Source organism: Etheostoma cragini, chromosome 1, assembly GCF_013103735.1.
Source record: "Etheostoma cragini isolate CJK2018 chromosome 1, CSU_Ecrag_1.0, whole genome shotgun sequence".
In the NCBI taxonomy this organism is placed as follows: Eukaryota; Metazoa; Chordata; class Actinopteri; order Perciformes; family Percidae; genus Etheostoma; species Etheostoma cragini.
The window spans coordinates 12,833,581-12,904,567 of record NC_048407.1 but is presented as its reverse complement, the minus strand read 5'-3'; the positions used below and the strand labels follow the sequence as shown (position 1 = coordinate 12,904,567).

Genomic DNA, 70,987 nt, shown 5'->3' with positions numbered 1-70,987 from the left:
CTATTGTGGCTGCCCCTGCCTCTGAAGCGCCCTCTGTGTCTGCAGTGAATCCCATTGAGACTGAAGAAGCCATAAAGATTCCAAGCTGCCATAAAAAGCCATTAAGACGTGTGCATGCGGGACGTCTGCTGGGTGACATCAAAAGAATTGGAGCTCTGCTCCTGCTCAGCCGCAGACTGGTTCAGTGTTTGCACTGGTCTGCCTGTCTATAGCACAAGAGAGTCAGACAAAAAACTCCTGGCAGACCAGGAAGCACTTAACTTTTACAACCTCCATTTCAACTAAGGCACCCACTTATCTGGGATTAGGGTAATGTTTGCAGTGAAGATCTGAAAAATGACCCGAGACCTGGTTTCAGGAGAGGTTATAACTTTGTCTTGACAGGAGGAGCTGTCAAAGTGTTACGGATAGTTTCTCTAGTGAGAAAAATATTTGGGTAAAACATTATGCTTTACTCAGATGTTTTTTTTAATTATGATGCCGAATATGAAAAGAATAATGTAATGCAAAGACTGAATTATTAAGCATTTGACTTTGATAATTGATGCTTACATACATAAATGTCACGTGTTCCTTTACAAGTGTGATATGACGTTCAGCCGAAGTTACATGAAAGACAATGTCACAGATCATTTCTGAGAATAATACTACATTCCAAATCAATAATCAGTTGATTACTTTTGCATTTTCTTTTACTTTTGTTTCATTTTTTTTATCTTCTAAGTCTATAAAAATGTCAGAAATGTGTGTAAAATGCTGGGTTGATTAAGAGCAGGGTGACAGCTATAATAAAATAATAACTGTAACAATTTACAGTGAAATAAAAACTTTTAAAATAAAAGCCGTTTTTAGATTTTTAAAAGTTGTAATAAAATTAAGATGACAATTTTCATTATGGAGAATTAACCCCCACAATTTAATTTGAAAGGGAAGTTTTTGTACACCGAAAGCAAAGTTTACAAAAAGCAATTACTGACCTACATTTATGACAAGGAGTCAAAATACCAGAAACAAGTTTAGTTTGTGTAGATGTCTCCAAAATGCAACAAGTTCAAAACCCAGAGATAGTCAGAGTTAATCACATAAGACAAAGGAAAGCAGTGAACAGGGCTGAAACAATCAGTTGATTAACTGATAGTTGATCTGGTTCTAGCCTCTTCAGCCTTCTTTTTTGCTGTGTTTCTTTGTCTTATGTGACCCGGATACATCCTTGGTTTTTTGCCACTTTGGTATTGGGAAATTGTGAAGACATTTTATAGAAAAAAAATATGAATTGATTAATTTAGAAAATAACTGACCAATCAATCAATAACAACTGAGAACCAGGTAGCATTTTTGACAGTTGACATTCTTGCTTTAAAAATGACGAAAGAGTAATCTATTATCATGTTTACAATCATATAAACAGAGGAAAGCAGCATATTCTCACCTAGAGCAGCATTTTTCCCCAATATATATTTGCCTAACTTAAATGATAATGGATTGTCAAAATAGTTGCTGATTGATAGGCTACATCAACAAATGGCTTCAGCTCTTTGTGATACCGTAGGCTATAGGTCTGGCCTAGTATTAAACATTCATAAATACTTAGTAAAAGGTTAACTAAGTAAGTCAAGGGTTCACCCAGCAGCACATGGTCTATTTCTTTTTGTATTTGAGAAAAATGCAAGCATCAGGATTCCATTAGGCTGAGGGGCGTGAGCCGCTGCAGGGCTTCACCTCCACGGTGGGAACTCAATATGATTTCCAGATCCACACAAAAAAAGTCTTTAAAGAATAATTCTCATCTAAACCGATTTTGATATCGACATGCCAGTTACACGTAGGCCTAATAGGTTGCACGTGTGGTTGATAAATCATTTCTTTGTTAAATCATTTCTTTCATTTGCAGGAGTTAGGTGTGGAAGAGAAACCCTAAAATCAGCAGAAGACGAAATAGAAATTGAAGAAAAGTCTGTGACGCATTTTGATTTGCATTGTAACAGTCCCAGTTTGTGGGCGGGACAGTGGTCATTATACAGGCTATAAACACCGCTAACGTTCCAACAACGGGCGTGATGCCAGCCTACAGGCTGCGGGATCAGGAACGTGTAGTTCCAGTTGCAGTGTGATCCTCTGCAGGGATCCGGTACACAGAAAGCAAAGGCACATCTGCAGAGTTCAATGTAGCTACTGTACGCACCATGGTGCTCTCCGCCTGCACAGGAGACATGCTATCTATCGCTGCAGACACAAACAGAAGAAAGATGGCCGTTTATGATCGCAAACGAGAGAGAAACCCATCACCGGCAGCATATGAGAGTGATAATGAGACATGAGCTGTACCAACCGTTTAAACTGGGTATTTTGATGGGAGATTCCTCACTTTCTATCAGCATGCCGCCATATTCGCTGCAACTCCGCGCATGTCCACCACGCAGTGCTGTAATTCATATTTTTCCACTGGGGGTTAAGAAAAAACAGACAGACAGGAATGGGTCATTAGTATTACGTAGCCTTAATGAGATGGATATTGTTTCTTCTTGGGTTGTGATAATAAACTGCATGTCATGTGGAAACGAAAACAGGAACAGTGAATGTGTTCTCTGTTCTTCATGCAGGAGAAGGTGGTGACACACAGATGAGATGGACACTGGAAGGTCAGGTTAATGTGAGTGGATGCTAATAAAGAAAAGATGGTCACTAAATGAAGAAAATGAAAGACTCGCGGATTCAGTCTGATGAATTAGACGAATTGAAAGGAGAATATTGCTAGATTGTTTATTAATGTTGAAAGAAGTATCCAAATCCATTTGTTATCCCTTTAAAAGCACTAACACCCCTAGTGTAAAATACTCTGTTATATAAGTCCTGCATTCAATAGGCCAATATTACTAATAAGTCACAAGTATTATCTGCAAATTTTACTTAAGTATCAGACTCATTATGCAGAATGATCAAAATATTTATTCACACATAGCCCAAGCAGCTGGTGGAGGTGGAGTAACCTATACTTTAAATTATGTTGCATAGTTTGATCTGTTTCCTCAGTTGATCAGTGAGCACTGTCCCTATCAAATAATTAATGCTAATAAATAAATTAAAGCTTATTTACTTGGGATTAGTAAAGTTGATCTTGTTAAACTGACAATAGTTTGTGTCTATAACATCTTAATCCGCAGTAATCTGTAGTGTTATAGATAACACTACAGTAATAGAGGTGTAAACAATGTTCAAATATTAATTTGAACATTCTTTACAGCTCTGATTTTTAGTTCAAATTTTTGTTAAGTACAGTACATAAGTACATTTACTTAACAATTCGCAAAACCGCATTTCATTGACAAAATGGGAAATGCTTTTTTCCAAATCTTTTTCAAATTTTCTCTCAAATTACAAATGTTGGTAAGAAAGTTTTTCTTTGGCGAGGACTGGCCAAATGTTCCATATTTTATGCATTTTGTACTACAACTGTGGAGGGAAATGTAAAGTGTTAATCTAAAAGGCCAGTAGTAATTAGTCAGGCCACGCTGGCTCTCACATCCTCTCCCACACAGTAAAAATAAAAAAATAAAACATCTGTAAAAAAAATCCTGTAAAAAAAAAACAGTAACATTTCGGCAGCTGGGGCGCCAAAAAATTACTGTAAAATAACAGTAAAATCTTATCTGGTAAAACTACAGTAATTTTCCATAATGAAATAACAGATTATATCTTTAATCTTACATTAAATCGTATGTAATTATTGGGCTTAATGTTTGTTTAAAAATAAATTACCTATAAATACATTTGAATGCTGCTATACAAATAATCTTAAAATCGTGGGAAAGTGCCACTATTAGTTTTATAATATAATTTAGTGTAAAAATCGTGTTTATTTAATACATATTTAATGTAATAAAGCGATACATCACCCAAAAAACATTTGTTACTTTAAAAAAAATGTCAAAATACATTTGTAAATGGATATTTACAAATAAAGCCTGTGTATTTAATTGATTTTTAATTTTGAAAAAGCATAGTCTGCCATAGATACAATTTAGCTATAAAAAAAACATACAAAAACTGTTATTAAACAAATATGTATAGGTGTAATTACAGCAATCTATCATTAATTTTACAATCTATTAGGTATAATATCAGTCTTTATATGTAATTATACATCAAGATCATGTAGATTTGATTAACCTTCAAAGTTTAAATAAGCATACTTTGCCATAAAAAACAATGGATTTACCTTTGTTTTAAATGTACAAATGCTGTTAAAAAAAATATTGATTATAGCACCAACCTGCTGATAACTTTCTCAAATATTACTGCTATAATACTGACAACTAAATGTGTATTTATAAACATTCAACCTTCAAATGTAATGGAGCTATAACAGAGTAGTTAAATAAATTATGAAAAGGAGATTTAGCTTAACGATAACAGCTCTTAGAAACGACCAGGACACACTTCCTACTGGTTTCAACATTTATTTTATTCTGTTGACCAACAGATGAGAATAGAAAACACTTGCTTGCATCCTGCTAGCAGTCCAACAACTGCCTGCTTGTGGGCGAAAGTTCAAGAACAGTTTACAGCAGGTTCAGCTAATGTTCACGGTGAAATAAAAACACAAAGCCAGCAATAACATTTAACAGTCATTCTGCTACTTTAAAAACTGGCTAAAACAAATGCTTGCTTCCACTGTTACTGCAGTAACTTAAGTAAAAGGTACTGAAGAAACCTATAATTTAAAAGTAGTAACTTTGTCAAGTACTGTGAACCAATTCTATAATTCAAAAATGCTTACAATGGGCACCTAGTATTCATCTGGGTCAAAGTGGTGTTACCAGACCATAGGCGTCAGTTTTGGTGGGTACGCGTGCCCATCAGATTTCAGCATGAGTCATTTTGTACCCGCCACTTTGTTTGAAAACCTCGAGCTCATTTCAGTTAAAAAAGTTCATACACATTTTTGAATTCCACCAAAATGTCTATCCCCACAGGGCAGGACAGACACAGCCGCTCTGCTGCTGCGCACTCACGTCCACAACACGGCCTGTCGGGACATTCTACAACGCTCTGAAAACGCTTAATGTGGTTTAATGTACCTAAACAACGACCACTGATCACCAAATTTGTCATGGCCATATCTTGTCATGAACACTTCAGCCCTTCAAAATAAACTAAACCAAAATCCAACCATTATAGAAGATCTCAGATCAACATTTTCTTCTTCATCAGCGCCTAAGGAAAGGAAAACGCTTCATGTCAGATAACGTCCATAATAATTGGACTTTTGGTTTAATTTTTTGACAGTTTTCAGTGGTTATGAAGATTATTATGGGAGAGGCATATGGTAATCATTGATTGTTGTTTAGGTACATTAAACCACGTGTTTATACATTTAGGCTACATTAGCGAGCTACAGGATAGCGACTTTCAACACATGACACACGCGAAAGAGAAAAAAAAAATGAATACGTCATTGTAACCACAACTTCTGAAAATGTACTTGCCTATGCATCTCTGACCCCAGCACATTTCAAACCCAACTGACGCCCATGTACCTGACAACGTTTAAGAACACTCAAGAATACAAGAGGAGTGAGACCAACATGAACTGTGCATGAGAAACCTAGGGACATTGGATTGCAATGGTCTCCCTTCTGAAAGGTTTCTTTTTACTTCCTCCATTCATAGTCCGCACGCTTTTTACAAAGAACCTTTGGACTGACCGCCAGCTGCTTTCTGGTCGCATTCTTCTCCACTTTGGATCCCTTGTCTGGGTTGATCTTGAAAAGGCATCTATCAAGTAAAATACATTAAACAATTTCAGTAAGAAAATGTGGACTCCTGTATGATCTACCTTATATCTTGACATAACGACGAATCAGGAAGAAATTGTAAAACATACCAAAGTGCCAAATTCAACATTGGGATATCTCTTGTAAAAAGGAAAATGGTACAATGTGATAATTCAACTGTCAAATTCATACTTAAAAAAGGAGGCCCCAGGGGTGGGAGATATATATCATCTACGATATTATCTTATTAATTAACAATGAGTAGTCATAATCGAGTATGCTATTTTATTCTTTTTTATTTTATAGATGCCCTTTCCATATATTTCACACAGCACAGCGAGGATGCATATTGGCACAACACTGACCTCTGTAACTTAGGGCTGCACGATTATGGCCAAAATGATAATCACGATTAATTTGATCAATATTGAGATTACAATTACAAATGGACACAATGGACAAACGGGTCCAGCAGGCTCTGTCTCGTGCCATTATTCTTCAAACTGAAGTTAGTTGCATTCAATAAGTTCTTCTGTGATTTTTGCTGTGGCCGTCGCAACAACAGAGTTACCAGCGGAAACACTGGTACAAATACAGGATTGTCTATCATGCTTAACAATATACAGCTGGTTTAATATCAATAAAAACTGTGGACAAATGTCAGAAGTGTGGACCGGCACTGTCGCCGCTGTGTCTCTGTTGCTGGGGGGCCTTGTGTAGGTGAATGGGGGAGGGGCTGCACGGAGAGTACGAGGTGAGAGCCAAACACAGGCACGGCTTTCCTAAGAAATGGGTCATGTAACGAAAAATTTAACTAGCACTGGTCACTGCTGTTGTCTGAAAAACGACACAGACGGTTGCGTTTACTAGTAAAGTGGTAAACCTTGTGACCGACGTATAACCGTCTGCTCACGTTACTCTGTCCTCTGTGACTGTCTACATGTAGAAACTAAGCTACGCGGTGCAGGAAACAACTGGCTGACTCATGATCAGACAGTGGTTTACGAGCGGTAGATTGGCTTTGAAAAAACGTTCTATGAACAGAATGACTCATTAAAAAAAAAACAAAAAAAAAACGCTTGATTACGCAAATTTGATCGTGGGAAGCCAAACTTGTGATTGTGATTAAAATTTGATTAATTGTGTAGCCTTATTGTAACTTAAAGTAATATAGTATAAAGTGGCTTATTGCAGACCTGTGCACTGTGCGGCTAAGGCCCACACACAGATGTTGCATCACACACATCTCAGCTGTAACTAGAGGGGAGGAGGCATTAAGCTCTACTATCGGACTATTGCCTCTTGAGAAAAAAATTAGAATAACCACACAGGATGGGCTGGGGTTAGCTTGTTAGCATGCTAAATTCAGTAAATGGCTCTGCAATAAAATACATAGATGTCTTGGACATGACATCAGAACTCTTAGTCTGTCTTATTCTGTTGATAAGGTTAGTTAATTTTTCCCACTGAAATTTAGACACATAGTCTTTTAGGAAGTAGACTATATTAATACACACTATGGTTGAGAAAATGAAGTGAAAAAGACAAAGGCTGTGACAGCAAGACAACGTTGTGAAATCCTGTTGTGTGCAAGGCTCTTTTATTACACTGCATTAGATTTTAAAGGGGTAACATTCTTTTTTGGTCATCCTAAAATGGACTTCTGCTTTCTTACCTCTGCAAGAACTCCGACGTTGCTCCTTGGGCTGCTGGGTAAGAGATGTTCAGGCAGTAGTACGCGGCAAACGTCAACACAAGAGCATCAGTGAAGGCATTGATGAGGCCATTCACAATGGTCTGGTCCTACATGAAGTACTCTGCTGCCAAGGGAGCACTTCCTGTTGTAAACATACAAAAGACAGGGGATCTGAATTTGTGTGACAACTGTGCTCAAAGACCACAAAGTTCAAATAAATCCACACTCACATCTTCAGATTACTTTGACACCAGCAAATCTGTTGAGACAGAAATAAGCATTTGAGCGCTTAGGCATTTGAATTCAGAAATTTGCCAAAATAAAAAATAAAAATGAACTGGGAACTATTTTGTTTAAGTGACGTTGGCTAATTAGGTGAAACAGTTTACACTATCTCGACCTAACATTACATTATACTAGTGAGCCAACACTCTTAACTTTGGCTACCTAACGTTACTGTAACGTTGCTTAATTTATTTGACACAGTTAACCACGTTAACGTCGAGGTTCTGTCACAGGTTACAGAATTAGCACGTTTGCCAACTGAAGTAAAGTCAAAATTGATAAATGAACAAGCAAACATTTATGCTAACTTTATGCTAACTAAAGTTTCCAAGCATGAGTTGGTAACGTTGACGTTAGTTATAACAGTTTATATTTCCGGTTTACGTAACTGCAGCTCTTGTTTACGTACAGACTGTCAATGTCCTCATGTCCAACCTGACTTTCGCACGGGTTGCACTTAAAAGTCTCAAAACACCCGCGCTCCTCTCTAGCTCCGGTCTCTGTCTCCACCATAGACCGTTAATATAATCTAAGGTCTCCACACTGTACCGCGCTTTCTAACGTAACACCTCCCACTTAACCGTGGTAAAGTTGGTTTTGTATTGGACGTTGGCTATTTGACACATTTGAAAAATCGATTATGCAGCTTGCCCTTTTGACCAATCAATGTCAAATCACTTTTTTTTTATGAATTCAGCTGAATCTTCTACCTACTACACATTGCACAAAGCTTATTTTTTTTCAAAAAAACCTATCCTTTGATTTTTTAAATAATTATTTTATGTAAAGAATTCTATGAATCTATTTTGCGACTTGACCTTTTGACCTCTTCATGTCAAAACACTTTTGCTACACTCAGCTGACTGTCTTGCACATTGCACAAAACTACTTTTTAAAAAAAAAACATCCTTTGATTTTTAATTTTTTTTTTATGTAAACAAATGCTATGAATCTCTTATGCGGCTGGACCTTTTGACCTATTCATGTTAAAACACCGTCGGTGCACTCAGCAAACTCTAAAAAGAAAAAGTCAATGTTAATGTCAAAATTAATATGCGGATGCGAATGTGTGTATGAATGCGCGTGGCGTTTGTAGCTAGTTCACAAGTACGTAGCCGGTTATGTTGTCTTCTTGCGCGTCTTTCTGTGACGTTGACATTACATTTCACCGTTGAATGAACAATGTCATAAATAAAGTGGATTCAGAGCTGCGCAAAAGAGATTTTTTACAGTGGTAAACACAATCCAGTAGGAAACTGCTGGAGGAAGAGTATTTTTCACAACGAGGACATTTTTTGCCTCTTTGATTAGATTTGACTGTGGAGCTCTGCTGCTTTTATGACAGTGGGTGCACTTCAAAAGCATATTTAAGTTAACTTACCGATTCCACAGGCACAAAGTTAAACCAGTGCCACAAACACATGGACAGAAATACTTAAGCATTTTAGCTGTCTCATTTTTGCATAAATATGTTGATTATATCTTAATATCTAATCTAATATGCATTAATATCTGATAACGACACAGCAAAATAATTTCTTGTTGTTGAGGTTTAACCATACTTTTTGTTCTGTGCTTATGCAGACTCAAGAAGACCCAGCCGGCCACCTGTCTTCACCTTGTTGCCACATATGAGTCATCTTGGGTTTATCAGATTAAGTGATTTGAATAAAAGGCTGACTAAAATCCTAAACTTTTACAGCTGATATTTCAGAATTTTATGAGATGTCATGAAGTCACAAATGTAAAACTCTGCAAAGGCTTTTATTTTATGACAGTGATGACTATGGCTGGACCATATGGCCAAAATTGTTGTCACAATATATTCTGTGATTTAGTCAATACGATACAATTCCGATATCAATATGAACAATGTAAAAGCCTCAGAAAACCTGCCAAGAATACCCACAATAGATGTTTGTGGCTAAAACCTTACACAATAACTTGACCTGTCTATAAAACTCCCATAAAACTAGATAATATTTTAGAAACAAAAACAGTAAAGATGAATTAATACATTTCATTTGTATGTAGCCTTTATACAATAAAGAAATGCGAAATCACTATCAAATATAAAACTCTCAATTTGGCAATATTAAAAGCCTTGTCTTTAAACGACAACACAGACTGATTATCTGTGTTCCCCATGAATGACCAAGACTAGTGGCCCGACACAGTCTAATTTATTCCATCACAGTTTCAAAATGAACCGAAAATATTTTTAGGCTTAGCTCTTTTGGTAGTTCTGTTCAACATTCAGTTTTGGGGTCGGTGAGGCAGTGCACAAGACACATGACCTTGGTGTGAGAGACCTGTGTTCTGTTGTCACTGCAACAAATCCATTGTGGTCTTGAGCAAGTTACTTAGTTGTAGGGTTGGGGACCGAAACACGGTGCTAATAGGGAACCGGTTCCAACGTAAACTGTAATGAGACCGAATAAGAACAAAAATGTTAGCGTTTTTCTTTTTTTTACCGCGCACCAATTTGCACTATATAATTTATTTAATATTCTTTTTTTTTACAGTTTAATTATATCCAAGGAATTCCACTGTTAAAAATACAAGTTTTGAAAAAATGGTTAAACTGATGATGTTTCCAAAGTCAATAAGTAATCGTCTTAAACAATCTCAATTTTGACCAAAATAATGAGGATTATGATTTTTACCGGAGTTGAGCAGCCCTAACCTTGGTTGTAACGAGTGGTTATTTGAGTTAATGTTGCCTTTCTACCATCTTGAACCAATCTCCCCACTCTCCTCTAACATCTATGTGATTTTTTGTACAATATATGAACACACACTGAATATGTATTCCCTTTTCAGGATGTTGGAGACACACCAGGAAGGTGCAGTGGCTCTGGTGGCAGTGGTCAATAGCTAAGTTTCCAGACACTTTATAATTATCTGAAGTTTGGTAAAAAATACTCATGCGAATGAAGCTGGTGAAAGTGTGTTTCCAACCAACGGCTTCAAAACAAATAAAAACCTGCGCGTAATGACATCACATGCTGTTTTGTGATCAAATTGCTATATCGAATTGATTTGAGACATTTCAAGGTGTTTCCATTCATTTTTGCAATGAATCATTCCAGCAAACAAAGTTTTTTTAGACAAAATGGATCGCGCCGTCTACCAACAAATGATCAAAATGTGCTTTTGTAAATAGTTGTAGTGCTTATGTGCCAGCTGATAGTGAAATATCATGCTACAATAAGAAAACAACGACGCCATCAACACATTGCCATGATGATGCAGATGCAACTAGCCTTTAATTTACCCTGCGGCACCGCTGCGAGACAAGTCTTTTCCAGACATGTCTTGCTGTTTGAGTGCCTTCCATTTACTCCTTTATGATTTTCTGGATAGGCCGAGCTGACGGGGCAGCGCTGTTCCCGTGTTTTGTGGGTGTAACCTGTGTGCTCAGCCAGGAGCTAATACCAGAAATAGGAAACCGGCTCAGTGTGTGTCACAAGGAGAACAATGAAGAAAACTGTTGAAAACAATTCTGAACAGTGGGTAATCTGAGGTTTTGGCTCACAGGGATTTCTTTTAAATATGTTTACCTCATTATTTGACACTTTAGCCACATTTAACATGAAAATCTGACATTGTAACATCATAGATATGACAGAAAACAGAAAGCCTAATAGGTCTCCTTTAACAAGTACTATGAATCAAAAGGGGTTTCTGGGCTTTATACTGACATAAATTAATATTACATAGTTTCTACATTGACATCAAATGTCAATGTAAAAAATTAAGTACAAGTAAATCCATATAAAATTACTGAAAAAATATCTTTTACTGTCAATTTTCCCTAATAGCGCCGACTTTTAGTAATTTTTTACAGTATAAAACCTTAGTACTTAGATTTAGCTTTTAAATAAATGCAATGCGTGTAATTATATGATGACGTTTTTACAGACTTATGTGAAAACAATACATTTTCTTCTATGTGTGTGTAATTGCAGTGATTGTGGCTGTTTCAAATGATAAAAACTGTATTTTTACAGTTTAATACTGCGTGTAGACAGTTTAACAATGCTTATAGACATTTATACACTGATTAAAAAAGCAACTTTCCAAGGTTTTTGTTTTTAAAATAGTAAATGCTTCCATAATATATTGAGATATTTGTCAATTTACAAGTATTCTATGTATAATGACAGAAAAGACACTTTTTGTTGCTGTTAATCACCAGTAATTGTATCTACTTTTCTACTTTATTGTTATGGTTTGGGTGTTTTGTCTTTTCTTATTGTGGTAGTCTGTTTTCCTGTCTTAGTTTCTTAGCCTAGTTTTCTGTCATGTCTGGTGATTGTGTTATTTTTGGTCTTCTCTTGTATATGTTCTGTTTCCTGTTTTATTGTGATAGTCATGTTTTCTGTGCTGTCTTGTATTGTTTTACTTCCTGCCTTTTCCGGCCCTTGTGATTATCTCATGTTTTCCACCTGTATCCCAGCCATGTGTCCCCTGTCTCTGGTTACCTCGTTAACCTATAGTCGTTGTGTTTCCCTTGACCTGTGTCAGATCATTATTTCTGTTTGGACTGTCCATGTGGTCAGTCTTCATGTTTTGTCCCTATGTTCGAGTTATTCATGTTTTGTCTTTTAAGTATTCCTGGATTTCTTTACCTGTTGTTTTTTGCTGGACACTTTTTGTTGTAAGGGTTTTCTTTATTAAATATTCAAGCTCTATTTTTCCTATGGTTGGGTCCTACATTCTCTAAAACACATGAGTTAAAGTATTTTTTGTTAGTTATTTTACATTAGACAATTAAATTCCCAATTGTTTTTAATTGTTTCCCGTATTTAAAAAAAATACAGAAAAAAACTGTAAAATGAAGTGTGTAAATTAGTTTTTTTTATACAGTGTAGACCTATAGTGAAAAAATAATGATTACTTAGTTACAAACTTATCTTACTTAACTCGAATATTTTACGCTGCTTTACTTTCTCTACCGCATCATGCAGGGACAAAATTACCTCTACATTAGACAGCTACTTTCTTAATATTTTAAAACACAAAATATAACCTTATAAATGATTATGCATTCGTGAAGGTCAATCTATCCAACAGTACAGCTGCTTAATGCATTACAATACAATCATTAAATAACATGAAAATGTTCATTATGCATGATGAGTTTTTTTTTTTTTAAAGAGAATTTCTACTACGTTTATATTGAGCATCTTATGCCTGTACATGTATGTAATGGAGCATATATTGACATGTTAGAAATGGCCCTCCCACATCAGCTGTTGCATGGGAAAATATAAAATGTATCTTCTGAACACATTGAATGTTCTTGTCATGGTGTAAAGCTGCTCTAAATCCCATCATCTTAAAACCATAATCATAACAACTGTACTCTAAAGTTGTTACAGAGGGAACAATGAGCCTAAAGGATGATGTGGAGGTCTTTAGAAAGGTTTGATTTTTTATTTGATTTTTTTTCTTTTGCAGCATTTGATGTAAAACAGAGCTACACCTACTCATTATGAAACCGACCCCAGTGTGTGTGAATCCAGTAAATTCACATTGATTTCACCAATCAGTGCTGTGATGAAGGTATAGGTGGGAGAGAGTGGAGACGAGCTGCAGGAAGATGTTTAAGCAGTCACACTACATGGATTGACCAAAAAGGGGGATACAACAGCAGCATCCGACACTGACACTGTGTTACATATCTGTATATATTATTAGAGGGAGATTCATTTCAGGTATTGTATTTAACAAATTATGAACTGGATTGCATTTCCATCCCAAAGTTTTTTTTATATAAATATATAATCTCTCAATCTCAGATACTGGATGCAAAACCACTGCTGGAACGCGCAGACGTCCGCGTTCCTATTGGCTGTCCGCAGCGTCTCTCAGAGGAATGACGATTTTGCTGCTATAACCAGCTGATGCTGAGGCTATGAACACGGAGCCTCTGAAGAACTGTTGACGGTACATGGATACCCCGTCGTCGGCGTTGAGCCTGCTGATTCGGTCTCGTCTCCATCCAGGGATTGAGTGAGTAGGATATTTGATCGTGTCACGACGCACAGGCCAGGGCTTTTCACCCCCTTGTCGCTCCATATGATGTTTCCTCTTCTTCCCACATCATCATTATCATAGGCATGATCATGTGTGCTTTAGAGATTGAGCTTTCTCATCTCACACAGGCGACACATCTGCAGGTAATAAGGGCTTCATTGGTCTAATGATGCAATGGTTTATTTTTGTGGGGTTTAAAAGGATGTCTTATTATAGGTGAATGGTTAAACGCTATTTGCGGATCTTTTTGTGCAACACTGTCGTGAACATGGTCCGTGAACTATGCGTTTTAGCCTAATGTATGCACTGGTTGCTGTGTAGGCTGAGAAACGCGTGGACAACGACGGAATGGTGGTGCGCTCCGCAACGCAGCGATGAGAGAGACGCAGTTTCAATGCAGAGAGAGCAGCATTAGCCTATTATCCTCTCTCTCTCTCTCTCTCTCTCTCTCTCTCTCTCTCTCTCTCTCTCACCTCATATACACACGCACACAACATATTACCGTGCATGCAGGCGCACGCACGCGCCAGCCTCCCAAACTCACTCCTTTTTGATTTTTGATTTTCTTTGCATTCAGACACCAACAGGCGTTTGTTGCCATATTAATGCTTCAGTCCATTCTATCAATATTTCCTGGACTTTACTGACATTTCCACCTTATTTCCATTTACCAGCTGTCTGCCTGATGGTTGCACAGAGAAGCAGCAGATTATCAGAAGATTATATTAATAAACCGACTGTGCTGAACCCATTTTTTTAAAAACATGTTTCCTCTAGTTCAGGAAAGAATGCATCCTGCTGCTCTAGTTGCAGGCTTTTAGGCTATATTTGTCTGTTCGGACAAGATACAATATGGATCTTATCACTCCCCAGTGGCAGCACCACATCCTTGTTAAGGACCATGGATGACCTCAACGTCCACCTTATCACTTCCCCTGGAAAGACTTTGCTGTGAGGAGTGTGCACTGCATAGGAAAACACCCACACAGGCACATTAGCCAAATCATTATTAAAGTGTTTTTTGCACTGCTGAATAAATCAATTGTTAAACAAATGAAGTTGGACTGATATTGTGGCTTTGATGGTTCCATTCCAACAACAAAAGAGGCATTTTATAAATCTCAATTAGTTTCTGGATGTGTGACAGGAGAAGATCCAAGCCGTTGGATAAAACATCGTTCCATGCATTTTGCATCCTTCCTTCTTCTTTTCTTCCTTAAACAAATCACTGTATCGTTGTGTGTGTATACATGTAGAATATGCTCTTTGAAAACGGGGGAAAGCGAAGTAAGGCTAAATATGAGCACACAGGACGAATCTAAGTTGTGAGAATGTTTAATTATCATACATTTCAACCCATTTAGTTCAACATCTTAAATGTAGCAGAAACAGAGGTGTGTCTGTAACTGTACAGTGGTTTGAGTATAAAGTGCAGTTGATGGGAATGTCCTCAGATTTGCAGGTATCTGGTCACAAACCAAATAGTTCGAAGCGATTTTGACCTGATGATGTGGATTTAAAAATCAGAATAACCAAAGTTAGGCCAAAGAATGAAACAATTTGAAAGATAGAATGTGAAAGAAAGAATTTGATGTTTACCATGTTTACCATCTTAGTTTAGCATGTTAACATGCTAACATTTGCTAATTAGCAAAGTACAGCTGAGGCTGATGGGAATGTCATTAGTTTTGCAGTGTTTGGTCATTAAGGTCATAAAGTGTTGGATCACCAGAGCACAGTGCCCTGCTATGCCATCAACTACTACAACGAATTACTACAAACTACTATTTTTTGTGACTGTTATTTCCACTCTTCATTCCAATCCCAACCGGCCCGTCAAACACCGCCTACCAAGAGCCTGGGTCTGTCCCAGGTTTCTGCCTAAAAGGAAGTTTGTCCTCGCCACTGTCGCTCTGTTGCTTGCTCTGGAGAGAACTACTAGAACTGTTGGGTCCTTGTAAATTCTGGAGTATGGTCCAGACCTACTCTATCTGTAAAGTGTATCCAGATAACTCTTGTTACGAATTGATACTATAAATAAAATTGAATTGAATCGAATGTTTTGGCATCCATCCATTTGTTGTTTGGATTTCACTAACATTTCACTACAAACCACAAAAGTCATCGTGCTTATGAGAGGAAATGTCAGAGGATCACCAAAATCACTAGGAAAAAAAAAACAAAAATGGAAATCTCATGGTGCCGCTTGAGGAAAAGTCAGGGGCTCAGGGGTGGTAGTTCAACTGACTTATAGAGAACTACAAAGTAAGACCTGTGCTTCCAGTCATCAAACATTATACCTTCACTTGCAGCATCCTTCAGATTGAATGTGTGGCTAATGGGAAAGCCGTCATGCCTAAGTCATCTATGATTCAAACGTTTCCTCAAGGAAACGGTGCCTTTCTGTACATGCACATGCCCTAGTTAAACACCAGCTGTCCCAGGAACACCACCAGCATGCTACTGCCTGTGCAAGGCATGATGGGTAGATGGACCTTGGAGTGACCCTCCAACAGCATGTTTTAACACATTGCTTTTTTTTTGTCTCTGGTCCTACAGGTGCGACTGTGTGGAGGTTTGGATAAAGACGTAAGCACGAGACAGACAACCTGGACATGGAACAAAGGGAATTTGGAGACAACTGAAACTACTTGAGTCAGATCCATAAATAACAGTAAAAAGACGTTTTACAAAAACACATAAGGCAAGGCAAGAGAGCTGTAGAGTGGGGAAGAGAGAAGCAGAAGAGGTTTGTGAAGATGGGTTGTGGTCAGACAGCATTTCTCCTGGACTCTACAGTTCACTCTGTCAGCCGCTGGTCAAAGCAGGAGTCCCCTCGCTAAAACCCAGAACTGCTTAACTCACCTGCTGGAGGAGCCCCTACCCTCGGTGATGTGATGAATAAGTTTGAAGTCCTTGGCATTGTGGGAGAAGGTGGGTGGTTTTTACACAGGTTTTACTGCATTTGTTTGGTAAACAGTGAGGTCTGTACATACTTGTTGTTAACGATCCTGGTGATCAGATGAGGGTTTATCCATTGTGTGTGTTTATGGAAATTGGGGTGTTTTGCAGCCAAGGTACGGTTTACATTGTACAGCTGAATCCTAGCTCTCGTATCTCCAATATGTCCGTATCTTTTTTACACAACACGAAGGGATTTTCAAGGAGTTTCTGAGCTTGAGGGTTTGCAAAAATTTCTCATAGAGTAGCACGTAATCCCTCAAGACTGTCCTCACAAGGAAAACGACAGCATTAGTCATTTGTTTATAATATTTCTTTAAAAGTTTACAGAGCCTTTGTTTACCTCGACCGCCAAGAGAACCAAGCCTTTATCTGAAACATTGTTATATTGGAGAGATCTTTATTCCTGTATTTCCCTGTTTAATATCTCAGCTGATTTTACTAAGAAGCCTCCCTGTTTCCTGAATAACTATCTGTTGATGCAAAATGTTTACCTTTTTGTCTTGATGGTGTACGTTTCCACAGCAATAATTTCATCAGGGGACTATCAGAGTCATGTCATACTCACATCTCTGCTGCTCTGAGTTTCTTTGCTCTAACATACATACTGTTAACGTTCGTTTTTCGTTTTTTTCAAGCACGGTTAAGTTACCCTCTGTGAAATTCAACACTTCCTGGATTGGAGTTTCACATTAAAAGCCTTCCAGCACCTCAAAAGGTGTGCTTCCTGGTAGGTCATGGACTGTAACTGAACCATACTGAACCATATAATGAACCTTACTGTGAAAGAACAGCAGAGGATGAGTAACTGGAGTGAATCAGTGAATTAAAACAGTATTTGTGTTAAAAAGAGAACCATGAGCAGCAGAGTGATGAGTTTAACATGACACGTACAACATGGTAACGCACCCTACAGTGTGAGCAAGCGCACTGCTTTTATATTACCATAAGTTCATATACAGGTCGCTACTGATTGGTTAACATCTCTGAAACACCCACCAAATTACAGAAAACGTACTTTAAAGCACATTGCGCTCACCGTTCCTAGAAAACAGGTCGTTCAACCCGAAAACCGCGGTAAGACGGTGGACACGGGAGGTAATTTCACACCCCTAAATGTTTGATACCAGTAATTTGACATGTTGCAAGACCATTGGCTAACATTACTTGAATACTAGCCTTTCTTTGAGAACTTACGATAAAAGACAAAAAACAAGTTTTGTTTATGTTTGCCTGACAAAGACCTTTGTTGACGGTGGGAATTATGGACGTGGCTTGACTTTGACATTTCAGACTTTGTAGAGGTTAAGGTGGATGGTTGGGTAAAAAAAAGTGACTTTAACACAGGCTGACACTGTTTTCTTTTAATCCTGGCAATGATTTTTCCCTCACCATAACCAAATATTTCTGCGTTGACGTAACTAGACATTAACCCATAGGTTGACAGTTGGTGGTTGGTGGAGGTTGGCACTGGTGACAGTTTACAGGTTGTTTTGACAGCAAGTCTTCCAACCCATACAAGGTTGTTTGTTCCTACCCTCTAATACAACCCAAAGGAGCATTCCTAGCATCCACACCTAATCGTAATGGTCGCAGTGCTAAACACATGGTTAGCACTGCCATGTCACTTACAAGTTAAGTAAGTACCTGAACAGCGGCCTTCTGGTTGAAAGTCTTGCGTTAGTTTGAGCCATCCAACCATCCCCCACTTTGTCGCTCCTTACACTATGTCCCCTGATCACCTATGGGGTCGTTCTTTTGGCCAAGACTCTTTAATCGGCAATGACTAACGGCTAAATGATTGTTTAGTTTGGAGGATTTGAAGGACCTTCCATCAAGATCTGAAAACATGAAAATAACTATATTTAGGAGATACATATTTGTTTTTATGAGGCTTTTATCAATATGTTTTCAGACTCTCTATGTATTTTTGGAATATTCTAAAGCCATGGACAAGTTTAAAATGTAGGCTATAAGGGAATAAATTAAGTTTTTGTTCACACATCAAACCATCAGGAATTATTTCTTTCAGTCAGCAACGTACTATTTAGCACATTTTAGTGAGTTAGACTGACCTGTGTCCCTGGCTTCACTCTAATGTGAGAAGACAGAGTTACTGAGTATTTATCATTCCATTGATAAATCTCGCTGACTGTGATCTACACCAGTGCTTGTCAGGATAAATTAGTCAAAGGTTAGTTGAATGAGAACTACCATGAAATAATGAGAGTTTTAAAGCCACAGCAAAAAAAGCCACTATGTTTATCTTTCATGGCACAAGTTACAGGCAATCATTTTTGTCATTGTAAACACACATTTAAGTGTGTTCTTTTAATGTTATGCCAGTCAAACCAATGACCAGTCAAAACCAATGACGTATTTTTAATAATTTAACAGTTACTTGTATTCATGTGTGACATTTTCTTTGTTCTTGCCTCATTCTCTGGTTAAACTGGAACAGGAACAACTGGGAGTGGACATTATTATATGTTTCATGTTTGATTTAAATGGCAACAAAAGCAGTTTGTAGAGACTAAAAAAAGATTTTCAACCAACGCAAGCCTTGTGCTAACATGCCTGGAAAACAGTCGAAACGTAGACCTGACTTCTAAAATATGGATCATCAACTGTAAACATGGGGTGCTTAGACAAAGCCGAACACTACAGGGACAGTGTGTGTGTGTGTGTGTGTGTGTGTGTGTGTGTGTGTGTTCGTGTGTGTGTGTGTGTGTGTGTGTTTGTCTGCATCCCCCTCACCTATACTGTTGTTTCTCTGGTGGTTCTCACCTGCTGCACTTTTGTTATGAACATCTTTGTTTGAGGTCTAAGAGGCCAAAACATTAATCAAGATGTTAAAACTTTGTTGATCTTCTGTGTCTCTCTCAATATTTCTCTGTCCAGGAGCGTATGGAGTGGTCCTTAAGTGCAGACATAAGGTAAGACGCCTTTTCTCTTTTCTGTAGGTCTTACTGTAGTTACTGTCATTTATATCAACATATTTATGGTTTGCATTGAAGGATCTCAACATCACCAAAGTCAACAGCATTATTGTGTCTTTGTGCTGCAGTGCATTTTGAGACGTTAAAATCAGACAACAAAGACTCAAATTTAGACAAAGAAGCTGAAGCTACAATGATAAGTAGAGCATTTTGATTTCAATGGGCTTATTTAATATGAAAAGTAAGAACAATTTTTTAGACAACCTCTTTCCTTCCTTACTTTCACTAGCATATTTTAATTGATGGTTAATATTATCAACAATTGTACTTTCCACTGTCATTATAGGGATTAATACAAATTTGATGCAAAATCGTTTGCTGGCTGAAACTCAGAAAATCGCATTCAAAGATCTTGAATACAAGCTGGGAAATACTAGCAAACCCTAATGTCACCAGTTGCACGTGGTGTGCAAACGTCAGTCACATTGTACTGAACTACTCTCTCACATGCTATACTTACTACTTAGAATGAGTTTGAACTGTGGCTCTTCAAAAAAGTATTCAAATTTATGCCATCAAAGTGCTTGGTATGCGTGAAAGTGAGGCGTGCTGGTGTGACTCATCCAGCATTGCCTAACATACGTGAATGCGTGGTTCCCAGCTCATGTGTTGCTGTTGTATCTTTCTTTACTTGTTGTTTATCTGCAGTGTGTTTCTCAAGCAAAGGTTTTTAACCTGTGGCGTTCTGAGTTGCAAATCTTAAAGTTGCATAGTGCTTTTTATGAACTGAGAAAAGCTCTGAGAAAAGCTAAAAAAAAGTCTGATAATCACTAAAACAGCTATTATTTGCTTGTTTTTCTCTTTGACGTTAAATTAAAACAAACTCTCAACTTTTACCATTATCTTATAAGAAAGCCTACCTTGGACATTAACAAATCACGGGTAGCAAAGCGTTGGTTAGATTAGTAGATGTCTTATAAAAACTGTTCTGGAAATTGTAATCCTTTACACTACTTGTTACTGGAAAGTAATACTTTGGTATCTGCAGACCAGAGCATGTGAGCAGAGAGCGAGCGAGAGGATTTTTTGCTGGCCGAGTTTTGGGCATCAAGGGAGGGTGGGGGTCCGTTCATCTGATAAGTACAACAACTTTTTTTGGAGCGAGTGGTGAGCAATTTGAGGAAAGAGGGGCAGATGCGGAGGGCTACTGAGCGGAGCGGCTTTGAGCGGGGAAGCGGAGGAAAGAAAAACTCTATGAGTGAGAAATTCTCACCGCTCTACTCCCATGCTGGGATTGAGATGGTTTAAAATAAAATATAAAAAACTAAAAATTAGATCATAGAACATTAAGCATGTAAACACGTTCTTGTAAAAAAAAAAAATACAAGTAGGAACCTGAAAATGAGCGTGATATAGGACCTTTAAAAACAACATCATCCAAATAACAAAAGTTGGTTATTGTGTTTTCCATATACAAGTCACGAAATACAGAAATGCTGTGTAAACCCCTGGTTTGTAAAAGAAATGAATAGATTTTCTTTATCGATAGACAATTCTTGTATTTGTATCTTTACAAAAATATCGTCTAGTATAGGGCCACCTATTTTTCTGAAATTAAAGTGAACGTGCCTGTAATTTCTATCATTAACAATGATATTGCACTCTGTATTAAGAAGTTTAAAAGACATCTTGCACAGCTTTGAGTTTTATCCTACACATACACCCACACTGTATCTCTTTACTTTTTATAGATTTTACCTATATACCTATAAATAGATTTCTCACTTGTGGAATTACTTTCACTCTAAACTGAATCAAATGGAGCAACATGAGCCACAGTAAGCTTTATTATTCAAAAATGTTCTGTAGTAAAGATTAACCTTTGTGGATAAAGCAACATGTTCTGCTTTGACTGCTGTAGATTTACACATTTTTGGTCTAATTTTGTACATTTGCACAGTAACGAACATAATATATTTGTGAAAAACACCTCATTCCACACATAGAGCGAGAGAGGACTATTGTGGGAGGAGTGACAGTCGCGGCAGAGTGACCAAGAGAGGAGAAAGGAATTTAATGTTTAATGCTGCTGCTATTTTAATGTGGTAAGAAAAAATAAATGTATCTTCATTTTTATCTTCATTATTGTTTCCTGCACTTAATTTTAGGTGAAAATAAAGTATGTGTAGAATAAAGTTCAAAGAAGTAGTTTATTGCAAACAATTATAGGTTGTTACTGCAGGCATTGTATGACAGATGAAGGGGAAATTAACGTAAACTGTGTTCATTAATTATGGAGTACTCTGAGTGCTTGGTGTTTGCCCTTTGGTCCCTTACGTGCCATGTATGCATGTTTCTTTCATTTTAGAACCTACACTTGACCACGTTTTCTCAACGCTATGTTTCATGAAAATTTTAAATGAGCCATAAATTAAATACATTGAGTGACACTCTAAATATACAAGCGCTTTCATTCTTGAGACTGGAACAAAATTACATGGTATGCAGAACATGAGGGTTAGAGTTGAAGTTGCAACCAGAGGCAGATCAAAGAGAAACTATAAAGGATAATCTGTATTATCGGGAGAGACAAAATGAAGAATGCAACTTACTGTGAATGTGGAAATGTGGAATGTGTCACATTTTTCCACTCGTCTTCCAAAGTTGTCTGTCTGTTATGTAGAGAACGCTCAATTATTTGTGCTCTGATAAGGGTCTTTGTTTAAAATTAAAAGCTGCATTTGTGAGTCTATATAACACTAGTTTAGAAAGATCTTTTTATACGTACAGTAGATATACAAAAATGACTTGGTTTACTGATTGTTATTTGTTTGCAGTATCTAACAGGCTATTGTGATGAGTGAGAGAGAGCGGGTCAGACAGAAGGTTCTAGTTATTGATGGTAACTTCTATCTGTTTCATGAAAGCACGGGGAAGTGGGTCAAATTGTTCCCCTACTAGGTGAAAAATGAAAGCAAAGAGTCTGGGAAACAAAACCAATTCCTCGATTATTTTTGTACCACACAAAATATACTGCGGCCGAACCACAATAGGTTTTCATGCTTGCATCGTACAAACAAACCAAAGCCAACAACCTGAATTCATACTTGTTTTTGATTTTAGATTTGATTGAACGGGTTGACCCGTACACAAATTTGGTTACCAGCGAATCACCATTCCATAAATATTTAGTTACCAGCTGTCAAAGAGTAGTTATGTTGAGTCTTTTCTCAATTAAGTTACTAAGAACATGATGAGACAAGTTTCCTACTTATGTAACAGTAGTAGGGGATTCATTTTCACATGTAGAGCCAGATACCATGCCAATAAAAGCTTTTTAGCTTTGCAGCGAGAGAGCAGTTATTTTTACTTTTCTCAGCTGGAAGCAGGGCAAAAGAGAAAAGGGTGGCAGAGGGAGTGAGAGTGTGAGAATGTGCATGTGTGTGCGTGCATGAGTGTGTACATGCATGTGTGTGTGTGTGTGTGTACGGGCGAGAGATGCAGAGGGAGGTTTTGAAGATGGAGACTATGCTGATGGTAAATGGGTCACCCTGTTAGAAGTTGACAGCAGACCTGTATATGGTCGAGGGAATCGAACTGTCTAGAAATCAATGCATTACAAATGTGTGTCCTTGTATATATTATGTATATCTTTTACAGTATGTATATATATATATATATATATATATACTTAACAGTATAGTATGCTTTGATGGGACATTTAATTAGCCGAGTAAATGTGTGCTGGCGTTTGTGCAATGTTCTGCCACTTTATGGAAGTGTTGTATTAGCGTATGTGGGTGTGTGTATGTGGAGGCTTATGTGTTATCTTGAATTTGTGTGTTGGGAGTGACAATAGCTCAACCTACCCGCTAGCCAGTGTCTCCTGGTCTCGATGTTGTATTGTAGTGCTTAAGTGATGTTAATTAATTCCTGGTAAGTTAATCACTAGGAAATTCATCAGTAGTGCATCTTCTGGGGATTTGGCTTTAGAACTTTTGTTATCAGAATACAGAATGTGGTTTGTGACTGTTGGTAAAACAAAGTAAGCAATTTTAGGACATCAACAAGTTACTTTTGATTGACATGTACTAAATTATTATCAAAAAATAAGAAGATGGATAGAAGATATTAGTTAGTGATGAAAATAATTTTTAGTTGCTTCTGTTTAAATGAGTTTTTTCTTGACTTTGAAGAGCATAGGGTCAGTAATGTGGTTAAGATAGAACATCTTCTGGAAAAGTAAGTTGTCCCTGGGTTAATAGTGTGAGAAACTATTAATAGATATTCATTATTATTATTACATGTCATTTAGCAGATGCTTTTATCCAAAGTAACTTACAACTGCTATATACATCAGAGGTTGCAGACCTCTGGAGCAATTAAGTGCCTTGCTTAGGGACATGTTAGTCGATGTATTGCAGTGGGAATTGAACCCAGATCTCCCCCCCAAAGGCATGTGTCATATCCATTGCACCACCTATTTTTGTCTTATTGACTACCTGATAAATCAAGAAAAATGCGAAAACCATACTTGAATCCAAAATTGTCAAATGTAGATATCGTCATATTGACCCTCAAAATATATTAAAAATATGATGTAAAGTATGTTTTTGCATGTCATTGAGCATTTATAAGTGGGTATATTGAAATCCTGGAGCTTTCCTAGAGCCCACACTATGTATACCTATATATCACATAGACTATACCACTGGGGTAGACTGAGGTGATAAAAAGAAAGGCCTGGAAAGCGCTTTGTCCGTCAAGATATAAAAGCACAAAATAAGTGCCGTTCATTTAGCATTCACAAAATGGCTCCTCAATGGGACCCATCAATAATTACCACTTTTCCCATTTAGCATAATTATGATGACCTCTAGCTAACAGACATGAATTCATATGAAAAGATAAGAGCAGCAACGTCATCACTTTTATGACACAGGTAGTCTCTTTATTTATTATTTAATTATTTGTCATGCCATGGTTTTAATGACTGAAATGGTCAAGCTTTACTATTTTGGGTAACTTGAAAATCGGGAGCTGCTAATGCCATCAGCAGAAAATTAACACTCTTGAGGCTATTTTTAGGTGTGCTGACTTAACAGTAGCTCAAAAGGTCAATCAGTTGAGGTCAGAGACGCCACACATGAGCACAAGCATCATCAGCACGTTGCAAGGTGCTGCCGCAGAGCTTGAAATATCACATTTGCTGTATGTGTCTGTTTTTTTGATTTATTTATTTTGCCTGGTAAACACAGTAAATCTCCCAGTTTGCCATTTGCATGTAATTCACTTGTGTTCAGTTAAACAATTGGTTTGTGTGAACAGGAGCGCTGGCAGCGACGTGCAGCTCATCACCACGTGGCCTCTTCTCATTACTGAGGCCGACTCTGTTGTCTGACCCTCCGAAAACAAAAGGACAACAGAGAAACTTGATAGGAGCAGAGGATAGATTGAGACTGGCCTGTATGTTGTAAATCCCTTCGGACCAGGACTACAGCCTCAGGCTCCAGCGTTAAGATTGAATAGAACGGTTTCCCATTTAATCAAGGATGTGGACATATTTATATGCATTTCGCTAAAAATTAACTCACAGGTTTTTAGTTATGAATGTGTTTACTCTGAAAATCCATAACATCCATCTTCATTCTCTCTCCACATTTCCTTGTCAGGGTTTTCATAAACTTAAATAAACTTTTGCACGATTCATAAAAAGCCCCATAAAAAACTGGTATTTTTTCCTTACCAGTTTTTGGGCAAAACCCATCAAAGTCCGGGTCTCTGAACAGACTGCCATGTACTCTTTGACACAGTATTAAAATGTTGACCCCCCCATCAGTTATAAACATGTGTACCTCAAACCCCTCAGTTGCTTTATAGTTTTAATAATATTTAGCTTTTTGGTTAAGCTATACACTGAGCTTAAACACAGTCCAGTGGGGTTATTAATCTTATTTTTAGTAATAAGGAGCTCATGGCCTGATGTTTCTCTATGTATTCCACTGAAAAAGAAAAGCGTGGTGAAAGCATGATTTCTATTTGTGTTTGATGCATGTTGCCTAATTTCCCGACTCCAGCATGGATGCAGCGAGTAGAAATAGATCCAGTAATGAAGTAATTAATTAAGATTTTATGAAGACTTGGTCCTGTTTTTAAAGTCAAGAAATGACCATCTTGACCTGTGAAAAGCTGCAATAAAACCTAGCAGCCTTTGAATCAAAGCTACTTAAATCTCAGAATCTGCAACCACATCAGTTTGTAAAATATCCAAGGTTAATAAAGCAACCTGCAAGAAGCTGAAGGAGACCCTACGATGTATATCAGGATGTGCCGGATTTTGTGTACATATGCGCTGTGGTAAATAAATAGGGAGCACACAGACTAGCCCTTGTGTTGGCACTGCCAGCAACTCGGACACCATTTTTCTCTTGTTCGTGGTAGAAGTGGGAAATTTAAGTATTTCTTATTCTCTTTTGACCTTTTGTTCGACAAAAACTGTTTCTCAAGTCTGATTTTACTGTTTGATGAATCTTCGTATCTGTCTATCTTAGAAAGTCGCATGGCCTTTGTAAGTAAGTTCTTTTCTTTCGTCTTAACACAAACTAGGAAACCAATGAGCTGGTGGCCATTAAGAAGTTCAAAGACAGCGAAGGTGAGTGAAGGAGCAAAGGGGGGAGAGAAGGAGGGAGAGAAAGAGGAACAGCGGTATCATTTGTGTCTCTTTAATTTCCGCACAGAAAATGAGGAAGTCAAGGAGACGACGCTACGGGAGCTGAAGATGCTTCGGACACTGAAGCAGGACAACATCGTTGAGCTGAAAGAGGCTTTTCGCAGGAGAGGGAAACTCTACCTTGTCTTTGAATATGTTGAGAGGGTCAGCTTCCCACTGTCCTTATTATTGCACACATTCATTCTTGCCCTTACATATCTCCACCCCGTTGTTGTATCTAGTCTCCAAGTTTCAGGATGTTGGAACTGCTCAGTTAAGCATAAAAAAACCATCACCATGGCAACATATGAACTATGCTGTTGGTGAATAAGGGTATTCCCCACTGTGTTGCCAGGGTAGCCAGCCAAGTGTTTATTTCATGGCAGGTTTTATTTTCATACTGTACTCAGTCACTTTAGCAACCAATCTCACTGCCCTGGTGAGGGTTTAAAAAGAAAAGCAAGACCTAGAAGAGGATACCCCACTGTAAAAATGATGTAGAACATAGATCAACAACATTCATATTGTTGAGCAGTGTTTTACCCAAAACCTGCAGCCTCTCATCCCAGCTCTTTCTTTGTGGTTTGCAGAACATGCTGGAGCTATTAGAGGAACTGCCCAATGGTGCTCCGCCTGATAAAGTCCGCAGCTACATCTACCAGCTCATCAAAGCCATCAACTGGTGTCACACAAATGAGATTGTACACAGAGGTGTGGAGTTTATCTTATTTATTTACATCTCTATATCATCGTCACTCAGCCTGGTATTAGGTCTCACTCTCAAAATCGCGGACAAAACCAGGGTGTTTTTACGTCATGTTTCATAACAATGTATTGGCTTTTGTCTGCCTCTCCCTGCCAGATATCAAGCCAGAGAACCTCCTCATCAGCTCGGAGGATGTTCTCAAACTCTGTGACTTTGGTGAGTCTTTGGTCTTCTCCTTCGGTTTCTTTACAGCAGCTATATTGTCATGTTGAGTTGTTGAGATTTGCATGTGTAGTGCAGTAAAACCGCACAGGCTCTTGCAGGTTTGCCTTGTCAAATAAATGTTAATTGCTCGTATAATCGATGTATTTGTTTAAGGGACGTGTCAGCTTTAACTGATGATTTATTAGACATTCTGCTGTATGTGGAGATTCATCCAAATGCTGTCAAATGTATGTGAATTTTGCAGTTACTTTGTGATTTCTGTTTTGCCAGTTTGGTTTCTGTGAAAAATCCCACCATTGATGTGTCACCTTGTAAGTTGTAAGGATCAATTCTGCCACTGGGAAGCAGCCAACTAGCTCTATAAAACCTACGCTGGGGTTGTTAACACAATTTATCTGCTAAAGTTATATTTCAAGAAAGTCAGGTTAATGTTAAGCACCTGTTTCCCTTGTAAATTACTAATGCATTGTATTGATACACCATAGTTCGGTCATTTTAAAGTTTCACAGGTATAGTCTACATTTTTGTATTTGAAAAATCACACAGTCCCTTAGCTCTGCATAATTGGCTAAAACTATCCTGCAGAGTCAGCTGGGGTGAGACTTGTTTGTTATTCACTGTTGGAGCTGGCTTTCAGTTTATTGTGATTTCTCAGGCTTAAAATGGACTCTCGGCCACCATTTCTCATAGCTCGCCTGTAGTGACATAACTAATTAGAGTCACATGGGATGATGTTGTTACTGTAGCTGTCCAAACAATTTGAGTGTTGATTGCACTTTATTCTTACTTGTGAACCATTTATCACATAGTACTGGATGTCTAAAATGCTGTATCACTATGTCTAGGATTTATTCATTTTCATGTCTGGCTCAGGTTTTGCTCGTAACCTGTCTGAAGGGACAGATGCCAATTACACTGAGTATGTGGCTACAAGGTGGTACCGCTCACCTGAGCTGCTGCTGGGGTGAGTCTGTTTGTGTGTCTTTGTTTGTGTGTATAGGACATTATGTGAGAAACAAGAGGAAAGAGAAAGGGGCCATATTCTGTCAGGGTTACAAATCACGTAACAAATCATTCTCTGAAATTATGTTTTTATCTTCACATTGTATCAGTTTTTATTTAAGACTGTATCAGACAGGAACACAGTGATTCCAATACCTATATTCAGGATACCAGTAGATTATCAATCCAATACCAGTGCTTTCGTTTACCCAAATTCTAAATCTGTCAAACTCACTGAGAAGAAGTCATTAGAATATTATTATTATGTAAGGTAACAAAGCTATGGCTCTAAAAATTTTAATTGAGTCGTTGGTCAACTAAGAGTGAATGAAAGTAAAAGATACACTTAAAAAAAAAAGTTTAACTAATACTTATTAAGCGACCCACTAGTGTGCCAGTCATTACAAACTGAGACCAAAGAACCCAGATGTGTCATGATGAATTTTCCGGCATATATGTGTCAGAAGTTTTGTTTTTTAAGTTAAATAAATGCACAATGTTTCCAAGGTCATGAGTAATTGTGATTATGACTTTTGTTCTAATCGAGCAGCCCTAATAGAGGAACACTTAAAACGTCAGTTAAATTCAAAATCACAAAATTTGGAAAAGTGACGATTATTTAAAGAGTTCCAGCCTAAGGATCTCAAAGTCTATTGGACCCTAAACAACGTTTAAGTCAAGACAATGTAATATTGTATTTCTATTGTTTTGTCAATTTAGTTTTATTTATTAGTATTTTTTTAAAAGCTACAATATTTCTGTGCGTCTTTGTGCACAAGTTCCGTCCCATAAACCATTTTGTATAATATTTTCCATGTTCATCTTTTTCATCAGATTACAGGGCAAACACATGTTACTCTTTTCCCCAAAACAGCGCTTCTCAGTATGGAGACATTTTCATTACATGTTAGCACACACCAAACCCCGAGACCAAATTTCTGTTTCCCAGTTGTTTTTGATTCTCATGTTGTTCTTGATGCTTTTTGCTGCATAGAATGTCCATTCTAGCTTGGAGACAGCTGAACGTCATCTAGCCTCACTGCTGTAGCCTGATTTAGTAAATGCCCTGGAACATTTATTGAGACAACGTTTGAATGCCGCCCACTCAAATACTCTCTCCCTCCAACACCACAACTCCTCTGCTTCTCCGCTGCCAGATCTCTCGCCATTTCTCACCATACTCTTCAGCTCCGTTCCCTCAGAAATGACCATCTTCTTTATGAGCGTCTCCATCAGAAACACAGCATTTATTCTTTTGTTTCACTGCACAACCACCCCTCCTAACATCATCCTTAGCATCATCATCACTTTATTTTTAAATAATATTTCATCTATTTTTCCATCTTAGGGCTCCCTATGGAAAGGCCGTGGACATGTGGTCGGTGGGGTGTATCCTCGGGGAGCTGAGTGACGGACAGCCCTTGTTTCCAGGGGAAAGTGAGATAGATCAGGTTGGTGATGAAACGAGAAGTCCAGTAGTTAGTAGGCTGAACGATTAAATGCAAGTATTTGTAGATCCTCCACTGCGAGCATTTATAATATTTCTTTATCTTATATCTTTGATCTGGAGTTTACAGTTTGTCTGTAACTAACGAAGAGCCAGTTTGACAATGAAACATTTTCTTTCTAATGTAATAAAATAGACATTTTCAAGTGAGAGTAAATCAGTGTTGTAAATCCTTGTGAGATAGAATCAAAGGTCTTTGGACCTAACACCTGGACAGGAAAGGTGTTTGAGTTTTTTTCACATTGATAAAACAAGCAACTGGAACACTGTTTGTTGTTGTTTTTACTTTTCCAGTTGTTTTTGTCAAAAAGCTCTTGTGACTGTATGTTACCAGATAACAGACAATGACTAAATGTTGAACATAATGGAGAAATAATCAGCTAAAGAGACATTTATATCTTTAGGATTTGGTGAAGAGCAAAACAGAGCTAAAGGAGAATATTAGGCTTGTTTCTATCAGAGAATCATCATAGTAGAGTCTCGTCTGTGAACGAATGAAATCTACTGTCACGCTATTAACTGTGATGCTGTTTCGTTGTATTTACCTCCAGCTCTTCACCATTCAAAAGGTTTTAGGGACACTCCCTGCAGAGCAGATGAAACTTTTCTACAACAACCCTCGCTTTCATGGAATCAGGGTAGGAAATGTTTCTTTTAAATCCTTTCTATAGTCTTCTTTGCTTCTTTTTTCTCCCCCTCCTTTCTGTTTTTACCTCCTCTCCTTTTCTATCCAGCTATCTCTAGCTCTCCCTCTCTCTCTCTCTCTCTCTCTCTCTCTCTCTCTCTCTCTCTCTCTCTCTCTCTCTTGTGGCAGTGTTCCCAGTACCATGACTGAGTGGATTGCTATGACTCATGAGATTCAGTTTAGCAGTGAGAAAAAAATGTCCCAGAAGGCCGAAGCAGGACTGTGTGTGTGTGCGTGTGCGTGTGTGTGTGTGTGTGTGTGCATGCGTGTGTGCAAGCAAGCGTGTGTGCATGCGAGCGTGTGTGCGTGTGTGAGTATGTGAGTGTGAGTGTCTGTGTGTGTTTCCGTGTGTGTGTGAGTGTGTGTGTGCGCGCACGAGCGCGTGAGTGTGTGTGTGTGTGTGTGTGTGTGTGTGTTCGCGCGTGAGTGTGTTTGAGAGAGGGAAATTTGGTAGTTTGTTTAGTGATCCAGTGATATATTTCTGTGTGATTAGAACTGAGAGAAAGCTTTTACTGTCAAGAACATCAACTGTATGTTGGAGATCGTAATAGTCATTTTCAGTGCACACAAAAGTTCAGTTATGATAAAGATTTGGTGTGTGTGTGTGTGTGTGTGTGTGTGTGTCAGTTTCCCTCAGTTACTCATCCTCAGACTTTAGAGAGAAGGTACCAAGGCATCTTGAGTGGTCTGATGTTGGATCTGATGAAGGTAAGTGTACTCAAACTCTAAATCTATATTAAGGAATTTACATGACTTCATCCATTCTTAATCTATCTACTTATATTACTATTCACCTTTGTCAATAGTTGATATCGGTATTGATAAACATATGCACATCTTTTCCCATCAGAACCTGTTGCTGCTCAACCCGACTGAGCGTTATCTGACAGAGCAGAGTTTGAACCATCCGGCCTTCCAGCCTCTGAGGCAGGCAGAGAGAGAAAGGCCTTCACCAGCGTCTCCCAACCCACCGCGCTCCTCCAAGAGGAAAACACACCATCATGGAGAGAACACAGTTCCCACAAGGTCACACTTCTTTCATTTTACTTTCTGTCATAGCTTCTACTTGCAGTCATCTCATGTCATCATGTTATCCAACCCAAGCTGGGAGCCTGATTACAGCTCTCTACAGAGAACTGTAGTTGTGAGATTAACAACTTAAACACAAACAATAGTCACAGTGAGTGAAATCTGCATCTTTGTTTTTTTGCATCAATTATTATCTACAGGTATATGACCATAATACACCGTCCATGCGTGGGGAACTGATTCTCCGTGGGGATAATAATCCGTTTTTTTTTTACAAAGACTTGCTCCCCCTTTGAAGATATGTTTCATTATTAAATGTAGAATATTTTGAAGATATGCCATCGGGATTTTTTGTTTTTGACTTTTAGGTGGAACTAGATCCAAGCAGTTTTTTAACTTTTTTGTTCTGACTGTTCTCTGTTTTGAATTGAATAAATCATAGCAATTTGCAATAATGGTTGCAACCATTGCTTCTTGACACAAGCATTGTTTCCTAAGTGAAGATCTGTCATCCAATGATTTATTTAGATTTAAGAGTTGATTTTAGAGACGGAACAGTTCAATTAGTAGTAGGATTGTTGGAAAAAGAGCCGAGGGAATAATTCTTTGTGTAAGTTTGTGCAACATTCCCAAAGATTAGGACTTTAATAGTTATAATACAAGTGTCATCTGTCCCTCCAGAAGTCACACTAAGAGCACGAGCCGCCGCTCCGGCAGCAAAGAATGTTCCAGCCTCCCTCGCCATGGGGACCTCCATCACCTCAGCAACAAGAGTTTCCTCAACGGTAACAAACCGTCCCCAACCAGTTTAAGTCCTACGCTCCACCCCAAGGCCCAGTACATGTCCCAGACCCTCAATCGTTCTGCCTCATCCAACAAAGACCTGACTAACAACAACTTGCCACATCTCCTCAGTCCCAAAGATGCCAAAGGCAAGACAGAGTTTGATTTCAGCTTGGGACCCTCCCCAAAGCTGCAGGACCAGGGACACGGGGCCAAGTACAGCCACAGCAAACCCAGCTCCTCTCGCTCTCAGCAGCAGCAGCAGCAGCAGCAGCAGCAGCAGCAGCAGCAGCAGCAGCAGCAACAGCAGCAGCAGCAGCAGGCAGGCCGCCACACCTTCCTGGAAGGCAAGACCAACACACTGCAGTCTGGAGCAGAGAAGCAACATGGCCGACATACCCACAGTATGGCCGACTCTGCCCACGGATCCATGTCCTCTTCTTCTAAGAGTTCAGCCTCTTATCTCAGCCTGTCCAAGAGCCACAGTGGGCTGAGTGATGCAAAATCTGTAGGGAACCTCAGCGATGGTCGAATCCATCAAGATGACCCCAATACAACGGCAGGGGTGGGACCCGGGACCCGGTTCTTCCCCGCCAGCTGTCTAGACCTCAACACCCCTTCAGGTCCCCAGGGGCCGCCTGGCAGCCCCTCTACTCGACACAGTGATCGTTCCGGGCATAGCCCCGCCTCTCGTAGCAGTGGCAATGTCCGCATGGAGAGCAGCACACTGGACTCCTCATCCAGACACAAATCCAGACATAAAACTTTAGCACCAGGTAGGTTTGACAGTCAAATTTGTATTCAACTAAACATCTTCATTACCCACTGAACTAAGAATTGACTTTAGGCTTCAACCAGCCTCTTTTTCAAAATTCAAGGTCTTTCAAAGTATTTAAATCAAGTACATCACACACTAGATCTCAAACTAATGCAAAGGCAAAAAAAAAACCATTTCTTGTCTTTTGGTCGGGAACCAAACAAAACAAGGAGAGTTTTCTGTAACAAGGCATTTTCAGGAACTAGTTCATAATCTCCCTGTAAATTATAGTGTCTGTTGCAGCAATCATAGTGGCTGTCACGTAACAAAGGACAACTTTGACATGTAGTGCTGACATTATTAGCTATTTAATAGATAAGTCAATATACCCCAAAAAATATTTGACAACAATATCGTGATTGATTAATCATTTAAGTAAATGTGTCTTTTTTTCTGTTTTACATGTCTGTAAATTAAATACTTTAGATTTTTTGACTTTTGGTTGAAAAAAAGAAAGTATCTGAAGAAGTCACACTGGTCATGGGCAAACATAGTTTATAGATTGACCAATTGATCAAATAAAATAGCAAATTAATCGATAATGAAAATAATCATTATCTGAAGATCTAATGACTTTGATCTTTGCGCTATTCTTCAGAGGACGCCGGTGCTCCGGAGCTCTTAGACCCGGGCGGAGCAGGGATGCCCTCCACTCACACTCTGCCTTCCCCACATGAGTCTTACCATTACGGTCTTGGCTACACCTCACCCTTCTCATCTCAACAACGGCCTCAACGCCACTCCATGTACGTGAGGAGGGAGCGCCACCGACCACACGGCATTGAGGGCGGCATGGCGGGCTTACCTCCACCGGGGCAGGCAATACCGACACGTGCAAGTAGCCTACAGCTCCTCTCCCCCCAACTGCAGCACCGGACCACCCTCACTGGACACTCAGTGAGCTCTTCGAGAGAGGACTGCACAGATGACATGACGAGGGTTAGTGGCAGACAGTCCTGTGAGTGTGTTTGGTAGTTAAAGGAAACATTCACCCTAACTTGTTGACACTAAAACTGTAAAAATGGGTCAATTATATCATACGATGAGGAATATCTTTCAACAAAAAGCTAAATGTAGACAATTCATGACTACTATCTCTATAATTTTGGGCCAAAATAGTTTCACAAACATCCCAAACTTCATTTCAGTCAGGATAAGTATACACCTCCTTATGAATAATAGTTAAGGTTAGTTCATTAATTAGTTCAGCGCAACACAGTGCATCCTTAAAAAAGCACACACTGTCTTACACTGAAAACTCTTGAGGTCTGGTGTCTTCAGTAATTTAAAGACTGAAGCTACTATAATATACAGAACACATTTTTGAATAACTATAGGTATTTAGTTTTTTTAGATTCAGTATTCAGATTGAGTATTCTCTACCAGAATGATATTTCTGTCATTGTAGAGATGGTTTTAAACCAACATTAAAATGTATAGGTAAAAAATACATATTTTTATATAAAGAAAATATGGGTAAATGGTCATGCATCCTCATATATCATAAAAAAATACCAGTACGCTCCAAGAATGCAAAGTTACTTATATTTTCTAGAGTCTCCAAAAGTAGAATGGCAGCCAGAGCCTTCAGCTCCTGTGGAACTATAGCTTTAAGTTTAGGTTGGAAGGCAGGCACCTTCTACACATTTAAGAGTAACCTTAAAACTCTCCTCATTGATAAAGCTTAAAAGAACAGCCCTTATAGTTATGCTGCTATAGGTTGATTGCTGGGGGACTTCCTGTGACACACTGAGCTTCTTTCTCCTTCTCTCTCGCTCCATCCATAAACATTCATGTCCCGTGAATGTGAGATATTAACTTAGTTTCCTTCCCGGAGTCCTTGTGCATTCTCGCCTCCCAGATATCTCTGGACCGTGGTGACTCCTGTATCGTGGCAGCAGCTGCCGTGTTCATGCTCAAAGCCCACCCCTACAGATAGTATTATTATTAGTATTAGTCATAGTTCTATTCTCTTTACTGTTACTGTACCATAATTGCCACTGTACATCAAATCATTTCATTGTACCCACTGCAAATTATTGTGAGTCACATTTCTATAATTATTATAGTTAGGCATTATTGTAGTTGCTGTGCATCTGTCTCTCTCTCTTTCTCTCTTTCTCTCTCTCTCTAACACATGAGCTAACACATAGCTCAAGAGGACATGAGTGTCTTTCGGGACCCACAAAGTTAGAAAAGGAAAACTATTTAAATACTACTGATCGTTTAGTAAAAGGTAGATCATAAGTAACGGACCTAAGATCAAGGCAAGAGGCGTGAATACACAGAAGGCATTGTGGCCCACAGGAGTTTGACCACAATTATAGCTTTTTTTCACTATAACCTGCCATTTTAACTCCGTCTCTTCACCAATGGAACAGTGTGTGACAAAGTTAAGCTTTTAACTAGAAATTATTGAAAGTCAATCTGAGACATGTTGGAAACTATTCAAGCAGGAGAAAAATTGGGTGCTTACACAAAAATAAATACAATGGCGCGCCCTGGTAGCTCACCTGGTTGAGTGCATGCCCCGTGTACCAAGGCTCAGTCCTTACCGCAGTGCCCAGGGTTCAATTCCAACCTGGGACCTTTTGCTGCATGTTGTCCCCTACTCCCTTTCCCGACTACAGCTGTGTTATCAATTAAAGCCCAAACAATTATCTTTAAAAATGAATAAATACCACGTTCCCTGACGTGTTGAAGTGTTTAAGGGTGAATCTTTTCTTCAACACACGTATTGTAAATGTGTGGGTATTTCAGGACTTAATGCGTGTGTGCAGGGACTGTCACTGTCTCACATTTTCATTGCCACAGCTTCATACTGCTTGCCCTGTCTGCTTTGACCTGGGCCTGTCCGTCTTCTCAACAGAGCGAACAGTCCCCTAATGACATGAGCCACCCTTGTGTCCCCATCAAAGACTCTACGAGGGACAACAATGCTGCTTTTCATACACAGCGCTCAAAAAACGAGGTCCGACCCCCTGACTTCCTTCAAGGAACACAGACAGTAGCCTTCTGACCGCTGGTTTCCATAGCTTTTTCTGTTTTTACAGCTTCACTGCACGTTGTCGCTGGTATAAATGTAACCTCACTGTAAAGCTCTAAGATTGTCCTGATTGTTTTGTGATGTGAGCCAGCAAAACATGTGATAGCTAACGATAAGAAATGAAGTGAGATTAGATGATATTATCATTCACAAATATGACGATACTGAGGAACTTTGTATGGTCCTGTGCCCATGTGTGTATTTGTGCGTCCGTATCATGTGTGTATTTCTTAGGTCGGCATGTATCATGACCCTCATGGCGAGGATGGAGGTTCCTCCAAGGAGAACCGGATGATCTTCACTGAGTCCATGCCTCGGAGAGTAGGCAGCTTCTACCGAGGTAGTTCTCACTAAGCGACATGTGTGTAGTGTGGGAACAGAAAAGGAAATTTTTAGATAAAGGCACAATTTTTTGGATAGCAATTCAAAATGATTTCCGTTATTAGACAATAAGACAAGATGTAACAGAAACATAAGGCAACATAAAAATACACATACGTATTGTATTAAAAGAATAAAATAAAATAAAAAATATATATGTGTGTGTGTATATCTATGTTTATATATATATATACGTACACATACACATATATATACAGTATACACATATACATTTTATACCTATATGTATATACATATACATATTTACACATGCTTGTTCATTTATATTTTTTTACCCTGTGGGACAGTAAGCAGTCATGTATAAACCAATGAGCGCTTTATAAACCAAAGAAGGACATAAACAAACCAAAAAGTACCAAAAGGAAATGGTAAAAGCAGAGATCTTCATCAGGGGGTCCGAGACCCCTGGAATCAATGCAGGGGGGCCTCTAAATTAATCTTTTCAAAAATTAAAAAGTCTTACATATTATTAGCTAATTTAAAAATCCCACTGATGATAGGCTTACTGGTCTATAGATAAGATGTAACTTAGGCCAAGGATTCACTTTGCCACGTGTATGATTTGTAACAATTATTAGGCTATTGTTATGTTGGGTTATTGTTATTGTAGGCCCAGTTTAATGACTGCCATTTCATTTTATACAATATACTCCATCTCTCTTTCAGTCAAGGGGTCCTTGGCTTAAATAACTTTGAAGACCCTTGGTTTAGGGCATTTCTGGACTTCTATATTTGTTTAGTCATGCATTTTTCTAAATGGATAACCTTTGTTTGACACACAATGTCGGGGTCTCTGACAGATCAATTGAAAATGTCTGGTTTTAAGATCAAGGAACAAGTGTATCTTTACACTTGCCGTTTTAAATAGTGTTTTAACAATTATACAGGGAGAACTCAGTAATTAAAAGAGGCTTCAACCTGGGCTTTAATAGAAAAGACAGACATGGTGGATTTTGGAAAATGCGTTTACAGCAAAATAAAACATTGTGGAATAACATGACACATCACGGATTAAAAACATCCGAGGCAGATTGTCTTTTTTAAATGAACCAACCAACACTCCTCAGTAAAATCTGCAGAGATATAGACTTTTAATAATTGTCTCTCATTCCTGTGTCTCCTCAGTCCCTTCCCCGAGACCAGACAACTCCTCCTCTTTCCATGACGGTGTTGGGCAGGGTCGAGGGCCCATCATACCTGTAGTACCCGGAGACCCTGTTGCCATGGTCAACCACTCCAAACGCCAGACGGCTTTTGATTGGTGAGAATTTAGTATTTGAACTGGAATGGCATTTTCCTGGATGGTGAGTTCAGGCGGCACTACAATACAATGCATTTCAGCCTGGTGTCACCAAATAGTGTATCCATATCACTTCATCCCAATTTCTCAAGTCAATTTCTCAAGCGTGTTGTTACTACGTTTTTTCTTCTTCTTTTTCCCTTGTCATTTCTTTAAATCTCTACTAACTAAATTTAGATGTGGCATAAAGAGCGACAAAATCCCCTAGGGAGGAAGATGCTGTTTGCGTCCCGTGTGAAATCAAAAGTTAACGTTGACTTTTTGTATCTTGACTGCCTAACTAACTGTACGTAACAAACTTATTTTAAGCCAAACCATGATCTTTTCCTAAACCTAACCAAATGGTTTTGTTTGTTTTCACAACCTTAAGCAAATGTTTAAAACTGACGAGTTCAAAATGAGAATAGCAAAATGAGAATAGCAAAATGAGAATAGCAAAATGTCCTTAAAAGTCGTGTGCTTGGCGCCTGGCTAGCTCCCCTGGTAGAGCAGGTGACCACACGTAGAGGTTTCCTCGACGCAGCATCCGCGGTTTGGACTCTGCTCTACCGCCCTTTGCTGCGGGCCATTCCCCCTCTCTCTCCCTCCTTTCGGGTTTGATTCCACACTGCTATACATCAATCAATGTGTCCCTGAGCAAGAGACTTAACCCCTAGTTGCTCCAGAGGTGTGTGACCTCTGAAATTAATATCAATTGTGAGTCACTTTTCTAAACTGCTAGGAACTGGGCTTCTCTACGATGTACTTTGACCTTAGAAGTAGACATGTAGTGAAGAATAAAGATTAGTGTTTCTAAAGCTACCTCACTAATGTTCCTCACTGCCCTGTCACATAGGGTCTGTCACAACACTAATTAAGATCTATTAGATTTTACAAGGTGAAAATAAACAACAAAAACATGTCAAGTATATAACATTGTAATTTAATTGATAAAAAAGAATTCCTTTCTTTTGATGAACCGTAAGAGTGCACATCGAATGTTAAGTGAACAAGAAACAATTACTTGGGTGTTTCTTTACACAATCTATGATTTTAATTTCTTTTGTATTTAAAAACATGAGTCATGTGACATTTTTTTCCACATTTGCCACGTAGGAACGCTGCAGAAGCAATGGTCATGAATCCTCCTGAGCCTACCAAAGAGAAGGAAAAACAAGGCTTCTTCAGAGCCATTAAAAAGAAAAAAAAGAAGACACAAATAGTAAGCACATTTAAGTAATTTCCCCCAACACACTCAGACATATATCCTTTGGTTCAATGTGTTGTTTCCCTTTATAAAGTTTATTTTAGTGGGTAGTAAATCAGAAGGTTTTTCATTTGAAAATAATTATCTGTAGCATCAGTTTCTACTGGCCTGAATTACTGTGTTAGTGAACAAAGGTCATGTATTATAATCCTAGTTTTATAACCCCAGCTCCATCTTCTAATGCACTGCGTAGGGTATGCTCCTGGCCAATCCGGAGCACCGAGCACGTGCTGAAATGTGCATAAACATAGCTGGCAAATCAGGACGTGCCTGATTAAAACACAGACTCTGGATTGGAGAGGTGTATATCCCACGGAGCCCAGTAGAGGGCAGAGCTTTTGTATTATTAACCACCAAGTGTGTTAAAGGGTAATTCTGGTTTGTTAAAACATGGGTCTAATTTTCAAAGTTTCTGCCATCATTCTTGTTGGTAATAATAACATTGTACTCATCTGTGAACATGGCGACATACGAAGTGCGATGGGCCTGAATGAGCATGACTGCATGAGCAGTCACACAATCAGACAGATTGTAAACTAGTTCAATACCTTGTATACTGTATGGCTGGACCACGGATGCTCTATGTGCTTAATTGTGGCCACATTGTTATAGGGTTAAATATTGGTGGTGTCTGTAATGTGAATATAGATATTACATTTTCACTTGTAGTGGTCCCAGCAATATTTGTTTGACATGTACTGAAGTAGCATATCACATGACAAGTTAAAGATACATTCAAGACAAATAATTCAGGACTATTTTTCAATTTAATCATGCTGGTATCAATATGTTATTGTTCTGGATAACTCATCTAGGGTCGTAGGTTTTACACACTGACAATCTGATATAAACCATATAAAAGACATTATACATGACATACATGATCTGATTCTGATAAATGATCAAATATGCATCCCCTGTTATCCTTTCCATCGCCTGCTGTTCTCCTGGAGTTTCTCTCATCCCATTTTTTTACATAATGATTATAATAATGATAATGATGAAATATCAAAACCTGTCCATTATATTTATTGAGATATCACTGAGTGTCACTGTAGTTTGTGATTTTTTTTTTTTTTAAATGACATTGGCCTACTTGTTCCACATGTTCTTTTGTGTCTGGAGAGAGAGCAACAGAGAGGAGCAGGCACACACACACACACACACACACACACACACACACACACACACACACACACACACACACACACACACACACACACACACACACACACACACGCACTGTGGTGTGCTGTTCATCTGCATGTAGCTCACTTTCCAGGGCTGTTAAGCCTGAGTTTTAAAACTGTTAACACAAGTGACGGAAGCAAAAAACAACCTTGCATCAAGGAAGTTAATCAGCTGATTGATGGAGATAGCAGAGGTAAAAGCCTGTGCCAATACATTTTGAAAGGGCAATGGCCAATGGCCAACACTCGTCATCCCATTCACTCCAAGCAATGGTGGAACTTCCTATCTCACCATTGACCTTATATACTAAACTAAGTTGTGCAACTTCACAAGACAAGTTTTCATCTAAATGTATCTAAGAATTTAGATAAACTTTCTGAAAAAATGGCCATGCAAAGTATTTCAGAACCTTTCAACAAATGTTGGCTTGTTTACAACCTGTCTGATCAGCCCATGATGCCGCTATGCCAATTACTTTGGATAGCACAACATTATTATAACAAATATTTCCAAAATTACAAAAATAAGACCCAAGTAGTAATAAATCAGAACTGAGGTCCTGGTCTGAATCTCCACTCGTTTTCTCTTTTATCTTAACAATTAAATTGTTATTATTGTTGATTCTTTTTTCTGTATCATTGCTAAGTTGTATTTATTTGGATGGTTAAGGATCAGGTGTTGCAGTTGTTTTTCTGTTGCTGTCAGAGATTTTGTGTTGAGAGTTGTGGCTGTGCGTCTTCTGCTCCACAGACGGACATGGAGGACGGGAGGAACCCCAGCATCAAGAAAAGTCTTTTCCCCCTCTTTAGCTCTAAGAATAGCTTAAAGCACAACTCAGCTGTCAAAGTCCTACCTGTAGTCGCCTCGCCCATGGTACAACACCAGCCTCCCGCGCCCTACCCTGCCTCACCAGTAATCTAACCCCAACACTACGGCTGCATGTTAACTCGCATTGCACTCACCAGAATTACCTGGTTTGAAATCTTCTCAAGCACTTAATGATTGGTGATTGATTGACTGAGAAATATTCAAAATTGAAAGGATTTCAAATACATTTTCAGTCTAATACTGCACGGTGTCTGTGCATCCATTATGTCCTTGCTATAATGTGTGTCAAATGTCACCTTGTATTCACATTGCATTGGGGGAAATGTGTGCTGTTTGTTTTGAGGCCAATACTTCTGCAAGTTGAGACTCATTCTTTTCAAATAACACATCAGTCATCATGAACATATTCAATGCATGTACAAGCACATTTTCTTACGCATTTTCCCCAAACTCATGCTGCAGTCGTTTATGGACTCTGTACTGTAAGAAAGAAATTGAGAAAAGTGCTTTATTACTTAATTGCCGAGGGTTAGATGAGAAGGCCAATGAATAAATATATTCATAAATATGAAGCTACAGACAGTTAGCTTAGCTTAGCTTAGCACAAAGATGTGAAACGTGGAAAAAGGTAGCCTTTTTCTGTCCATAGGTAACAAAATCCATCTGGACCAGCACCTCTAAAACACTTCTTCTCATCTAACTTCTTGATAATTGACTTATCATTTTAGCCAAATATCATAAATAATATAATAAAATGTATTTTCTTTTTGTTGTTTTACATTGTAAACGTAACCCTCTTATTTTTTTAACTGTTGATCAGACAAAAAGGACATTTGAAGACTTTAACTTGACGTGGGATATTGTGACGGCCATGAATGATTTAACTATTAATCTAGAAATAAAAGAAACAGCCAACAGATTAATTGATAATGAAAATAATCCTTAGATGCAACCGTCCTGTATATAATAGTTTGTGCAAACCCACTCAGACACAACCCGTTTTGTATTAATCACAACATCATCACTAATCACCATCACCACCTCCTTGTGCTTTGTCTGGTTCTGCCAGAGGGGTGCATGAACCTACCGGGATTTGAGATGTGATTTGAGTGAGCAGTGCTGTGTCATGAATATGAGTGTGGTAACCCCGCCGTGAAGAGAATAAACATTTACTTTAAGTAAATATTTTTAATAACTTCTAATTATGTCGCTGTGTTTTTATTTCGGAAATGTCAGGTTCCTGGTAACGGACAAGAACACCTGTCCCTGCAAAGGAGCTCCAAGTCATCCTCTCATCATGGAAGCAGGAGGAAAAACCGTGAGCGATCCCGAGACCGGGAGCGGGAACAGAGCCGGGACCGAGACAGAGAGAGAGAGAGAGAACGGGAGAGAGAGAGAGAAAGGGAGAGAGAAAGGGAGAGAGAGAGGGAAAGAGGGAGGGAGAGAGAGAGAGTGAATGACTGGCCTCCAGACAAACCAGTGGACTCACACTCTCAGGTATGTAGCCTACATACTGGAGACTTTAGTTTGAATTTTTTTTTTATTTCCCATTTTGTTGTTTTTTAAACCAAACAGCCTCTTATTATGATTCAAGAAAACAAGAAATTTGTTTTATGACGTACATTTTGTGTCTAATAAAATTGTGGGTGAGGTCATACAAAGTGGTTCTGCATCTAACACTTCAAACCGAATATAATAGCCTATGACATGTTAAAAAATGCCTAACGGAGATATTATATTCAGAAATACAGAGATTGTTACCGGGAAGTGTGGCAAAGAAAGTATTTTTCAATGAAAACCATGACACTTATGCACACTATGATATAAAAGTTTCACTCTAGCCTCTTTGAATGTCATCGGTTTTTCAGGTAACATGTCACAAATGTATTGTTTGCACACAGGTAGTACGACTTATACTTATTACATGTTAATAGATTTAATCAGATTGATTCAATAGAGTAAAATGAAATCAATTAAATAATAATAAAGAAGGAGGGTGGGATGTTAAGTTCCATCTAAATCCATTACAGCCCCTTATAGCCCCCAACTGGAATTGGCCTTGTAAAACACCTTCATGTCATGCTTAGGATGTATACAATTCCTGCAATAATTATTTACATCTTCAGTAGGAATGAACACAAACAGGGTAGGACAGTATTGGGTATTGAGAGACAAACAAACACACTGTTGGGTTAGGTCTTTTCATGACACTAAGACAAGAAGAAAAAAACAATAAGTAAAATTTAGAAGCCTTCTACTGTACATCATCAACTGTAACTCTTTCTCTCCTAACAGAGTCAACCCCTCAAGTCACTCCGCAGGCTGCTTCACCTCTCCCCTTCTTCCTCAAATCAAGGACAGCCTCCTCCTCCTCCTCCTGACCTGCGCTTCCAAGCCCCACTCCCCAACCCGCCTCAGCCCTCCTCCAAAGCAGGCTACTCCGAGGGTCGAGGGCACGGTGAAAGCAGGGGGCACCCCGGGGTGAGCAGCTCCGCCCAGGCTAAGAGCCGCAAAGCCAGCTACCCCCTCCCCGGACAGATCGAGTCCAGCTGGCACGTGTCCGCTTTACAGCGGGCGGAGGGCGCTCAGTTCACCCCCGAACAGCTGGGCATCAAACCGGGGCAGAACGGACCCACCTTTACCCGAGCCTCCCGCACCAGGATGCCAAACCTCAACGACCTGAAGGAGACCGCGCTGTAAACCCCTCCTCCCCTCAAACCACACCACCTCCAACATGACTCCATCCTGGAAAGCATCTGCCGGACGCAGACATCATGGTACTGTAGTGGAAGTTTACATGAAAGCCTATTTCACTGGATCGAATCCTCATTCAGAAACGTAGTAATTTGTAGGTGATCTTGTCTCTGAAATGTATAAAGACTAGATGGTGAAAGGCTTATCAAAAACACCAGTAATAGTGTTGTTTGGGGAATCAAAGACAGGAAAAGTGCCCTCTCCCTCTCGGTACTGTATCAGTTGTATGTTAGTCTCTCTCTACTTAACAAGGTTAACAAGGAACATTAGAATAAGCTGATCTTTCCTGTCAAGGAGACACTGCCCACGAGGCCTCTTTGCTGCCATCTTCTGCTAACAGGACACTGCAGCAAGAGACACATGACACAGCCGCTGTCACACCGGTGGCCAATAAACTCAAATGTTTTTCAAGCTCGGATATTTGATAAGAACAAAAAAAAAAAAGATTTATATCAACATTATTTATTAAATATTTATTTGTTTTCAATTCAAGGATATAAGCTATAAATGACACAGTATGTAGGCTTTATGGGAATAATATAAGGTAATATAGAATAATGTGTAATTGCAAGAGCTTTAGTTCGGACACAAAGAAATGCATAGATCTTTATGTGTTGATAATACGATATGTCAAAAGGAATATTTAATAATGTTGAATGTCCTTTTTTGTTCAATTTGATATGTTATTAACAGATTTTCACGTTATGTTATTTTTACCTTTTCTTCTGTTTTTTTCATCAAAATGTAAAAAAAAAAAAAATATTGATGAATACTTTTGGCCAAAGTGGACAAAAGAAATCTTGGAAATTACCTACAAATCTGCACATCACCCTCATGACATCAGTTTTGAAGTTTTGTGACAAGTTGGTTATTTGTCAACAGGGTTCGGTACCAGAACAGCCAGAGTGAGACTTTTAGGCTCTGTGTTTTACATACAGTAATTGTCATTTCACTTTGTGTCCCACTCTTAGTTTCCCCATTTTTAAAATAAGCCCCACTTTAAGTCTTTCAGTTCATTTATCAGCCACAACAGCTTTCCAGCTCTGTGCTGCCATGTTGGATTTGTCTACAGCCTTAACAGCAAGTGACGCACATCAAGACCGTTGTGACCATTGGTGGCAACTAACCAGAATACAACATCCAAGCGTGCAAGACAGTAGGAGCGCATTCTGCAAAAAAACGCATACCTCACCTATAACATTTAAGATCTGAAAGGTTAAGTCTGGTGGAATGTAATGTTGTCTTAATGTCGACAAATCCCGTGAAAAGATCAAAACCAACAATGAATCAAACCTATTAACAAGTGAATCTTGCTCTGTGCCATATATTGTTGTCCAAACACTATTAATAAGTGACCTACGCTGTGGTACTGGTTGACATGTTCCTTCATTTGTATGAACATGGGCTCTGTAGTTTATTTAGAAACGGTCACACATACACCATCCTGCTGCTGTAAATGCTCACAACGGAACCAAATGTGTATTAATCTGTCTTGGGAAGGCTGAAAGTATTGAGAGACAGACTTGGAGTGCCAACGCAGGGGGCTCCGGCAAAACAACTCATGATTGCAGGCAAAAAAGGTTTAAAACCTTTGCACCTTGATGGTAGATTACTTGTATTAAATTACATGTAACCTGTAATGTGAAAGCTGTTTTACTTCTGTCTGACAAATGTTAGACGATAGATAAAATAATTTCCACAGTGATACATTCAGTGTTGTAAAATCCTGTCTCAGAGTATTATACACTGCTGTGCAGTGTTTTGGCATCTAATAAGCCTTTAAACAGATTATTCTCTCACTCAAACAAGACCCTCTGGATCCTATTTATATACAATATTTGGGGTGGATATATTAGTAGGCAGTCTGTAGAGGGTTGGGAACAGGACGGTTGCTGGTACAAGTCCCCGCACGGGCCAAAGTATGGAGTTTGGATTGGTAACTGGAGAGATGCCAGTACACCTGGGCACTGTCAAGGTGCTCTTGAACAAGGCACCATAGCCCCCTCCTGCACTGGTAGCCCACTCAATCTGACATCTTTCCATGTGTGCATGAAAAGGTACAGTATTGCTTTCTAACAAACAGTTTGTCAGTTGTAATTTCCCCACTGGGGATCAATATAGAGTATAAAATAAAATAAAATAAATTATTTAAAGTCTCACTGCTACCTGAAACAACACGCCTCTTGTTGTTGTTTTAACGCAGAGCTGTTTTGGCTCCACTAACACATTGTTGGTTGTTTTTTTTATAGAATTTGTTGAAAGATTTGAAACAACACCATACTTAACTTTTCACTTTAGATTCTTCTGTGTGCATTTTAAAAGCTTCTGTTATCAACATTTTTATATATGCCTTTTGTAAAGCAGAATTTTGTTTTCCTGCTGTATTCTCATTACAATCAGGGATGATTTTACTTAACTAGGTTATTCATAAAATTGTTTACTTTGTCTTGTGACTTATATGTATAATTAAAAGAAATATAGAACAAAACCTTATTAGTCGCCTAGGCAAAAAATCTGCATAATGTTTCTTTCAGTCTTACCTTTACCCTTCATTCCTTCTTCTTCCTCTGTGGCTTTAAAGCTTGAAATAAAGAAGGAAAGTGTTTGTATCACAGAAGGAGGGAACAAAGGAAAGAAAGACGGATGCATTTGTGCAAAATTTTCTTTGACATCTGTGGACTAAAAAGAGAATTTTAGAAAATTCATGTATTTTGTTTCTCATCTGTCAAAAGGTTAAAAAAACAAAAAACAATGGACGCAGAAAAAGATATAAAAAGAATGAACCAATTGACTACACAGCTGACTGAAAGCAATAACATACAGAAAGAGACTCAGAATGATGCCAATTGTACCAGCCAAATTAGTGGCTAGTTAAATTAGAGCCAAATATAGCACAGAGAGGATTTCCATTAGGAGACTGTGATTAAGCAAGAGAAGTGTCCACATAGAATATGACAACATTGCTTTGCAATACCTTTTTGTTTTATTTTTCAATGTCCTTGAACATGACCCAAGGCCAGTAAAACTGACCTATGTTTTGTATTATTGAAAATCCTGATTGCTAATGATTGTAAATGACTGCTGACATGGGTTTGTTTATATCATTATTGCGACAAAGTGATGATAAAGCTTGCCTTGCCTGTGCCCTGAAGCCTTATATTAGCTCACTGACTCAACACTTCAAGATAGAAATGGAGGCTTCAACCCCAAGCAAGTCACATACACTGACAACTGAGATGAGAAGATTTTTTGTCCACAAACATGAATGTGTTTCCTCGATCACCATATCTTTTTTTCATTAAGCAGTTTTCCACTTCTTACAGGGTGTAAATAGAAATCATAGAGTGTATCTATACTGACCATTCTACTTTAAAAACGATAGGGTCTCATAATAAAAGCCAACTGTACATTTTTAACAGCTCATATGTTTGTTGTAGCAGAGACGGACACAACACAAGAACTGACATGACACAAGTATTTATTTAATTAATGAAATAGTTTAGAGATCTAACAATATCCCTAAAGCGCCATGGGAAACTGAATTGAATTGAATTGTTTCAGAAAAAAACAGGAGAAAACCACAAAACCAATCCACATCTGAACAATATTGAATTTCCCGTTCTTCAATCTTTATACAGTGGGGCTTGAAAGTTTGGGCACCCCAGGTAAATATTTGTATTAATGTGCATAAAGAAGCCAAGAAAAGATTGACAAATCTCCAAAAGGTATCAAATGACAGAATAGACATTCATATAATATGCCACAAAAAGTTAGATTTTATTTCCGTCATTTACACTTTCAAAATAACAGAAAACAAAAAATGGTATCTGAAAAAGTATGGGCACCCTGCAGAGTTAATACCTTGTACTGCCCCGTTTGCCAAGTATCACAGCTTGGAAACGCTTCTTGTAGTCAGCCAAGAGTCTTTTGATTCTTGTTTGAGGTATCTTCGCCCATTCTTCCTTCCAAAAGTCTTCCAGTTCTTTGAGATTTCTGGGCTGTCGGTCACGCACTGAGTTGACCGTTTTTCAATTATGTTGAGGTCAGGAGATTGGAAAGGCCATGGCAAAACCTTCAGTTTACACCTCTTGATGTAATCCACCGTGGATTTTGAGGTGTGTTTAGGATGTTCCCTGTGCCACTGGCTTTAATACAACCCCAAAGCATGATTGACTGCCCCCCCACCATGCTTAACAGTTGGACAGAGGTTCTTTTCATTAAATTCTGTGCCCTTTCTTCTCTAAACGAAACTTTGATAATTTCGGCCAAAAAGTTTTATTTTAACCTTATTGGTCCACAGAACTTGTTCCCACAATGCATCAGGCTTGTCTATATGTTCATTTGCAAACTTCAAATGCAGATTTTTGTGGTGAGGACGTGGAAGAGTTTTTCTTCTGATGACTCTTCAATGAAGACCATATCTGTACAAGTATCTCTTTATAGTGGAATGGTGTACCACAACTCCAGTGTCTGCCAGGTCTTTATGGATGGATCGTGCAGTCAAACGGGGTTTTTGACTTGCTTTTCTCACAATCCTGCAAGCTGTTCTGTCTGATATTGTTCTTGGTCTTCCAGATCTTGATTTAACTTCCACTGTTCCTGATGACAGCCATTTCTTAATTACATTCCTAACAGAGGATATTGGCATCTGAAAACCGTTTGCTATCTTCTTTTAGCCTTCTCCTGCTTTGTGAGCGTCAACTATTTTCAGTTTCAGTTTTCTAGACAACTGCTTAGAAGAAGCCATGATGCTGATTGTTGGGGCGAGGTCAGATGAGTCTGGGCATTTAATACTTTAAGACTGACATCCCCTGGTCTTTCTAGATGATTATTAAGAACAATCTATGACACTGTCAGGTCTCAGCTTTCCAAAGGGGGCGATGCATGATTGAAACTCTGCAGGGTGCCCAAACTTTTTCAGACACCATTTTTTTGTTTTCTGTTATTTTGAAAGTGCAAATGATGGAAATAACATCAACATTTTTGTGACATATTATATGTATGTCTAATCTGTCATTTGATGCCTTTTGGAGATTTTCCATCTTTTCTCGGCTTCTTTATGCACATTAATAAAAAATTTTACCTGAGGTTCCCAAACTTTTGAGCCCCACTGTATAGCACTGACGATTGATACAGGTAAAAATGACTTTACAAACAAAAAAGAAAACAGGAAGTGAAATAACATGTGTATTGAAAGAAAAAGTCTGGCATTATTCCACGTATTTCTTTTCATAAAAAACAACAACATGCAAATACCAAAATCATCAATGCGTTACCATATGTTTAAATTCAATTTTTTAAAAGGTGGTCACAATAATATGCTTTTTAAGTGATTTTCTAAATCAGCTGGGCACTTTAGTTTTTTAGCAACATTTACTCAAACAGGAGTAAATAGAGCATTTGTTGGGGACTATTTTCGGCTATGCATTAACATACATTTAGTCATATTGAACCATTGAGTATTTAGAGCAGCAAGATCATGTGTATAGGTTATTGACTCAAAATAATCTACAGTGCCTATGTTCTCTGTAATGAACAAATGTGTCACATATATGCAACTGTGTGGCTCATTGATGTTTAATATTTTTTGGAAGTACTAAAAATAAACACACTAAAAATAATATATATGGCTTTCGTCACACAAACAATACTTGATGGTAGGATACATTTTTTGTTGGTTTTGGTCTTTTTATGGGATTTGTTGACAGAAACAAATCCCAAGAAACATGTAGAATATCACCAGTTTTAAACTTTAAGGGAAATAAGGAAAGACTGACTAAGAGGTCCCTGTTCTATACTGTTACACATCAGGAGAAGCAGACATAATTTAACAGGACAAAAATGTATTTGAAGAGCTTGTCTCAGACCATCGGATACAACCTCCATAGCAACATTGTCTCTCTCTCTCTCTCTGCCTAATTATTGCTTTGAATTTATGCCATTTCACTGCAAATGGAACAATCTATTGAGAGTGGTTTAACAGAAAATGAAGAGTGCAGTGAATGCAGCCCATTTAGCACATCAAACAAATATTTTAATGAAATCACATAAGTCAAACTGTTGTTGTTTGTATTTTAAAAAACAGACTGTTTTTGTCTTCAACTTGTGGTTTAATACATGTTGGGGGGGGGACAAATCTGTGGATGCAATAACAGACCACACACTTTGACGATGGGGCGATTTAGGCGTAGATAACCTTTTGGGACAAGGCCTCGGGGATGGCGTGGAGGAGAGGTTCAACTGCATTTTTTCATGCAGAGCAGCAGCTCCAGACGCAGAGCGATGCGTGTGTGCCATCCAAGGGGGAGGATGCGGATGTAGCGCGCCACGATGGGCGGCCGCAGGAGGTTCTGCACCGACGAGGACCGGTCAGAGTTTCCGTAAAACACCTGAGAGAGGGAGCAAAAGGTCAGGATGGATTCATTTATACATTATACTAACTAAAACTAACTAAAAAGTTAGTATGGTTAATACTATTAACAACAATTATGATATAATGAAGGGCTGCAGCAAACAATGATTTTCATTAGTGATTTATAAATTTATTTTTAAGTCAATAAGACATCAGAAAATAGTGAGAAAAAAAATAAATAAATCACAATTTCAGTGTCAAGTTAACATCTTCCAATTCTTTGGTTTTGGGCCAAAACCTAAAATAGATTTGATTTACAACACATTCATCTGTACATGAGTAGTATAGTAGGTAAAAATCAAACACATTGACTAGGAACACATTTCAAATCTAAATTTAAAAGAAATCTATTATGACACCATTATATTAATGTCTTTGAGCCATTTCTAACTACATGATAACAGATCATCAGATTTCATCACAATTTTTTTAACAAAGTTGTTTATTTTAAAGCAGTAACTTGTAAAAGTTAAAAATGTGAACTGAATTAAATTACTTCTCCAACAGGCATATCAAAATTGGCCAAACTAATACCAGGGGTGACAGGGATGTTACCACACGTTTAGTTTGTGTCTCGTGTACTCTACAGTGTTTTTGACTGGGTTCGACTGACCCTGTTGTTTCCAGTTTGGTCTTTGTAATAGATCCAGTTGAGTTTTTCGTCTGTGCGGTACTGAACGCTGTACTTGGTGACCCACTCATCAGCGTCACAGCGGCCCTGACTGAGGATGCCCGACACCACCATCACTTCCCTCAGATCAATCTGCAACCACTGACTGCTGTCCTGGAACTTAGACAGCCAGGCACACCTGCAGGAGGAACACAAACACTGGAAGTAATGCAGCAGTTAGGCTGGTTAACAGCGCATGCACACATGGTTCACTTCGACTAACTGATGTTTTCTAAGAGCAGGCCAGAGACCCCTTAGCTGAAAGAGAGAGTGAGTAGGGACCCACTGCTGCATTTATTGTCTACAATTGAGTTGCATATTAAACTGGGTCTGGGGCGGAAAATGAATGAATGAATGAATCTTTAAGCTTAACTGTACAGCTATATATATACACACACACATATATTACAAATGGGCAAATGTATCTTTGCAATTAATATGGTGTATTCATATTAGTGTACATTTTCATACATTTACATTTTGAAAAAATAAAACTTTCAAAAAACTTGGTTACATAATTTACCCCCCCCCCCCCCCCTGCACTAACAGACCCCCTGTTGAAGATGTTATTGTCAAAAACAAACGACAAAAATGTTCGTTGGCTCTGTTCTATTTAGGGGTTAGTAATGACAGTGAGTCAGCATGCACAACACCAGGACTCTGAAAACTAAGCAACTAAATGCCATTCAGCCATCGTTATTGTATTATTGACTCCTGTGCTTTTCCTCACTGTGACATTTGAAAAGTTTTCATTGACAAAGTTGTTTGGGTTGTGGTTCCAAAACTGTACTTTTTAGGAGCAAAGAATAACCAAAAGAGATCTAGAATCTGGGTTGCATGGTTAAGGTGCATAGCACATACTGTAAATGCAAAGAAAAAAAACTTAAACATGATTAAGAGTCTGGCCTAAATTATACATTTAAGTTCGTACTTAAAATGATGGGTTATTTATTTATTCATAATAATTATTCTTATATTTATGTTCTGTTAGACCAGGCTTAAAAAAACTCTCTGGTTGAAACCTTGAAACCTTTTTCACCTTTGATCACACCCAGCAGAGGTGTGGGTGGGTGTGGTCACAGGTGAAAAAGGTTTAAAGGTTTCAACCAGAGAGTTTTTTTAAGGGGGGGGGGGGGGCTAGAGTAGATTAGAGCCTTTTACATTGAGCATAACAGCTCCTCTATCTACAGTTTCTGCAGTTTCATCTGTTCATGTATGTTGTAATGAATTTAAGCAAGAGCAGATTGGAATGTCAACCTTAGCAAGTGCATCTTGCATAATGGTAGATGGGTAACATCTTTACATTTAACATCTCACTCTTTGAATGCATTCTTTTTTTTTTTGAATGCATTTTTTATTCACAGATGGAAGTTGTTAATTAGGGTAAGAACAGTCGACCCTTTTTGGCAAAAACATTTTGCGAATTTAAATTAGAAGAAATGCAGGTTTTGGCAATCTTCAGTGATTAAAATGCATGCAGCTATAACTACAATTGTTTTTGAGGACAGAAAAGTATACATGTTGGTCTGTACCTACCCAAAGCCCTGGCTGTTGAGCCGGGCCTTGCCTGGTAGCCATGAGGAGAACCAGCCGGTGTACTGGTCCTCGTTGGAGCAGGTGATCTGGTCTGGATTCACCGATCCGGCCTCAAAGCCCAGAGGCTTGTGGTACGGACATTCTGCAGGAGGATCAGAGACACAGTTATAAAACAGAGCTCCTAATGTAAATCTCTTTTTTTAAGTTAATAGCATTGTTTTCAACGACTCCCTGACTACATGGATTTCAAGTTTGCCGAGAACATGTCTGCCAACGGCTAACCAGTAAAACAACGGAAATGTAACCAGCAAATGATCATCACTATAAGCCTTTAGGTGCTTAATTCTTCATCTCTCCCAAAGCCCCCACTGTTAACAGACCCAGTATGACCCATATTCCATGCTAAAAGCCTGCGGTTTAATTCTTCACAGTGAGAGATCAGTGATGTCCATTAGGACAGCAGGCAGACAGATGGCCATGTTCCATTCTCCACAGCTTTAGCTCCATGTTGCTCCCATGTTTTCATCTGTCAATCTGCCCTCTCACTTCCACCAAAAAACACACGAGAGCCTGTCCTCTGTGGACTTAGCAAATACACATAAATACATTAAGGGGCAAGATTCCCTACTTAAGTTTCAGAAATAACTTCAGCTGTTGATACGTGGAACAGAAACCTGCTGTGTTTTTGTTTACTACTGGTTTAAACCTAGCTGGCAGAGGGTTACATCCTGTCTAATCCCAGTATTACCATTCATATAGCAGCATCACCTGTGTGAGCTAGGAGGTAAGTGTTTACACTACAGTAATGCAAGTCACTATAGAGCCCTCCCCTAATGAGAAGAAAGAGAGGTGAGACACGATAGATTGAGGTGGAATATGGTCTGAGGCCGTGTAGGAAAATCCGTCTCACGCACCATTTATCATCACCTGGTCCATGTCGTGGTACTGTTACTGGTTTCTGTGAGTGTGCGATTACACACCTGTGATCTGAACATCTCTTTCTCCGTGCATCCATGACATCATTGATACCCTAAGAAAAACCCTTTCACTGTACATCATCTCTGCCTTTTTCTTCTCTTCAAGCCTAACAGGAGATATTTACATCTCAGGCCCAACGAGGCTGCCACATAATCAAAACCTTCATCATTCTGTCAACCTCTGTATTGTAGCTCAAGAATGAATGAAAACAATCTGCTCCATGGAGAACTTGTTTGTGTATATTGTGTGTGTTTTGAAGCAGATTAAGATCCAGATGTAAACCACATTTTCTACTTTTGAAATAGTACATTTAGAGGGCTGTGCAGGCTTAACAGAGGTGATTCTTCAACATCTTGCCTGAAGATGTCCAGTGGAACATGTCCACCCTGTGGCGTCAAATCTGGAGTCTAATGCTGTCATGCATGTACATGAACTATACATATAGAGATTTCACTTCTCTCTGTCACACACACACACACACACACACGCACAAAATATCTATCTATCTGTATTGTAGATCCTTTATGATTCTTTGATTAATCAATTAGTAAATCGACAGAAATTTAACAGGCACCTGTTTTGACAGCCAATTATTTGCAAACAACTGTGGGTTTCAGTCTCTTAAATGTGAATGTTTGCAGTGTTATATTTTAGTAAATGTACTTCCTTTGGATGTCATACACAAAACAGTCTTCAGAGTAATTGATAATGGAAAAAGCTATTGCTAGTGCCAGACATACTGTGTTGTTACAGTAGATTTCCAGCAGATGAAACAGTCGGACGTACAGCATATGATTCATGTCCTCGTCCACTCTCAGTCAGCTCACAGCTGTGCATGTTCATTATCTAAATCTAAGACTGCCATCACAATGTAGTCCTTGTTACCAGTAGATAATTATTATCTAAATCAACAAAAGTCAGTTAATTAGTAGTTCAAAGAGGAGCCACATTAGAGAAATCAGAAAATCTGTGCTCAGTGTGCACTAAAAATGAGATGTGAAAGCCACAAAAAACATCAGTTTGAAATTGAAATGCAGTAAATGAAAACCATTAATTTCTTTCACAAATAAATGTGTGTAATTTTAGGAAAAGTTACATGGCCCAAAAAAAAGAAGTTCCCTATGGAGAGGGGACAGTTTACCTGGCATGCAGTCCACTCCTCGCACCATGGAAGAGCCGGTCCCAATGGAGGAAAACTCAGTTGGGGCTTCTCCTCCTTCACAATCACATTTGCAAGACCTGCTAGTCCACGCCTCAGACACTCCCGCCTCATACAAACACACATAAAAAGCATTTAAGACATACAATCCAATGTAGTGTCAGCAGAAATCCAAATAATATAAGAAAAATACAGCTTGTTTGCAAATAAATAATGTGAAAAGCCTAATTTCATGAATGACTGAAAGGATAATGATGCAGCAGAGACTGAACCTTCTAATATCTCATCTGAGCAGATTTATGCAAACACCTCATCTCTGACATGTTTTCTGAGGTTTCTTACCTCCTGAGCGCGAGTGATGATTAACACTGTTCAGGCAAATGGACAAGAAAGCACAGAGGAGAAAAAAAGACTGTTAAGTCACATCAGTCACCCACTTTATCAAACAAAATCTGTGCATTAATCTGTCAAATGAACCATGTCACGAAAAAGGTAAATAAATACAACAAAAACACAGAGAATGAAGTACAGTGTCACTGAATAATAATCTCAAGGATTCCTGTGGGAATCTGATATATTGTTAAAACATGTGAGTTAGGAATCAGTTTGTCTTTCGACAGGATTTCAAGGTCAGTTTGTTAGAGTTTCAGGGGTTTTCTGATGTTACATTTCCATATCAAACAGATTATGTATACACAACTCAACAGCAGGACAAGTTAAAACGAGGGTAAAGACTGAAATCGTACCGTTAGCTCCCAGAAGAAGCAGGGCCAGCAGGAAACGCTGCACGTAGAGAGCCATCTTCCAACCTGCTCCAAACCAGACAACGCTGACTATACACTGAGCAACCGAGCCCGCCGTGACAGAGAGGCTGGATTACAATAATCCACAGGACACTAATGGCTTTACCTAATGCCATCCTTATCTGACAAAGCCCCTCCTACAGCTGTTCACCCACCACCACCACTGACCACCATACATTCCAGGAACCACTGCACAGACACAGGGGTCAAGTCAAAAATCCGGCAGATAAAAACAAAAGCCTGTGTGTGTGTGTACACGTTTGTGTGTGTGTGTGAGAGAGCTGGAGGGTGGTGATGGTTTATGCTGGGCCAGTTGATCCATATGATTGACCAGAAGGTCGACTTTTGTGTGACTGTATGGCTTTCCTTGCATGTTTGCTGCATTTGCCTTTTGCATTGTAATGCGCATTATCTTAATTTGAATATGTAATTAAGAAAAAAGAATGAAACGTTAAATAAATTAATTTTTATTAGTACATTTAGATCATTTACATTTATTTAAAAATGAATGAGAAAAAATTGTTAACTAGGGCCCAAAGCACCTGATTTCACAAATATATTGGTAGATGTTGGTCGATATGTACTGCACAGTTACAAGAATTTTTTTTTTGTATTCAGAAATGAACGGATGCAAACAATCACTGAGACATGGAACGCATCCCAAACCCCAAAAAACACAGAGAGGAAAGCTGGGAGGGAGGAGACAAAGCAACACACACACACACACACACACACACACACACGCACACACGCACGCACGCACGTTGAGGTAAAGGTTGTAGCACAAGGCTACAGCCCAGACCTTAAAGAGGCAGCAATATTATCACAAAGTCTTGGTTATGTTATTTGTTTATGTCAAAAGAGTAAATATCAATGTAAGTATCAAGCTCAGAAATCCAGTAGATTAGATTATACTTTATTCATCCCACAGCGGGGAAATTCACAGTGTTGTTGATATGCCAAAGAACTTCAATGATTGACTGTCAATGTTAATAGACACCATTAAAACAAATAAAAAAAGTCTACCTTAGGATAAGATCTACTTAAAAACAATATCTCCTTTATAAATCAACAACTTCTCACAACTTACACGTTTTAAATATCCTGTAAAATGAAAAGAAATCTTCAAAAATAAAACAATTTTGCTCATTTGAGTTTGATTTTTCTTGTTGATAACAAATGTAGCTCAGTGTAAATTCTTTCAGGAAGACCTAACTTTTAATCAATGCTTTCATTCTAAATCAAACCAGCTCGTATTCAAATAACTACATTTTATCATGCTGTATATAACTTTTGCATATCTGCAAAATAGAGTTTATTTTTCTTGTTGCTAACAAATGGAGCTCTCTGTAAAATCTTTCAGGAAGACCTAACTCTTAATCAATGCTTTCTTCCTAAATTGAATCAGCTGGTGGAGGCGGTCACCTTCCTTCTAAACCAATCAGAATCGTACACAACTTTCAAGGGCCAATCACAGAGTCACAACCCCGCTTTAAATCTGTTTCTCCCTCTGCTATCAGCTGTTGTTGCAGGCAAAGCGTGAAACCCCCATCCACCTCCAGTCATCTGTCTAGATCCCACTGGGGTGTTATGATGATTCTCTGCCCCTACAAACGCACTCAGAATAACGATGGAGTCTAATCCCCAAAACCTTTGAACATTTTATAATGTTGTAAAATAAACACTTTTGTATATCTGCCAGCATGTCTCTCTTGATTGAGTTGAAATAAGTTTGGAAAGCCTTCATGTAGAAAAAAGCCTGAAAGTGTTTCACTCCACAATAATAAAATACGTTTATTTTCTTTCAAGATGTAATCACGATTAAGATTCTACATTTTCTATTTTCTCGAGAATAAGATAAGAGCATGCACCGCATTCAAAATTTCAGCCCAATTTGTCTTAGGTTAAAAGGTTCAAACTGATCATGACCTTTCTGTCCACTGTAGACACACACACAGGCCAAAGGCTTCACCGAGGGTTTCAAAGCCTGCTGGGTGGAAGTAATTAAGCCTAATTAAGCAAAGCTGTCTTCCATCTGTGTTCATTAAAGCATCCTTTTCCTTTCTCACCCAATCTTCTCTATCACCTGTCAATTTTAGTGGCCTTTTGAAAAAGCTGCTGTGTGCAAGCTCATCCATTGATTTCCTTTTATGACTGTGTTTGTTTTTTTTTTTACAAAACTGACACAGCAAAATGAAGGCTTCTGTCCGAGCAGCGCGTAGGATTCCTCCACAAATAAAGAAGAGGGTTCAAGATCACTCCACTCTCCTCTACAGAGCTCATAAAGAGGTTGGTACTTAGCATTCTTGCTTTTCATGGGATGCTTTTAATATAACAATTGATCCAGGTTGATTTCCAAGTGCAACTCACCTGTGACTTGGCATCCTCTTCCGCAGGTCCGTCCAGCTGGGATGAGGAGCCGAGACTTCCTGGCCAGTCGGCTTCGTTTTCCCAAACCAGTCCTGCTCAGACTGGTGAGCTCAGAGGCTTCACGACTGTCAAAAAGCAACAGACTAAAAGTGATCACTCTGCAGGAGATCGATGCTGCTGTCACACTTGTACAACAACGGATTCATACGAAAGCTGCTGCATAAAGAGTTGGAAAATGTAAATGTTTTAACTTTATAATCATTAAAGAGCTTGTATTTTTAAGCTGTTGCCTTTTTAATACAAGATGCAGGTTTTGCATGCTGATTGTGAGTCAGTAAGTAAAATAACATTAGGGAATCAGCCCTTGCAGTGAGTTAGAGCTGATTATTTCTTTTTTTGGTTAACATGGTTCAGGCCTTAGGCAAGGCAGCTTTATTTGTATAGCACATTTCAGCAACAGGGCAATTCAAAGTGCTTAACACAAAATCAGTTAAACAGATAAAACACAAGTCTCCTCAAAAACAAATCATAAAATAGACAAAACACAATTGTAATCTTGAGACTACCTTCACACTAATTAGTCAATGTTAGTTCTACCTTTTGTGATCACCCTCAGTGTCACTACCCTTCACAACTCTACTTTCATCTCCTTTGACTCTTCTACACACTAATTAAGGCAATTTAGTGTTGCCTTTCGTGTCTTGTTTCGACACTACACATTCACACTTTTTCTTTAAAGTGCTAACCTTCGAGTCTGTCTTTCTCTTATATTCTTTTAGACAAATTGCAGTAGTTGATCTCTTCTGGGTCAGATCCAGTTGGCATTCAAACATGCAACTGCGGGGTTAAAAAGGGAGTGAGTTAATTGAAAAAGGTCCTCAAATCTCAACCCATAGTTTTATAGGTCTGCTTCTCCAAACGTTTAATTACTTTGCCCATAAATGTGAATGTTTGATTTTTGAACAGAAGATATGGGTGTGTATCAAACAAGATTCTAAAGGTAAATTAACCTTCTAGAAGCAATACAAAAAAAAGACTTAAATGTAGGGTTAAAATAAACAACTTTGTTAGGATTTCCTGAGGGTGGTGCCAGAGTAAAGGTCTTTACAACCATTGAAATTAATCCTGATTACCATGCACTTAAACCCTCACGGCTAGTAGTTAAATCCCTTTTTTTTCAGTACGCAAAATGTAAACTGGCATCCTCCTTGAATTTAAATAATCCCACATTTGTCTGAGTCATGGTGGAAAATTGTACCAGGGGAATAGGTTTCAGATGTAACCTACTAAGGAGCAGCAGAGCAGGTGGATCAGCGAGCTGGGGCTCCATTGTGTTTCTGGTTTCTGGATTTAAATCCACTAGCTGATCCCTCTGCCTCCTGTGCGCCCTCGTCTCCTCCTTTTGCAGCTCCAAAAGCGTTTCTGGAAACCCGAACACCGCCAATATCTTTCACACTCAAATCTATCAGTCACTTAGACATGTAGCGCCACATCTTTTTCTGAAGTTTCGATGCAAGTTTTTGTGTACGCATCACATGGATTTTCTGAGTTTCATGACTTCTGGATCGAGTAGAGACAAGCTGCAGGTAGGACCAAAAACACTTCGAGTTTTTTTTTTTTACTTGCACCCGATGCGTAAAATAGGATGCTATGTGAAATGGAAAGTGAGGCGCAATAGGCAACATTTTCCTTTTTATTTAGATTTTTCTGTTTAAATATGGATTGTTTGAGTGTGTTGAAGCGTGATAAGCAGCCAATGCTTCGTTATTGAAGCATACCTCTATGTTTTAAATCGAAGCCTAATTTATTGCAATTCACCCGCATACACATAGGGGCAGTGTGTGCTTAACAGAAAAGACTTTGCAAGAGTTGACCAACTGAAGACAGATATTCTCACTGACGTAAACCCTGCTGCTGTGGTGTGAGAGTGGATGGAGTGTTGTGGAGACATGGGAACTAAAGAGTTAAAGCCAGTTCTCCCATTCAAACAACCAGTGACTGATGTAGCAGTGTTGTTCTTATTCTCTCATGGAAGCAGTCGCATGCCACCAGTCAGATGGAACTTGAAAAAAACTGACCCCTGGGTTCTTGGTTACCATGGGATGTGGCACCTCCGTTGCTACGGAGACACAAGGAAGAACAGTGGAGACAGGTAAATGTGTGTTCTTACACTTCAGTTTAGCTGGAATATGTTGACATTTTGGATGTTTTTCTCCTGAGGAAAGGTGTGAAGAAACACCAAATTAGAGTCTGCGGGTGTAGACCAGCTGAGCACAAGTGTTTCTGTATACTTATTGGAGTGCAATGTTTGTGTCCTTACAGATTTTCAGTTGCTTTTATTTTAAGATTTCACATATAACTCCTACATACAATCTGGTATTCACATCAATCCCATATATAGATCCTAGAAATATCTGTTGTCTTGTCCTCAGTCCAGATTTAAAACTAAACCAAAAAACTAGAGCTCAAACAAACAGTTGCTTGTATAATATATACATTATTATTAATACATTGTATAATATGTCATTTTGGACTCTTTGATGAGAATTTGGTCACACTTCTTTTTAAATTTCAAAGACTACTAATCAGTTAATTGATATCAATAAGAAAGTAAATGGCAAACTAATCGATTATCAAAAAATAATCATTAGTTGCACTTCTTTTTTTGCTCCCTTTTTGTCTCGATCTCTTCTGTGAAGCATTATGTAACATGCTCCCATTGTATTATTAGCAGATGTTTATTATGTACAGTACTATCATGGTTAGTATCTCAGTCACACTGTGTAGAATGAATCTGGTGGTAGTACATTCTGCTGTGATAGATCTTCCTCCGACTTGTTGCACACATCCCAGATGTTTGACAGATGGCGGTTTTCTTTCTTCACACTCTGTCTTTCTTAAATGAGTTCGGTTTCTCATGAAAGCTCTCTTAATTTGCTTAGTTTTCCAGTCCCACTGATAATCGTGACCTCCCCTGTGTCTTGTTATCCCTCTTTGTGCGTGTGCGTTGTCTTTAATTACCAGTTTCTCATGCTGAGTTGTAGTTTCTTCTTCTCACAGATGACGACACAGTTAAGACTCCCAGCCCAGCTCTGAGTAAGACCCTGCTCATCTCTGGAGATGTGTGTGTGTCTGTGTGTGTGTGTGTGTGTGTGATAAGAGTCTTGCATGCCATAATTTTGTATTGTACTGTGTGTATGTGGGTTCAGATAATCAGATATTTTTAATGAAGATGTCTCCCATGTGTACAAAATTTGAATATATAAAATTTAAAACAAACAGCTGGTGTTTTGTTCTAGCTATGAAGGCAGCGGTTTTGATCCAGCGATGGTACCGGCGCTACATGGCCCGTCTGGAGATGAGGCGCAGGTACACCTGGAACATCTTTCAGTCCATTGAATACGCCGGGGAACAGGACCAGCTCCAGGTGACTCTCAGCGCAGACCTTTCCTCAAAGTACACATGGATGCTAATTTTTAGAAGCATCAGAAAGCTTAAAACTTTTTGTTTTTTCTTTCCTCAGCTCTCCAGTTTCTTCACTTTCATGCTCGACAACTTCACTCAGCTGAATGGAAATGGACCAGGTTAGGAGCCCAAACACTTTTTTATCCACATCATTTTAAATAAGAGATAAGGTTTTGTGTATTGAAAACTCTGACTTCATCCTTGTTATTTGGAAATTTCTGGAGTAAAGCTGATTCTTATTTTGCCGTAAAACACATTTAGTAACAAGGATCATATGGATATGAATGAAGGACAATGTATTCTACTTTATTATTTTGCACTGTGTATGGAAAGCATTCACTCCTATTGTGTGTCTCTGACATACCGACACCTACATTTGTGAGGTTATTCTGCACCTTTAGGCTTTTTTAATATATTACTTTTAAAACCTTTGAGCATTTTTTAGGTTTATTTGAAGCTAATTTGCTATTATGTGAAACTGCATGATTAAAGAAGGATGATTTCTGACTAGTACATTACTTATCAGCGTTTAATGGTTGTGTAATATACATGCAGTAGTTGCATTTTTTTAACCTCCATCAATCTAACTCCTGTTTTGTTTCATGCCTCTGTGTTTTGGTCTACATTAGAAAATCTGTTGTGTATACCCTGTTGCTTAGCAACTACTGTGAATGTGGAGGCCAATGTGTTGGTGTGTTGCACTGATACAGCTGTGGCTTAAGTATGTATTGACCATCCGGCAAAAAGCATAATGCTTCATTGACGAGCTAATCCTTTGGTCAGCTCTTATTGCCTAACATCTACTGTGCATCCTCTACATGGGTTTTAAATTGAGTCAACATGGGGTATGCAAAGAGGCCAGACTTTTGCTGGCTGTATTTATTATATAAATACAATATCCCCACTATATAAATACTATATCACCATTGTATAAATACTATAACACATGTGTGTTTGTGTGTGTGCGCGATGGAATAGAGGGCATTTAAAAGACACTACAGGGAAAATAGACAAAAGACTTACAAAAGAAAATTGGGCCTGGAGGTAGATGTCTGTTCATGCCTTTGTTTGTTTGCATAAATTAGAGGTTTTAATTAGCATATCGGAGTGGTCTTTTATTCCAACCGTGAGCTCAGACAGAGCTGGATGTGATGCTGTGTCAACAGTTTTTATTATAGATAATTAAAATCTGTGTGTGGGTTTTTAGCTCAGTGGATAAACCCTTCATTTATTTTACCTACAAAAGAGTTTTACTTCATTCACGTTACTTAGAGAGACAATCTGATTGTCGTTCAGCAGTGGTGGAAGAAAGGGAAGTCCGGCATTCAATATTTTACCTAAATTAAAGCACAAAAGCATCAAAATATATACATATTATAGAGTACAAATAATCTATTTGTTTTTTATGTCTGGTTTTATTAATCTGAATCTGTGAAGTATGATGTGGATTAAAAAGTTAACAAGTTCCTTGTGAAATATTGTAATGACATCACCTAAGGCAATGTATCACATTTTGAACAACTAGAAGCGCAAATGGCTTTTTCCACATATTCAGTCACACTACCCAAAACATGTAAACAAACTTTGGTGTGTAAAACCTGTGGAGTTCCTATTTAATAGTTAAGTCCTTCATCAGGCCTGACAGAGATCCATGATGGATTAAAACAGTGCAGTCATTTAAGTGATTATGGGAGCATAAACCAGTGTGGGGAATTTAGTATTTTCTTTCAGTGATGGTTATACCTGAACTATCAGAGTTGGGCAATGACTGTATACTGTGAGCTGATATCAACTGATTGACTGTCAGTGCTTTTGCTATATGTATTTGCTTTTGCTTTTGCTATACTGTAACAGCTGTTATTCCAAGGTGACTACTTCTCCAATATGTCCTGCGGGTAATGTTGCCGATCAATGAGCAGGACTACCTTATGGCAATGATAGTGTGAAAGTCTGTTCTTAGCTCCTCACACTGTGTTTTCCAGACTTGATCTCCCAGCTGCTGGACCCGCTGCTGGACCCCTGGTTAGACAGAGAGACTTGCTACAACTTGATCTCTGTTCCAGAGTTGTACACTGGGCCCCGGCTCTCATTTCCTCTCTCAGTGTCTGATACGAATGCTCTCCTTAGTGCATTTAAGGAGCAGCAGGTACAGAATACTTTTGATTGGCATGGTTTAGATTTTGGGTGCCTTCTGGGACTTCATTGCTTTTCTTCCGTACAGTCTCTACATGCCAGATATGTTCTGCAGCTGCTGTACGAGACCAAAAAGCTCCTCAAACAGATGCCCAACATCACCCACTTGTCGACATCCTACACCAATGAGATCACTATATGTGGTGGGTGATCTTAGTTTCACTTGTTAATTCAAGATTCATAATTGTTTGTCACTTTTAAGTACACAACGAACGTTTCAGTCTGATCATTTTGCTTCTGCTTGTGCACCTGCTACATCACACAGCACAGTGAGGTGATGAATACATTAATGACCTGCTTCGCAGTTAAATAATCGCTGATGTCTGTAAATGTGTTTTAAATACAGTTTTCTGTATCTTAATGGCAGCGTTCCAAGAATGGAGGTCTTGTTTATTTGCACACTGATCAGGCACTTAACTCCTCTTCCACGGCTGCCTCCTCCTGCAGATTTGCATCTCATTAAACTCAAGAATACTTGTGACTAAAACAGAAAAGAAAACACTGTTTAGTAGGTTGAGGTGTTTTCACACCATTTAGGAATTCTAGACCTCCTCTGTAAACAGCAAGGGATCAATTAAGCCAGAAATAAGATACCAAATCATGCAGTGCTGTGATTTTCCTTTTGGAACAGGTGATCTGCATGGGCGGCTTGATGACTTACTTCTAATATTTTATAAGGTAAAGACATTTTTCTATGCAACAGTTGTCTTTAGAATCCTTTACTACCTGTTTTACAAGGAAATGTTGTTTTATGCGAATGCATCCAATTTTATGTAAATACAGTTAAGTTGATTGATTTTGCGGCATGTTCAGAATGGCCTTCCCTCTGCGGAGAAGCCATATGTGTTTAACGGGGACTTTGTGGACCGTGGGAAAAAGTCTATCGAAGTGGTCATCCTCCTGTTTGCCTACCTGCTGCTTTACCCCGACTACATGCACCTGAACCGAGGAAACCATGAAGACCACATAATGAACCTCAGGTTGGTCGAAAGAAGAAAACATTTATCCGTTTAGGTTAACCACAAACATGGGAACAGTAAAATTCAAATGTTTTTATATTGATGTTTCAGATATGGGTTCACCAAAGAAGTCATGCAGAAATACAAGGTACAGTCAGGTCCAGACACATGTCATCATGTCACAGCTCAGCTGCCCGTTCTGCAGGTTGCAGCATGTAACTGCTGACTGTCACAGCTGGTGGATCTGGCTCCATTAAAAATGTGGCTGACTGTGTGCAGGCTCATGGCCGTGAGATCCTCCAGCTGTTTCAGGACGTTTTCAGCCTTCTGCCTGTCGCAACAGTCATTGATGGAAAGATCCTGATTGTTCACGGAGGGATTTCAGATCAGACTGACCTGGACTTCCTCAGTACCATAGAGAGACATAAGGTCAGTGGAAACAAGCAGCCACCTTTTGTCCTCCAGTATGGGGCGCCGTTTGTAAAGCGACTCACGCTGAAAATAACAGCAACATTTTGTCACATTTAGCTTTAAATAATTTTTAAAAACTGATATGAAATTTTGAGGGTCACTTTCTTGCACATTTACAACAATATTTGTCAACTTGGAAATATTTTAGATAGATTTAGATTTAACATTTAGATTTAGATGTAACGTTAAGATTTAGATTTAGCATTTAGATTTAACATTTAGGTGTAACATTTAATATTTGGATTTAACTATTTAAAATTTGGATTTAACTATTTAAAATATTTCCAAGTGGACAAATATTGTTGTAAATGTGCAAAAAAAGTGACCCTCAAAATTTCGTACCAGTTTTTTAAACATTATTTAAAGCTAAATGTGACTAAATGTTGCTGTCATTTTCAGCGTGAGCCGCTTTACAAACGGCGCCCCACACTCCAGCTGTACTCTTTTAACAGCCATAATCAATGTTGGCCACTAGAGATTAGAAAAACATTTCTTTTCAAATGCTGAAAAATCACTGCCACAACACATCAATGTAGATATTCTGGCTAACTTTGGCTTTGTTCATATTCAGAAGGAACATTTGTTTATGTGTGTTTTCTTTATTCTTTTGAATGAATGGCCCAAGATCCAGAAAATGACCATTCAGCAGTCAAACAAATGAAAAATAAGAATGCATGCAACAGTATTTATAACAATGGATTGTAATTGAATGCACATGTTCTCATAAAAAAATGTTTATGTAATTTGAGAAAATGCAGCAAATTACTTCTGAAGTACAGGAAAACATAGGTGTAACAAAATATACAATTATTACACAAAGTATCACAAAGTAACTCCTAGAATGCAATAAATAATCTGGAATCTTTTTGTGAATGTATAATAGTTATTTATATTTTTAAGTTTGATTTTTTTATTTACCTTTTTAATTCACTTCCGATAAGAAGTAGTACTAAGTGCAGTTTTTAAGTCAAGTCAGTTTTTCCTGAAAGGGCTTAACAACATGCACAACATGCTGAACTTTACCCATCATCCTCAGACACTTGACATACGTCAATTTGAACTTCAATGTGGAAAAGAAATACTTTTGTCCACACTTTATTTCTCTTTTCTCTGCTCTTCCAGGTGAAATCTGCCCTGAGGTTTCCCAGACGCAGTGTGGAGCAGCTGGATATCGGCCAGTCCTGCAGACAGATGAAGAGACTGAGATCTGCAGCCTGCTCTCGTCCCAGCAGCAGTCGCAGCCACAGCAAGAACCAACGAACCCCCAACCAGAGGTGTGATAGCAGCCCTCAGACGCTAAAAGAACAAATGTACAATGTGACTTCTTGTTAAAAAAGTGCCATACCCTCACTTCTGCCCCTTTTCTACAGTAGAAATAGGCGATGCGGGCACAGGCGACAAGACAGTGCTGCCTCCACTTCATCATCCTCCTCATCATCGTCCTCCTCCTCTTCGCTCTGCTCTCCTCGAACTCCATCGGGCCTCTCCCCTCGTCCGTTCCCGTTTTCTCCCGGCATGCCTTGCGCTATCAATGACCTCCAAGTGCCTTTCCTGGACTCTCTGTCCTCGGTTCCCCCTCCTTCCCCTCCACAACATGATCGGGAATGGAAACAGGTCGGAGGAGTGGATTCAGTGGGAAACCATTATTCGACTATTGTCTTTTGTGTTTTATTCACCACTTGTATCTGCTTTCCGCTCTGCTGCAGATTGTGGATATATTGTGGAGTGACCCTAAAACCCAAAAAGGCTGCAGTCCCAACACGTTCAGAGGAGGAGGCTGCTACTTTGGCCCTGACGTCACCCAGAGACTGCTGCTCCAGCACGGACTCCAGCTGCTCATCAGATCCCATGAGTGCAAACAGGATGGATACGAGCTCTGTCATGGTGGACAGGTAGACGGGTTGCAACAAATCCATTGATATTGTACCAGCAATGTTTGAGTCTGGGGAAACAAATGCGTTTATATTTATTCTACAGGTGATCACCATTTTCTCAGCATCAAACTACTATGAGGAGGGAAGCAACCGTGGTGCCTACATCAAAGTGGGCCGAGATCTGGTTCCCCGCTTCTACCAGTACCAAGTCAGCCGCACAACACGCAAACTCACACTGACACAGAGGTACAGCAGCTGTCTGGTGTTTATTTATGTAATGTATGATGTGCATTTGTCTGTTTTAGATTGTTTTAGAAATTGGATAGCTTAGGGTTTTGGACTGCTGAGCGGTCAAAACAAGCATTTTGAATTTAGGCATTTAAGTGGGAAAGCTCACACTCAGTTAATGGCCTGTGTTTGCATGTGTGTCTGCAGAGTACGCGCTGCTGAAGGCTCTGCCCTCAAGGCCCTGAAGGAGAAGCTGTTCTCCCATCGCTCTGAGCTGCTGTCAGGCTTCCAGCAGTACGACCTGAATAATACCGGTGCGCTCTTTTCACTTACTTATTACAAGTATTTAACCGGGTTGACATGTAGTATAGTTGTTATATGTAAGCATATCTTTTTCAGGTAGTGTGTCAGTCAGTGAATGGGCTCAGGTGTTGGAGTCTGTGCTGAGACTGGATCTGCCCTGGAGGACACTTCGTCCACACTTAGCCCGTCTGGCATCAGATGGCAGTGTGGACTATCAGTCCTGCTTCGAGCATATGGAATCAGGGATTTTTCTGCCTCAGGTCAGAGAAGTGAGGGGTTGCTGTGCTTGAAGGGTATTTTGAGATCTTTGTATTTTAAGTTCATACACTTTCACGTTTCAGAGGGAAATGTTTTACTAGTTTTTAAATGTTTTAAATTTTTACTTTTTATTCCACTATATTCATTTAAGCCATGACAGTGGTCAATAGGTCTAGTCTCAGAAAGCAACAGAGGAAGGATACTTTTATAAAGCATGTGATAATGCATAAAATGAAATGGAGTGGAGCATTTAAATGAAGAAAAGTGAGATTTTAATATGCAATATGCACACCAATATGGGCACTCTGCCTGAGGATCAGCACCAAGTTTCAAATATGTTACAATCTAACTGTCAGCCCAAGTCTTTTTGTTCTCCCTTGTGATGCTGATACTTTTAGGATTATAGTACATATTCCACTCCTGCTTCTATCAAACACCGCTATCGTTTAGATGTCAACTGTTTTATTTTCCCCTTTCCTCTTTTTTAGGTGACTTCAAACTTGGCTGAAACTCTGTTCAGATACAGGACAGACATTGAGATAATATTCAACATTATAGACAAAGACCATTCAGGTAAAAAAAAAACTCTTTTAAAGACAGTATCCAAAATTCTAAATGTATTCCTTACAGTTCAGGATGTCAGAGTTTGTGTGTTGTTCAGGTTTGATCTCAGTCGAAGAGTTTCGTCACACCTGGCGCCTCTTCAGTGCCCACCTGGGGGTCGACATCGACGACAGAGCAATCGATGACCTGGCCCGAAGTATCGACTTCAACAAAGACGGCAGCATAGACTTCACTGAGTTCCTAGAGGCCTTCAGAGTGGTACACAAACTGGACAACAAGGATCAGCCACTCAACGGAAAGATGGATGGAGAGAAGTATTTGTGATAGGGAAGAATCTGAATACTACAGTGTGGAAGCCCTGCAAGATCAGCAGGAAGGAAGGAAATTAGGAAAAAGACAGAATAGTATTTCTTAAGTTGTTAAAGGAAAAATACAATGCACCTTTAAAGTATTGGTGCATCTTGTCATTTGTTTGTTTTGTTTTTAGCCACATTATCGGCATTGATGCACGCACGGCAATGCCGATCTGTAAGTTACATCCATCCAAACGAGTCTAAGACATTAATAGTCTCCAGAGGATAAGTCTGACAGACATTGGTGATCCTCTGACCTTTCATCTTGCACCGCCAGCAGGCCAGATTTCAGTACAGTGAAATTTCTCCACTTCGACCAGATGATTGATTCAGGCAAAGACCTTAATGATTTGCAGGCGATGAATCCTAATGAGACACCATTTGTTAAGCCGTCTCGGATTGAAACGGCTCGCACACGTTGGATGTATTGTCGTAAAATTTGGCATTATTTTAAAGGATTATGTCATGGTACATTTCTGCATTTATATATCCATTTTTTTTCAAAGCCCTTTACAATTTGCGGTTCACAAACTACCATGCAAGGTGCTGATCTGACCATTGGAAGCAATTTTGGGGCTCAGTATCTTGCCCAATTACACAAGATGGAGTCCTGGGAATAAAACACACTGAAAAATCACCAAGAACCTACTACAAGCTATAGGTAAGGTTTGATTTAGCACAGATGTGACCTCTGACAATAGATATACAGCAGGAGTAACAGTGTGATCTAGCACTGTAACCTACATGTCAGTAATGAAGTATTTCCCATAAGTATTACGTGTATTGATGCCTGAAGTATAAAAAGTAGAAACACACTGTAGCTAGAGTTAGAGTTTCAGCTTGTGTGTGCTCAGCTGTTTACCAAAAAGGAATAAATTGTCTCATTTTTTAACGAATTGTTGTGTTGCATGTTTTTACTAGTGTGTGTGTGTGTGTGTGTTCATATTCTACTTCACTCTGGCATCTATCTATATATCTTCTAACCCTAACTCTACCCACTATAATTACCAAACGGTGAGAGCTGTAAAACAGGCCCAGGCATCTTGTCAGCCTGAGTAATTATTGGTTTAGATTTTACTGAACAACTTTTGCAGTATGCACATACACACACACACTCTCTAGATGCATGGTTCCTACAGAAGTGAAGGTTGAGAGACAAACGGGTTTGTGGAGACTAATTATTGAACTGATTGATTTGGTGTTTTTGTTAAACTGCTTATGTCTGAGTGTCTGTATATTAAAGCGACACATTCAACTGTTGCTACTCACTTTAAATCAGGTAAAAACTGCATCTTCCCTGACACCTACTCATCCATCTGTCTTTGTGTATGCACCTTCTTACCCCTCCTTCCTACCATCTGTCCATCCTGTAGTAATCCCAGACCACATCTCCCAACCCCTCCCCTCAATCTCCAACCTCTCATATACTGCCCACTTTCACTCTCCAAGTACTTCTTTGTAGCCTCCAACCCCGTCTGGGAGTACAGATGGGGCTCTTGGCTGCACTGGTCGCTCTGCTCTGCATCTACACTCCAGGTACTTCTTCAAGTTCATTTTCTGACTTGTGTGTTGTTAAGAGTAAGCGGTATTTTCAGGTCACTGCTGACATTCACTGTGAAACTGTCCTACAGCGTGGGGAGATGATGGATGCAGCACATTTAGACACCTGGAGAATGGGCAGACGTTTTTTCGTTACAATGGACTGCTGGTGATCTTCCGCTGTCGTCCTGGCTACAAGCTCCATGGATACAAAACCAACAGCTGTGTGTCTGGGAAATGGTCCCGGGACACCCCAGTCTGTGTCGGTGAGGAGCTTCGTCTACAAGCATGTGCTGTAAACCTTTTTGTTTTAGGATTTCAGTTTCTGTTTTAGTCAGTTGATGCATTTCGAGGATATTTTTTTTGCTTCTGTTGCAGAGCACAGTAGAGTGTTGATAAGAAGAAAAAAAAAGGCAATAAGGGTCCCTTTCCATGATATTCTCCCCTTCTTTCAGGCTCTGGGTGCTCCAACCCAGGACAGCTTATTCACGGGACAAGCAGCATGAATGAGAATGGCTCCTGGACAGTGTTCAGCTGTGATAGTGGCTTTCGGCTACACGGGCCGTCAAGGTTATACTGTAAGGGCCTCACCTGGAACAGCACAAAGCCTGTATGCAAAGGTGAGCTTAAAAAACTCAACTTTCAAAGCTATAGTTTGACATTTTACAAAATACATTTATTTGCTCAGAGTTAGATGAAAAGATTGATACCTGTCTCAGGAATGGTGTCAATCTTCTTATCTATCTCTTGACCGAGTGAAGGAATTTATTTCCCAACTTTTCAAACTGTTTCTTTAACATTGATCTTGTACTAGCCACTGTCTTTGTATCACATCATGTTCATTCTCCCGCATTTATTGATTCCACAGCACAGCTGTGGGTAGAAGACAATTTATTACTGCAATGTAACTATAACTGTTACT

General features: G+C 38.9%; 5 protein-coding genes and 2 long non-coding RNA genes across 14 annotated transcripts in view; 3 read left to right on the top strand and 4 right to left on the bottom strand.

Annotated features, from left to right (window-relative positions):
* Positions 1-2,433, bottom strand: part of scml2 (Scm polycomb group protein like 2) — a 26,834-nt gene extending 24,401 nt beyond the window's left edge. For all 3 annotated transcript variants that reach the window (XM_034874408.1, XM_034874398.1, XM_034874420.1), the window contains exon 1: positions 2,330-2,433. The gene's annotated coding sequence lies outside the window, so the exon portion shown is untranslated. The remainder of the gene's footprint in view (positions 1-2,329) is intronic.
* A 1,836-nt stretch (positions 2,434-4,269) lies between these two features.
* Positions 4,270-5,354, bottom strand: LOC117946672. Its single transcript, XR_004657076.1, has 3 exons — positions 5,231-5,354; positions 4,703-4,711; positions 4,270-4,280 (listed from the first exon to the last, which is right to left on the bottom strand). It is a non-coding gene; the product is annotated as an uncharacterized LOC117946672 (long non-coding RNA).
* Positions 5,355-13,548: 8,194 nt separating this feature from the next.
* On the top strand, positions 13,549-46,682 carry cdkl5 (cyclin-dependent kinase-like 5). Of its 5 annotated transcripts, none has more exons than XM_034870410.1 (21): positions 13,549-13,776; positions 16,360-16,734; positions 19,663-19,697; positions 26,307-26,352; positions 26,438-26,574; positions 27,000-27,120; positions 27,272-27,331; positions 28,214-28,304; positions 29,691-29,793; positions 30,401-30,487; positions 31,162-31,242; positions 31,385-31,560; positions 32,245-33,122; positions 33,762-34,102; positions 36,033-36,134; positions 36,444-36,549; positions 37,737-37,872; positions 39,007-39,112; positions 41,099-41,221; positions 42,413-42,673; positions 43,472-46,682. In XM_034870410.1, the coding sequence occupies exons 2-21, from the start codon at positions 16,698-16,700 to the stop codon at positions 43,874-43,876; spliced, it is 3,432 nt and encodes a 1,143-aa protein (XP_034726301.1). In that variant the 5' UTR covers positions 13,549-13,776; positions 16,360-16,697; the 3' UTR covers positions 43,877-46,682. The 5 variants fall into 5 exon arrangements, with proteins under 5 accessions (XP_034726301.1, XP_034726286.1, XP_034726309.1 ...); XM_034870395.1 differs by having other exon boundaries at positions 41,099-41,260; XM_034870403.1 differs by having other exon boundaries at positions 13,625-13,943; positions 41,099-41,260.
* Positions 23,347-49,205, bottom strand: LOC117943977. The gene is made up of 3 exons (XR_004656467.1): positions 48,921-49,205; positions 34,256-34,258; positions 23,347-23,390 (listed from the first exon to the last, which is right to left on the bottom strand). It is a non-coding gene; the product is annotated as an uncharacterized LOC117943977 (long non-coding RNA).
* Positions 49,206-49,230: 25 nt separating this feature from the next.
* rs1a (retinoschisin 1a) lies at positions 49,231-55,578 on the bottom strand. The gene is made up of 6 exons (XM_034870441.1): positions 55,432-55,578; positions 55,028-55,053; positions 54,668-54,794; positions 52,549-52,690; positions 50,956-51,151; positions 49,231-50,319 (listed from the first exon to the last, which is right to left on the bottom strand). Exons 1-6 carry the CDS (start codon positions 55,484-55,486, stop codon positions 50,167-50,169), a joined length of 699 nt encoding a protein of 232 aa, XP_034726332.1. The 5' UTR covers positions 55,487-55,578; the 3' UTR covers positions 49,231-50,166.
* A 4,313-nt stretch (positions 55,579-59,891) lies between these two features.
* ppef1 (protein phosphatase, EF-hand calcium binding domain 1) lies at positions 59,892-68,562 on the top strand. The gene is made up of 18 exons (XM_034877847.1): positions 59,892-60,010; positions 60,919-60,954; positions 61,158-61,285; positions 61,382-61,442; positions 63,306-63,469; positions 63,545-63,659; positions 64,148-64,194; positions 64,330-64,496; positions 64,587-64,623; positions 64,755-64,904; positions 66,069-66,220; positions 66,320-66,560; positions 66,653-66,838; positions 66,924-67,066; positions 67,256-67,362; positions 67,448-67,611; positions 68,098-68,182; positions 68,271-68,562. The coding sequence occupies exons 1-18, from the start codon at positions 59,956-59,958 to the stop codon at positions 68,495-68,497; spliced, it is 2,265 nt and encodes a 754-aa protein (XP_034733738.1). The 5' UTR covers positions 59,892-59,955; the 3' UTR covers positions 68,498-68,562.
* Positions 68,563-69,874: 1,312 nt separating this feature from the next.
* The window catches only part of LOC117949142, a 6,011-nt gene continuing 4,898 nt past the window's right edge, over positions 69,875-70,987 (top strand). For both annotated transcript variants that reach the window (XM_034879191.1, XM_034879186.1), the window contains exons 1-3: positions 69,875-70,062; positions 70,158-70,331; positions 70,521-70,685. In XM_034879191.1, the coding sequence (XP_034735082.1) occupies positions 70,014-70,062; positions 70,158-70,331; positions 70,521-70,685 (388 nt within the window). In that variant the 5' untranslated portion in view covers positions 69,875-70,013. The remainder of the gene's footprint in view (positions 70,063-70,157; positions 70,332-70,520; positions 70,686-70,987) is intronic.

Excerpts from the sequence above, each read along its gene's own strand:
- cdkl5 (XM_034870395.1), top strand. The coding sequence starts at position 16,698 with ATGAATAAGTTTGAAGTCCTTGGCATTGTGGGAGAAG. Across the intron at positions 26,575-26,999 it reads TCTTTGAATATGTTGAGAGG|AACATGCTGGAGCTATTAGA; the intron begins GTCAGCTTCCCA and ends TGTGGTTTGCAG. Across the intron at positions 27,332-28,213 it reads TCTCAAACTCTGTGACTTTG|GTTTTGCTCGTAACCTGTCT; the intron begins GTGAGTCTTTGG and ends TGTCTGGCTCAG.
- rs1a (XM_034870441.1), bottom strand. The coding sequence starts at position 55,486 with ATGGCTCTCTACGTGCAGCGTTTCCTGCTGGCCCTGCTTCTTCTGGGA. Across the intron at positions 52,691-54,667 it reads AGGAGTGGACTGCATGCCAG|AATGTCCGTACCACAAGCCT; the intron begins GTAAACTGTCCC and ends ATCCTCCTGCAG. Across the intron at positions 51,152-52,548 it reads CTCAACAGCCAGGGCTTTGG|GTGTGCCTGGCTGTCTAAGT; the intron begins GTAGGTACAGAC and ends TTCCTCCTGCAG.
- ppef1 (XM_034877847.1), top strand. The coding sequence starts at position 59,956 with ATGGGATGTGGCACCTCCGTTGCTACGGAGACACAAGGAAGAACAGTG. Across the intron at positions 60,011-60,918 it reads AGGAAGAACAGTGGAGACAG|ATGACGACACAGTTAAGACT; the intron begins GTAAATGTGTGT and ends TTCTTCTCACAG. Across the intron at positions 63,470-63,544 it reads GTGCATTTAAGGAGCAGCAG|TCTCTACATGCCAGATATGT; the intron begins GTACAGAATACT and ends TCTTCCGTACAG.